We start from the raw sequence: 60,948 nt of genomic DNA, 5'->3' as shown, positions 1-60,948 counted from the left end.
GATCAATTGAGATCATTTCGAAGTTTTTATGACAATAAATGATCACCCCAAAAATTACATCAGATGCTTTTCGGGAAAATACGAGGTATTGGGAGGGAGAGGGGGTATCCAACCTCCAATCACTCTGAATCTTGAAAAGGGTACAAGAACTTCTGATTACCAATCCAATGAGGCACCTCCAAAGTTTATACGATCACCCTTTCTGTATATACCTTATATACCCCCAAGGTATAACTTAAAACCCCCTGCCCTAAGGGATCTGGGGGGGGGGGTCGTCTTCAAAGACACAGTTTCCAGACCTTTCTTTTACGTTGAACAAAATGGCTATTTAAAAGTTTCGATTGGATGTGTTAGGGAAAATGGTGGGCGTTGGAGCGGGGTTGGTTGCCCCTCCAATCACTTTCGACAATTTAAAAAGGCAAAAGTTCTTTCAGTTTCCAATCGAATGAACCTTTTTCGAAGTTTCTACGACGATAAATTGCAAACTCAAAATTTCTGTCAGATGCATTTTGGGAAAATAAGAGGTGTGTATATCCACCCTCCAATCACTCTGAATCTCAAAAAGGGCACTAGAACTTCTGATTACCAATCCAATGAGGCACCTCCGAAGTTTATGCTATCAACCTTTCTATATAAACCCTATATGCCCCCAGGGCATAACTTACAACCTTTTCCCTGAGGGCTGTTGGGGGGGGGGGAGGGATTGTCATCCTCAAAGACATAATTTCTGGACCTTTCAATAACGTTGAACTAAATGGCTATCTCAAAATTGTGATTGGATGTGTTTGGGGAAATGGCGGGTGTGGGAAGGGGTTTAGTTGCCCTCCAATCACTTTCGCCTATAAAAAGGGTCCTTTTCCAATCGAATGAGTTCATTTCGAAGTTTCTACGACAGCAAATGGCCATCTCAAAATTTATATCACACGTATTACGGGAAAATACGAGGCGTGGGAGGCAGGGGTGTCCAGAGGCTCATTTTATTGGGGGTGATCTTCGTAGATTTTACCGAATCGCTACCTGATTTATGCCGAATATTCTGCAGAAATCAAGAATTTTGCTAAATTTCGGCCGATTTTACAAAATTTGACCGATTTTACCGAATGCCAAGAAAGTTTGGGGGCGCACCCATCCCCCCTCGGGACGCCCCTGGTGGGAGGGGATCGACACTCCAATAACTCTGAATCTGAAAAAGGCCACTAGAACTTCTAATTACCAATCCAATGAGCCCCCTCCAAAGTTTATACGATTACCCTTTCTATATATACCCTATATGCCCCCAGGGCATGACTTACAACCCTTGTCCTAATAGCTATAAGGGTGTTGTCATCCTCAAAGACATGATTTCCGGATTGCTCAATTACGTTGAACAAATGGCTATCTCCAAATTTTGAGTGGATGTGTTTGAGGGAAATGGTGGGTGTTGGAGGAGGGACTAGTTGCCCTCCAATTACTTTCGATTATTAAGAAGGGCACTAGTCCTTTCAATCTCCAGTCAAATGTGATGTTTTTGAAGCTTTTACGAAAACAAATGATCATCCCAAAAATTCTATCAGATGTTTTTCGGGAAAATACGAGCTGTTAGGCGGGGTGTATCTACCCTCCAATCACTCTGAATCTTGAAAAGGGCACTGGAACTTCCAATTACCGATCCAATGAAGCACCTCCAAAGTTTATGCGATCACCCTTTCTATATATACCTTATATACTCCATAGGCATAACTTAAAACCCCCTGCTCTGAGGGCTCTGGGGGGGGCGGGTGTCAACCTCAAAGACATAGTTTCCAGACCTTTCTTTTACGTTGAACAAAATGGCTATTTCAAATTTTTTATTGGATACGTTTGGGAAAATTGTGGGCATGGGAGGGAGGTTGGTTGCCCTCCAATCACTTTCGACAATTTTAAAAGGCAATAGTCCTTTCAATTTCCAATCGACTGAACTTTTTTTGAAGTATCTACGACAATAAATTACCAACTCCAAATTTCTATCAGATACATTTTAGGAAAATACGATGTGTGGGTATCCACCTTACAATCACTCTGAATCTCAAAAAGGGCACTAAAACTTCTGATTAGCGATCCATTGAGCCCCCTCCGAAGTTTATACGATCCGCCTTTATATATAAACCTTATATACCCCCAGGGCATAATTTATAACCGTTGCCGTGAGGGTTGTAGGGGGTTTGTCATCCTCAAATTCATAATTTCCAGATTTGTCAACTACGTTGAACAAAATGGCTATCTCAAAATTTTGATTGGATGTGCTTGGGGAAATGATGGGCGTGTGAGGGGGGTTAGTTGCTCTCCAATCACTTTCAACTCTAAAAAAGGGCATTATCCCTTTCAATTTTCAATCGAATGAGTCCTTTTCGAAGTTTCTATGATAACTCCTTCGATACGAAGTATCCTGGTCTAAAACCAAAAAACAAAGTAATGCATTGTGCCCACATCGCTCTTTACTCAGGCAACGCTATTGTGCTGCCTATGATAGCCCATACCCATTGACTATCCGGATGAGACCCTTCTTGCCCCCCTCCTCAATAAAAATACTGGAGCTGCGCCCCTGGGACCTATTAAATATACAGGTCTGAAGGACCAGTATTGGATTTGAATATTAGTATTTGAGATAATAATGGATTAGTTTTTAGAACATGAAATATATTGAGTGATTTTAATTTTGAAGCAATAAGTTTCTCTTTCCGAAAAACTAGCATTCATTCAAATATAACATATTTTACTTTTTACACAAGTAAAAAGATATGTAAAAACTATATACATTTCAATATAGATGTCAAGATTTCATCCGCACATTAAAATCGAGAGGTTTTTTTTTCCGTGAACAAACTTACTTGATAATTTAAAAATTTAGCTTTTAATATTATGAGATTTCAAGTAAATATACAACAAATTTCAAATGTATTAAGGGACATTTTTATGATTTATATCTTTTCCTTTCCCCTTGGTTTGTTGTCCAAATTTCGTTTGTATTTAGGTATCAGAGAGGCCTGGGAGAAATTTAAGTTTTATTGCTGTTTCCCAGGGCCCAATAACGTGATCAGTTTTCGTCAAAACCCTCGTCTTTGAAGCATGGATCCAATTTACGTTTTTTCCACATTCACTGGCTTGCAGTTAACGAGGATACATTTGGTCTATTTTTTTTTGTATAGTTTATGGAATTCCTGATAATTATACTAATATACATGTATTACACAAGGTTTACATAACATAGGGATACTGTAATTACTATCATATGTTAGATCCATCACTACACCTGGGCCAGGAATTTTAAGCTCCACAAACCCATAAGGGCTAGAAGTGTTTTTCTGATGAGTCCTTAGGCATGGTGAGCACTTTGGAATAACTTTTCTGACTTAAGGTGATTTTTTTTCGTTTATGGTGCCTTATGTTTACAAATTATAATTTTGCACGTCCATGGAACCTTCGTTTAGTTTACTGTGTCTGAGTGTACGGTTTATCCTAAGTGTTATCCTTCGTTTAAGTATTTTGTGTATAACCAAACATTTTGTTCTATTATTTTCAATACATTATAAAAAAAATACCATTTTATTCTCTCACCTTTAAAATTCATAAGGTGTAATGAAACGATTTTTGAACTACCAGAGCTGAGATACATAAAACCCAGCAACTAAACTGGGTAAGAGACTAGTGACACAATGGGTAATTGCTGTATCTGTCACTATTTACCCTTTCCGTGTTTTTCCCTGCACTTAATTGAGTTATTCGGTGTTTACGTTACTGTTTAATCTCATCAAATACCTCGTGGTAACGAACTGTAAGTAAGGAGCGACCCGGCTCAATAGTAACCAAAACTTAAAAAAATGGAACTTCGACACCAATAGACACGTCAAAAATTATATTTTTATGCTGATTTCAGATATATAAGTTTCATCAAGTTTAGTTTTACCTATCAAAAGTTACGTGCCTGAGAAAATTTGTCTTACTTTCGAAAGAAGGGGGAACACCCATGAAAACATAGAACTTCAATGAAAATCACACCATCAGATTCAGCGTATCAGAGGATCCTACTTTAGAAGTTTTAAGCTCCTATCTGCAAAAAGGTGGAATTTTCTGTTTTTTGCCAGAAGGAAGATCACGGATGCGTGTTTGTTTGTTTGCGCCCAATTCATTACCTCACTCTTTACGCTAAAGTGTTTTTTTGTACTTCCATCAGAGCTATTTATGCTAATTAACGGTCTTTGTGATTAAGGGGTCCTTCTTAAAGAATTGGAACACAATTTGAACTTCAGCGTAAGGAGCAAGGCATTGACTAGGGGGCGAACTCCCTAATATAACTAATAAAAATGTATGAATATAGAAGTTCGTTACGTAAGTTACGTCATAACAAAATTTCGAGAAAGCCGTTTATCCAAACAAAAAGTAAAATTAATATGTAAATTTTGTTTTAATTATTCATGTACGGTGAGCCAAAATCAAAGCTGCATTAATTCAAAAACGTTCAGAAATTAAATAAAAAAAAACAAGTTGTTTTGACTGAAAGTTAGGAGTTACATTAAAACTCAAAACGAACAGAAATTATTCTGTATATGAAAGGGGCTGTCCCCTCTTCAACGCCTCGCTCTTTACGCTGAAGTTTGACTCTGTCTCACAACTTTATTTAGAATAAACTGGGTGGGTGTTGGACATTTCATTCAAATATGCAACGGTGAAAAGTTTCACTATTTATTTCACAGAATCTTCAGTATAGAGATAGAAAGGGGAGGGGGGTGCCTGAGCCCATTTTTATCCGAAATTTGCTAAGAAAAAGACTGGGGATTGAGGCCATATAAGCCTGTACAAATTCTTTGCAAACTTTTGGACTGAAATTTGTTGACATGTGGAGATAAATTGGTTTGATTTTTGTTACATAGGCCTCTGGCAATTTCCATTGAAAAACATCTTTGATTGATGTGTCTCCTACTTAACTGATTAACACTTCGGAAAATTCAAAAACTATTATATTTGCAATGGTTAGCCTTCCTATCCGAATGGTTATGAATGTACCAAATAAATATTAGGAATATTATTTCTTCTGTTAGGCGAGAAATGGGTTTTTAGCAGAGATGATTTCCTTTTCCTCTTCCTTTTGTGTCTTTATGCGAGAGTGGTGGACTTACACAGGTGGTTGCTCTGAAGAATATTAAAAGTAATGTATTTTTTTCGAAATGTCAAGACTTGTCTTTGAAAATTAAAATTTGGCAAATCACTGTCTCAAATATGAGCTTTAGGCTACTAAACTTTTTAGGTGATTAAAAGCTGTTTTTCTTTCTCGAAATATACTTGACAATCCTTGTAAGTTTTAATTTGGCTCATTTTTATCTAAGCGGCAAAAAAGTAGTTTTTCAGCGGGAAAAAGTTTTGCATGGCAATATCCAATTACAAGTAATTTATCTGCATAGCTTCTCTTCAAGAATATTCCAGCCAATTGTAGTTCGACATTTACGCCGGCTAGAATTTAACCAGCTATTGAATTTTGCAGGTCATTCAATAAACTGAAAAGTATTTTGGTAGAACAAAACCTTAGAGACATGTATTTGCGACAGATTCTGGGTCTGTCCTTTGTGCTATCATTTATTGGGCTGAGTTACGCAGGTGAAGGAGCCCTTGTATTAACAGACAGTGACTTTTCATCTAGAATGGCAGATTTTGATACATCTTTAGTTATGTTTTTTGCTCCTTGGTAAGTATTGTTGGCTAATATAACTTTATACCAGTTAATAGTCCACCTTGTTATCTAGCATAAGCTACCTTTCTTCCCTTCTTATTATTTTCCAAATCCCAATGTAGGCCTAAGCTAGCCTAGGTTATGCTAGCCTATAGCATAGCCTAATGCTTGAACCTTCAGGGAAGGCTCAAAGGGATTTTATACTAGATAAAGAGACACTATGTGCACTCATATTATCAACAAATATATCTGCAGAATCTTAGGAGTGGCTAAGGGTCAGAATGTTCAGTCATAAGATAACCTACTATGCAGATAGGCCTATAGGTTGTCAGAAGGGCATAGCCTATCTGAAATATGCCAGGAACAGCCAATGGTAGCCTATTTAGTTGAAACATCAAAATTCTACTTTAGCCACTTTTTGCTAGGCTATCTTCGAAAGGGGTTAGGGTAAGAAAATGAAACTTTCTGGGATGGGTCTACAGGCTAAAATAGCCTATGGGTAAAGTTCTACAAAATCATATTATTGAGTTAGGACTAAAGTGAATACACCATTTGATGCCTTTTTTATGCTGATTACAAATATAACAAGCATTTCTATTGGAAATGAATTTCAGCCCCCCCCCTATATAGGCCAATTCAGGGTTAGGTTAGGCATAGCCTATATAGGGGGGGGGCTGAAATTCATTTCCGATAGAAATGCTTTATATTTGTAGCCTAATCAGCATAAAAAAGGCATCAAATGGTGTATTCACTTTATTCCTAACTCAATAATATGATTTCATAGAACTTTACCAAAATATGTCCCAGGAAGGTAGGCCTATTTTGAAATACCCAACTCCACTCCTCTCTCTAAAGGGTCCTCAAAGTTGCCTACATAACATAGCCTACCTATTGAAATATTGACAAAACATCAGTTTACCTTAATTTTCAGTTTTTTTCTCTGGCTTTAGTTCTGAAAATGCAATTCCTGTTATTTGAGTAGAATTTTAAGCTGTATCAATATTTTTTTTTTTTTCAAATTTAGGAATGTATTTGCATATATTTAAAACCTTATAAATTGGGATTGATCAAAGTTGTGGAGCTGAAAACAGTTTTGCTGTAGGCTACTTCATTGAAGTAGAAGATCTATTTTGTAAGGTTTCACTTTTATAACACAAAGTTTTTCAAAGGTAATCAGAGGTCACCGCCCTCTAGCCTCCAGAGACCTGGCCATAGAAATACTTTTCTAATTATGTTCATTTCTTTATAGTTGACCATTGATCAACATTTTGACCATTGATCAACTAAAAAAGTTGACCCCCCATCTCTCCCTCTAGAGGAGGTCCACAGGTGTGGACATTGGGTCCCTGTTGAGCTAAAAGTATAGTAAAAACTGTTTTATCCATTAAAAAAGATTTGCCAAAATATTGAAAATAAAATATTAATTTTCATGAAATTTCTTGAAGCAGTTGTTGTCTTGTGTCAAGCAGAGAATGATTTTACACTGCAAGCACATCCATCTTGACCTTTTGTAGGTTTCACTTTTATAACACAAAGCTTTTAAAAGGTAATCAGAGGTCACTGCCCTCTAGCCTCCTGAGACCTGACCTTAGAAATACTTTTCCAATTATGTTCATTTCTTTGTAGTTGACTTAAAAAAACATTTTGACCATTGATCAACTAAAAAAAGTTGACCCCCCCATCTCTCCCTCTGGAGGAGGTCCACAGGTGTGGACATTGGGTCCCTGACAAGCTAAAAGTATAGTAAAAAACTGTTTTATCTATTAAAAAAGATTTGTCAAAATGTTGAAAACAAAACATTAATTTTCATGAAATTTCTTGAAGCAGTTGTCTTGTGTCAAGCAGAGAATGATTTTACACTACAGGCACATCCATTTAGACCTTTTGTAGCATCCAGGCCTTCTGCATTGGGCTGCATTCACCAAGTCACAAAATTCTGGTAGATGCAGTGCAGCTCTGGCATGTGGTGGAGGGATGGCCTCTTTTTCATGCTCAAAACCTGGTGCTGAGCTTACCCAAGGGTTCTTTGTTGCTATTTTCTTGACCTTGTGACTCCAAGCTTCCAGAATTGAGCAAACACTTGACTATGTTGAACTGAAGGTCAATGTGCTGTTTGAGTTCACCTGAAACTTCTGGGCCATGGCCCTTCAGCTCATGAAATGCATTGGCTAGTGCAACATCCACAAAATGATGAAACAGATGCACAGTCCATTTTTTAGTACACATCTCAAACTGGTAATAGCTAACCATGTGGTCCACAAGGTTGGCCCCACCCATGTAGGTGTTGTAGTCAGAGACTACTTGTGGATATTGGACCTGCATGTAAGACCCCTGGTGCTTGTCATACCATTTGCCCTCTGTCTGCTCTTCTATGCCTTTGCAGTCTGAAGACAAGAGAACCACTTTGTTATCATACTGCTAGGTCATGGCTACTTTTCTATCTGAGCACACAGACATGACAGAGGTTCCTCTGCCCTTTCATTTCTGTTTCTGTAAAAAGTGTTGGGCCATTGGCACCCAAACAGTTCTTCATGATAATTCTGGTTGCATTTATTTTTCTTTCAGCCAGCATGTCAAGGACCTTAACAGATGGAAAAAATTGGTCAAAATAGAGGTAGGTACCTTCTGGTAGGGTCTCAGATAAGTGCAGTACAATCCCAGCTGACAAGCCATGTGCTCTCAGCTATTCTCACAAGGAGGTGGCTCCCTGGTAGATTTGCAAGTCAAGTATCAGCCCCAAGGAGCTGGCCAGGACAAAATTCTTTAATCCAAGCAGATTGGGCTTGTTGGGGACATACTGCTTGAGATTCAATATACCCTGGAAGGGTATCATCTGTCTGTCAATTGAACAGTTCCTGTCACATGGTAACTAGATTTGCAAGTCAAGTATCAGCCCCAAGGAGCTGGCAAGGACAAAATTCTTTAATCCAACTGGATTGGGCTTGTTGGGGACATATTGCTTGAGAGTTGACATACCCTGGAAGGGTATTATCTGTCTGTCAATTGAACAATTCCTGTCACACAGCAACTGGAGACAGATATTCCTGAAGTTGTCAAGGATTGGCTGCACCTTCCAAAGTCTGTTTTCTGGTTTTTTCTTCATCTGAGATTTCTGAATCAACAACAAACTTCAGATTTGACCAGATTGTGAAGAATCTGTCTTGACTCATCTTTTGCAATATGGCTTCCACCCTGAACTTCCCAGAACAGTACATGCAGATCCAAGGAAACTTGAGGTTCCCCATCAGGATGACAATGCCCACAAAAATTTTCAGCTTGTTACATTCAAGCTTTTGGGTGGGCCAACTGACAGTTGTAGTTCTTACAAAAGCTGCATGTTTGAAGAAGCTCTCTGGGTAATATTGCAAAAAGAATTGTTCTGGACTCCAGTCTTCACAGTCCTGGAAGTGAGCATGTCCAGGCCACAATGATGATTGAACCATCAAGACTTCTTCCAGGACAAGGCTGCTGCTACTTTGTCAGCCTTCAAGCACTTGGCATGGATTGCTAAGGGTATGTCATCATCAGATTCTTCACTTTAAACATCTGATGATGTGCAACAGCTGTTTCACCATCATATTCTGAAGGCAACAAAGAGTGGTTTTAGATCCATTCCTCATTATCATCTTTAATCAAAGAGGTCCAGGTTGCTCTCATCAAGCATTCCAAGGGCATCATCAAGGGAAACTGCAGTGAAGGAACGGGTTCAGTAAGCTTTAAACTAATAGGTTGTTGCCAATTTAATAAATAAAACAATCACTGGTCTCTGCTATCCCCATTAGAATTGAGATTTGAACTACAAAAAATTAATTCTAGCTTTTTACTTGATTGGAATGACATGTCCACAGATGTGGACATGGAGGTATTCCAAGTTCCAAAAGATGGCACTTATCAAACTAAACACTGTTTAAAATCAAGAGAGTACACCTGATTTTTCTCAAAACTTGTTCTCACCACTTTCTTTTTTTTCTTTTTTTCCTACCTTTGCTTGTTTTCATCTCCTTTTTTTAGCCTTTTCCAGTTTGTAAAAATACCACTAAAAGTTGCAGAAACTTTCTGAAAAAAATCACAGATGGCATTTCAGGTCCAAAAAGCATGTTGAAACAACACAACATTTGCTAAATGGCAAGGTCTCTGCACAAAAAATATTTTACAGGGATGTCCACAGACATGGACAAGAATATTAAATCTTCTCTAGAAACATAGGGTCCTGCTACCTTTTCCCCGCAATTTAAGAGTAAACTTGGCAGGTACCCCTGCGGCTCTTGCTTCAGGACCCTTCCCTTCTTCTGCTTGTCGACCCTTCATCTTACAATTTACAGGACTTCATTTATGAAATATCAATACTTTGGAAGAAGTCAATGATCCTCTTGAAGATCCATCTCTTCCTGGGCTGCAAGGTCTACTTCTAGCAACAACTTCTTGGTTGTTCTTTTCAGCTCAGAGGAGATTGTTGCTGAGTTTGGGAATTCAAATAGGAGATGCTGCATAATCTCTATTGTTGATGTGCATTGGCAACAGAAAGGGAGTGGATGTTTTTTTCCACAAGTGTTCTTCCCTCCTGAGAATCATTGCTTGGCTCTTAATCCTAAGAAATGCCAAGTTATCCCTCCAATCTTTAAATATGAGTTTCAGTGGGCTATAGTGAAGTAATTTGGGTTATAGATACCAAGTTTTGGCTGATTTTAGAAGGCCTCTGGATTGCTTGTTTTTTTAGTTTGTCAAGTTCCTCATTAAAACATATTCCCTGGTGGTTGGGGACATGTTAGAAAGCTAGCTCTACCCCCTCCTTGGCAAGGGCTATTATTAGTTCTTGCAAAAACATTTTGTGGGGAATTTCAAATAATCCTGCCACTTCATGGATCCCTCTCCTAATATTTATGAAATTCTGGCTATTCCCATGTTCAAGTGTTGATTAGAAGTTAGCACAAAATTTCTGTGTTTGCTAAAATTTAATCCAAACCACCTTTTTAGAAATCTTGGATAGACCACTTAGTTAAGTCATAAGTTATATTTCTAGATGGGACAGTAGCAAGGAAAGCACTTTACTGGCTCACCTCCTATTTTTCTGCTTTAACAATCATAACTTATACAAATTTGCACCATTATTTAAAGTTGCTCAAGATACTGAGAAATACACACTGGCTTGTTTACACGGGAAAAATGGGAGTTTTTATATGCATCAAGACTGCAGTAGACAAATATTTTTCAGGATGAACTTACTATATAAATTTCTCTACAGTGGGTATACCATACAATGATAAGACCTTTTCTAAAGCTCTTCTATCAACAGAATTGAATGCTTGCTCATAATCTATAAAATTGAGGACTAAAGGTGTTTGATAATTCAGACACTTCTCAATTAATAAACTGAGAATGAAAATTTGGTTGACACATCCTCTACCTATCTAAAACTTCACTGTTCTTTTCTTATAGTTAATTTAAAAAAAACTTTTTCCACAAAATAAGTTTTTCAAAGAAAAGTAAAGAACTCCATTAAAAAAATGAGCAAAACTAAAACCAAATAATCTACCAAGTGTGAAACTACCACAAATCAGCATTGATAAATAAATGAAACCCAAAACAAACAGAGATTCCAATAATTAACCAAGTCAAACTCAAAACGAGCAGAAATTAACATAAGTTGGGCGCAAAACCCCTATGCCTTCCCAAGGCCAGAACAAAATTTGCACTTTACTGAAAAAATATAAATGTTTTTGCTTTTATAACTTTAATAAATAATATAATACTAAACATTTTGATTACTAAATATCAGTATATGTATATTTAACTGACAATGCACATTCATTTGTATTTTTTTAGTAAAGCGCAAATTTTGTTCTGGCCTTGGGAAGGCATAGGGGTTTTGCACCCAACTTATGTTAATTTCTGCTCGTTTTGAGTTTGACTCGGTTATTTATTGTAATTTCTGTTTGTTTTGGGTTTCATTTATTTATCAATGCTGATTTGTGGTAGTTTCACGCTTGGTAGATTATTTAATTTTAGTTTTGCTCATTTTTGTTGAATGGAGTTCTTTACTTTTCTTTGAAAAAATACTTTAAATCTTTTCGTTTTTTAAGACTTTATAGTTTGGCCTGATATCTGTATGCTGGAGAAAAATTTTCAGCAATTTTTAACAGCATACACCCAGATTTTAAAAATCTGGACACAAATAGTACTGTTTAATTTAGTTTCATAACTCCTCTAGTTGACCTGTAATGGAAAACTTGATGCCATTTGCAAAAAAAATCTGTTTACTTTCTTTGATAGCTTGGATACACTTATGCTATTTGGTTAAATTTTAAGAGCAGAAGTAGCCCCAAACATTTGAACATAATACCCTCAGTTGTTCTTGGAATACTGCTGAGATGCCTTATAGGGAATTAGCATTATCACAGTGCATTTTGATTTAATCTTAAGTCAACATTTAGTTTTTAAACATAAAGTGAAGTGAAGTTTCATTCACTGATCTCACTTTATGTATCCACTGTACGTCCAGTACTTGAGTATTGCTCATCAGTATGGTATCCCCTTAATAAGAGAGATAGAGAGAGGGTTGAGAGTGTGCAATGTAGGGCCACCAAACTCATATCATACCTGAGTCATCCACCTTACCACCAGAGAATGCAAAGACTACAGTTGCCTTCCCTCCAGTTCAGACGTGATAGAGCCGACATAATAAATACATTTTGCATTGTTAGGAATATTGATAATATCACCCTAACTTACTTTTTCACTTTTTCAGAATAAAGTAGTACCTGTCAACACCAACACAAAATTTACCCACAATGTTCACAGAAAAGATTAGGCCAAAACTCTTTGTCTAGCCAAGTATGAAAGAGTGGGAATTCACTTCCATCTGTAATAGTTGCAAGTACCACGGTCCAGTCTTTCAAAAGTAGTTTAGCCTCTACAGATTTCTATACTAGGTCTTATCACAATCCATTTTGAGAATATTTTTACTTTTGTATTAGCTGATTTGTGACAGTGTGACAGTTATTTTGTAGGCTTACTTTTTGGTAGGTTTCAATTATTAACAGATATGTTTCAGTTAAGTTGGTATGTTATTGTATGTTTCAGTAATATTGTTTCCAATGTTTTTCAGTTACTGTATGTTTTTGTTATGTCATTGACATTATTATAGACTTTTTTATAATTGTTTTGTGTGACAAGCTTGTTAAGCTTACCGTATCTTGGTATTAATAAATAAATAAATAAAGAATAAAAATTGGATTTGAGGAAGACTAAAATCTATTCTATAAATCATATACAACAACTTTCTATATAAACCTTATATGCCCCCAGGGCATAACTTACAACCCTTGCACTGAGGGCTCTGAGGGGGTTATCATCCTAAAAGAACTAATTTCCAGAACTTTCAACTATGTTGAACAAAATGGATATTAGTCGCTATCCAATCCCTTTCAACTCTTAAAAAGGCACTAGCCCTTTCAATTTCCAATTGAATGAGTCCTTTTGAAGTTTCTATGACAATGCGTTCAATAAAAACTTTATATGCCCCCAGGGCATAGCTTACAACCCCTGCCCTGAGGGCTGTGTTGTCATCCTTAAAGACCTAATTTCCAATACTTTTAACTATGTTGAATAAAATGGCTATCTAAAAATTTTGATTAAATGTGTTTTGGGAAAAGGTGGGCAAGAGAGGGGGGTTAGTTGCCCTCAAATCACTTTTGACTATTAAAAATGGTACTAGTCCTTTGAATTTCAAATCGTATGAGCCCTTTTTCAAGTTTCTACAACAAAGATTTCAATAAAAACCTTATATGCCCCCAGGGCATAACTTTAATCCTTGCCCTGAGGGTTGTGGGTGAGTGTCCTCCTTAAAATACTTTTCTATCTGGAAATCAACTACCCTGAACAAAATGGCTATCTCAAAATTTGTATTGGATGTGTTTGGGGGAATGATGGGTGTGGGGGGGGGGCGCTAGTTGCCCTCCAATCACTTTCAACTATTAAAAAGGGCACTAGCCCTTTGAATTTCCAGTCGAATGAGCTTTTATTGAAGTTTCTATAACAACGCCTTCTTTAAAAACCTTATATGCCCCCAGGCCATAACTTAATACCCTTGCCCTGAGGGATGTGGGGGAGTGTCCTCCTCAAAAACATATTTTCTATCGGGAAATTAACTACGCTAAACAAAATGGCTATCTCAAAATTTTAAATGGATGTGTTTGCGGAAATGGAGGGGGGGGGTGGGGGGGCTAGTTGCACTCAAATCACTTTTGACTATTAAAAAGGGTACTAGCCCTTTGAATTTTCAATCAAATGAGCCTGTTTTCAAGTTTCTACAATTACGCCTTCTATAAAAAACCTTATATGCCCCCAGGGCATAACTTAAAACCCTTGCCCTGAGGAAAGTGGGGGAACGTTCTCTTTAAAAAAAAATTTTCTATTTGAAAATCAACAATGCAGAACAAAAAGCATATATCAAAAATTTTTGACGGATGGTATTGAGAGACTGATTGGACTGGGGGAGGGGGCTAGCTGCCCTCTAGAAACTTTCGGCTATTAGAAAGTGCACTAGTGCTTTGAATTTCCAATCAAATGAGCCTGTTTTGAAGTTTTTACTACAATGCCTTCTATAAAAACCTTATATGCCCCCAGGGCATAACTTAAAACCCTTCCCCTGAGGGTTGTGGGGGAGTGTCCTCCTCAAAAACATATTTTCTGTGTGGAAATCAACTACGCTGAACAAAATGGCTATCTAAAAATTTTGATTGGATGTATTTGGGGGAATGATGGGTATGGGGAGGGGGCTAGTTGCCCTCTAAACACTTTTGACTATTAAAAAGGGTACTAGCCCTTTGAATTTCCAATTGAATGAGCCTTTTTTGAAGTTTCTACAACAACGCCTTCTATAAAAACCTCAATGCCCACAGGGTATAACTTAACTCCTTGCCCTGAGGGTTGTGGGGGAGTGTCCTCCTCGAAAACATATTTTCTATCTGGAAATCAAGTATGCTGAAAAAAATGGCTATCTCAAAATTTTGATTGGATGTGTTGTCAGTCTGGAATAGGTTATCATATTATTGGAATAGGTTTATCTTCCAGGTCCTTGGCAATTTTATCCATGGCCTCCACTTCACACCTCCTTAGTTCATATTTCAATGCTTTCTCCATTTTCTTTACATTCATCTTGTTTCTATATGATTCATCACTCAGATAATTCTTGTGCATGCCCCTTATCCTCTCTATTGAACATAAAGCTTTTTAACTAATATTCCTAGCTGCATTCCTAATTTTCTTCCATAAGACACCATCAGCAGCTTTACTAATTATTTTCTTAAAATTATTCCCGGAGCACAACAGATCCTGTATGGACCTTAATCGTTCTGAAGTGCAAATTAAGGTATTCCATCCATCTTTTACATTGCCTAATTTTAAACTCTCTAGTCTAGTATTCAACTGTTCCTGGAAACTTTGTCTTAAATTCTCATCCTGGAGCCTACCAACATCATAACTTCCTGGGAGGTTGTTAAACTTCCAAAATTTTAGTTTTAGCTTAATCCTAGACACTACTAGATGACAATCTTTTCTTTTAGAATCAATAAAAACACTCCTATGTAACCTAGTATCTTGTATTGATTCTGCTAGTCTTCAGTTTCATAGGCAGAACAATAGCACTGTCTATGTAAAGAATGATGTTGGCACAATGTATTGTTATTTTTTATATTTTGGTTCTAGACCAGGGCACTTTGTATAGAAGGAGTTGTCATAGAAACTTCAAAAAGGGCTCATTTGATTGAAAATGTAAGGGGATAGTGCCCTTTTTAAAAGTTGAAAGTGATTGGAGGGCAAAATATTCCAAAGATCATATAACAAGGCTTTTGAGGTTGAAACAAACCCTAAGAGCCTGGGAGCAAGGGTTTTAAGTTATGCCCCAGGGGAATCCAAGGTTTTTATGGGAGGGATGGTTGTATAAACTTTAGAAGAGTCTCATTTGGTTGAAAGTTGGAAGTTCTAGTTCTCTTTTAAGAGTAAAAAATGATGGAGGGCAATTAGAACCCCTCCTGTCTACCTCTCTTTCCACCAAACATATCTGATTGAAATTGTGAGATAGTCATTATGTTCAAAGTAGTCCAAAGTACATATAACAATGCCACTAGGGTTGACACAACCTCTGAAGCCATGAGGCAAGGGCCGTAAGTTATGTCCAGGGGGCATATAAGGTTTTTTATTGAATAGGCTGTTGTATAAACTTCAAGTGGGGCTCATTTGATTTCAAATTGGAAGTTATACCTTTTTATGAGTCAAAAGTGATTTGAGAGCAACCAGCCTCCACCCCCCCCCTCCCCTCATTTCCCCAAAACAAACATCCAAACAAAGTTTTGAGACATCTGTTTTTCAGTATTGTTGACAAGTTCTGCAATAATGGGTCTAGGGATTCTCCACCCCCACCCCCTCCCCCCAAGGTCTCAGGACAATGGCTGTAAGTTAGGCAATTTGTTCAATGTTTACATTTAGTATATGTTATTGAGAAGAGGTAAGCATGTTTAACTTCTACTTTCCCAAAATACGAAGGGCATTAAGATCAGGCTTTCAAGGAATGTTGAGGGGAGTGTTGAACTAAATCAAAACATGTTATGTGTATATGGGTTGTCAAAAGGCATAACTCAGGAATGACTGAGCGCATTAATTTGGAACTTTCAGAAAACAATAAGGGAAATGATCAATTGATGAAAAAGACAATATATGCATGCTACTACTATAATTACGGCTGCTTTTACTGCTACCACAACAACTACTATCACTGTAACTACTACGTCTGTAGTGGGTCCTATCAAGGCTCAGGATATTGAAATAAACATCTGAGGAAACATTGAGGGGAAACATTGAACTAAATCCAAGCATATTATGTGCATACAGATTGCTGATACAGGAATATCAGCAATATTTTTAGAATAGGTTATCATATTAAGAGGAATCTTCAGGGGTATCATGAGTGGGATATTCAGTTGACCAAAAGGCAAAATGTACCTGCTACTACTGCTGCTACTACTGTTGCTACTACTAACAATAATACACTATTACTGCTACTACTGCTCCTACTACTACCATTGCTACTACAATACTAGTACAGCTAAGGCTAAACATATTAAGTTGAAAATTTGACAGAATATTGAGGTGGAGTTTGAACTAAATCAAAACACACAATGTGCATGCAGATTGTCAAAAGAGCATATCTCAAGAATGGATTTGGGTATTCAGTTGGAACTTTCACAGAATACTTAAACGGGAAGAGCAATTGACAAAAAGGTAATATTTGCATGTCACTACTACCACTTCTACTTTTATTAATACTACTACTGCTACTAAACTACTCAAACTACTTCTTCAGTTGCAACAACAACTTGTAAGGGTTAGAATATTAACAGGAAAGGGATCAAAAGGGGGTCAAAAGCACAAATAAGCAATATTTTTGGAACAGCTTGCCATGCCAAGGCAAAACTTCCAGGGCATCATGAAAGGGATCAACTGATTAAAAGGCAGTATATACATGCTGCTACTGCAATACTGCTTCTACTTCTGTTACTACTGCTACTAATACAACACTAACGCTGCAACTACTTCTGCTACCACCCTAACTACTGTGATACTAGAACTATTAAGGCTAAGTCTTCTAAGGTAAAATTTGAGAGAATATTGATGGCAAATTTGAACTTAAAAAAGACATTTATGTACATTTAGATTGTCAAAAGAGCAGATCTTAAGAATTGATTTGTGTATTAAATTGGTACATTGGGTGTTGAAAAGGATGCTGAAAGAAAAACCCAACAATGATATGTGCATACTGCTACTACAACTATTGCTACTGCACAAGCTAAGGGTGTTAAGGTGAAGCTTTCAAAGAATATCTGGGCAGATATTGAACTAAATCAGAACGAACTATGATCTTGTATATTGTCAAAAGGATGACAAAGCAATATCACAAACAGCTTACATTATTAAGTTAGACCTTTCAGGGTAAGTTGTGATTGATTTTGAACTAGATAAAAGACACTATGTGTATACTTTTAATACTACTTCTATGGTTACTGTAACTAAGGGCAATAAGCTGGTACTTATAGGGAACGTTTAGGGGGAGTTTCAATTAAATGAAAAAATTATATCCATGCCAGTATTAAAAGAGCATATAAACAATATCATAGGCAGTGCTGCTCCATCATAACTAGTAATATCGTTAATATTTTAAAGGAACTAATTCAATTGGAAACTAAAAGTTCTAGTGTCCTTTTTAACAGTCAAAAGCAATTAGAGGGCAATCAGCTTTCCAATTCCATTTGCCTAAAAAAGATTGTCAATACAAAACAAGCAGAAATTAATTTAAAAAAATTCCACAAAATAAGTATTTCAAAGAAAAGTAAAGAAATCTAATAAACTAAAAATGAGCAAAAATAGAATCAAATAATCTACCAAGCGTCAAACTGCCGCAAATCAACATCAATAAATAAATGAAACCCAAAATGAACAGAAATCATAGGCAGTGCAATCGTGCTACCTAAATAAAGAATAATGTTGGCACAATGTATTACTTATTATTTTTCTCCTTTAGACCAGGGCACTTGGTATCAAAGGAGTTGTTGTAGAAACTTCAAAAAGGGCTCAATCGATTGGAAATGGGAATGGCTAGTGCCCTTTTTAATAGTCAAAAGTAATTGGAAGGCAACTAACACCCCTTCCATGCCCACCATTTCTCCAAACACATCCAATCAAAAGTTTGAGATAGCCATTTTGTTAAACACAGTTGAAAGTTCTGAAAATTATATGTTTGAGCAGGACACTCCCCCCACAGTCTTCAGTTTAAGGGTTATAAGTTATGCCCTGTGGGCATATAAGGTTTTTATTGAAAGCTTTGTAATAGAAGCTTGAAAAAGGACTCATTCGATTGGAAATTCAAAGGACTAGTGCCCTTTTTAATAGTCTAAAGGGATTGGAGGGCAACTAACCCCCCTCTCACGCCCATCTTTCCCCAAACACATCCAATCAAAATTTTTAGATAGCCATTTCGTTCAACGTAGTTGAAAGTTTTGAAACTTAGCTCTTTAAGGATGGCGCCCCCCCCACAGCCCTCAGGGTAAGGGTTGTAAGTTATACACTGGGGGCATATAAGACTCTTATAGTTAGTATTGTCGTATAAAATTTAAAAATGGCTCTCTCGATTCGAAATTAAAATTGCTTTTGCCTTTCTTTAAAGTTGAAAATGATTGGAGGGCAACTAACCCCCTCTCACGCCCACCAAACACATCCAATCAAAATTTTGAGATAGCCATTTTGTTGAATATAGTTGAAAGTTCTGGAAATTAGGTCTGTGAGGATGACAACCCCCACAGCCCTCAGGGCTAAGGTTGTAAGTTACGCCCCGGGGGCATATAATGTTTTTATAGAAAGTGTTGTCGTAAAAATTTCGAAAAGGCCTCATTTGATTGTAAATTGAAAGAGCTATTGCCCTTTTTAATGGTCGAAAGTAATCAGAGGGAGAATCCCCCCCCCCAACGCCCATCATTTCCCAAACAATTCCGGTCAACATTTTGATATGGCCATTTTGTTCAACGTAGTTGAAAGGTCTAAAAATCATGTATTTGAGGATGACAATCCTCCCTCATAGCCCTCAGGGCAGGGGTTGTAAGTTATGCCCTTGGGGCATATAAGAATTTTATAGAAAGTGTTGTTGTAGAAGCTTCAAAAAGGGCTGATTTGATTGGAAATTTAGAAGGCTAGCGCTTTTTTATTAGTAGAAAGTGATCAAAGGGCAAATTCCCCCCCCCCCATACCCATAATTTCCCCAAACACTTCGAATTAAAATTTTTAGATAGCTGTTTTGTTCAGCATATCAGAATGGTCTGGAAATGTCTTTGAGGATAACAAAACCCCCAGCCCTCAGTGTAAGGGTTTTAAGTTATGCCTTGGGGACATATAAGGTTTTTTTTTTATTATGGGGACATTGGGACATTATTAATTAAAATAAATAAGAGTTAAACTCAAAACGAGCAGAAATTAATATGAGTAGGTTTCTAAGCCCCAGGCTTTCTGAAAGCCAGAATATAATTTCTAATTTACTGAAAAAATACTTTTAAATATTTTAATTTTTCTAATTTTAAGAAATTGAAAATCAATTAAGATTTTAAGGAATAAATATCAGCATATGTATATTAAACTGACAATGCAGATTTTTTCAGTAAATTCATTTGAATTTTTCAGTAAAGTACAAATTATATTCTGGCTCTTAGAAAATAAAACAAAACAAGTTTTTTTTACTGAAAGTAAGGAGCAACATTAAAACTACAGAAATTATTCTGTATATGAAAGGGGCTGTCCCCTCCTCAACACCCCGCTCTTTACGCTAAAGTTTGACTTTCTCACAACTCGGCTTTATAAAACAATAAAAAATTTAACGTAAAGAGTGGGGTATTGAGCAGGGGACAACCCCTTTCATATATGGAATAATTTCTGTTTGTTTTATGTTTTGATGTCGCTCTTTACTTTCAGTTAAAAAAAACTTTTTTTTTTTATTTTCTAAGAGCCAAGAATATAATTTGTACTTTACTGAAAAAATCAAATGAGTTTACTGAAAAAATTCTGCATTGTCAGTTTAAATCCTGCTTATTTGTTTTCACTGTCATTAATTGGCTAAAGAAAAAATTAAAATTATCCAATTTTGTTAACCATACTATCAAAAAGTTGAAAATGAGCATGCAAAAGGTTTAATCATCTCTTTCCTGGAATAAGGTTTCAAGAAGTAGGAGAATTTTGCTCTTAGGTCACAAAGTGCTGTGAACAAACAATTGGAAAAGATAATCCTGCTATTCTTTTCTGTGTGAATTTAGGTAAGCCACTTTTTACACAATTGAAAAGCGTGTCTCAGTATGCTTAGAATTTTGCAGTCTAAGGAAAAGAGCGTATAGTATAGCTGCATATCCATTAATGAGGTAGCTCAAGTACTTTTTGTAGCCTTTTTTTTAGATATGAATGGGATTTGATAGGATAGTATGAATTTGCTGTGTCATATCTTTTGGGGTGAAAATAGTTCGAATTGTTCTGCAAAATGTTCTTTGAAAAAGACCTTCCAACATACCTGCTCCTTTCTAGTGCTTGAAACTATCTTTTGGGAAAGTTCTTTTACTTTTTTGTTCCAAATATAGCTTTTAGTAGTATAGATAAGTGGCTTATAGTGGCAAATATGCATATGGCCTTGGGTTTTTTTTTTTTTTTTTTTCATGAAGCACAATTATTTTGTAGGTTTGGACATTGTAAAAGACTTAAACCAGAATTTGATAAAGCTGCAGAAACTCTGGTGAAAGATGATCCACCCATTCAATTAGTAAAGGTTGACTGCACAGAAGAAGGCAAAGACACATGTAGCAAGTATGAAGTACGAGGATATCCAACTCTCAAAATTTTCAAGAATGGGGAAGTCAATGCTGAATACAATGGCCCAAGAGAAGCAGGTACAAAAAAAAAACACATTTTGTGGCTCCTTAATATTAATCTAAAATTTTTGTTGCGTAGTATTTTCATTATGAGGGTAAGAGCTCAAGAGTTTTTTATGGACTGTAGGACCAACTTCCTGTGGCGAGTATGATCATTTTCCAGTAAGGGATGAAAGAAAGGAAACAAGGCAAGTGGACTTGGTGCACTGTTGTGAAAGAGAATCAAATATTTGTTGTCATTCAGTAATTACAGTATTGAATCGCCTTTTCCCATGTACAAATTACAATTTAATTCAGGGACCAACAAAGTTTTTTTTTTTCAGCATACGTTCAGAAGGAGAGGGGAGAAAATAGGGAAGATTCTTAACGTTTGAGATTGGTCTGAATGGCACCCCGCCTCCCTTTACCCTTAAAAAATATTTGTGTGAAGATATATTTTTATGATTAACCCTCTTCCTCCCTTGGAAAATGCTCTCCTGACAGTTTACCCAACTAAGTGCTCACAATTATAAAGATCAACTTACAATGTTGAAGGTCCAAAAATTGGGAACTGTTTGCCTCTGATGCATTCTACCCCACCTCATGTGTAGGTGCTCTGAAACTTTATTTGGTGATCTATGCAATATGTTTGCTGCGATCGCTGTTAGTAAAATGGCTCTTGGAGATCTTTTAAATGTACATCAAACCTAATTAGAAATTCAAAAAGTTATTACTTTCTCTGGCTCCAAATCTGTGGCCTCTCATGTCAACCAGACACTGATGTCTATCATGATTTGGATCTAGTATATCAACTTTCTTTCAAGGCGTCCAATTGATTCTCAATATGTCCTAAGCCATATTTGCATTTTGGGAACCATAAAGCTGACAACATCAGGGGTGCCAATTTGAGAAAATTTAGGGGTGGATGTTTGTTGTTTTCAGTTTTTTCAAAGAAAATACCAAAAAAGGCAATTTTTGAGGAAATTCCTCTCCCTAATGATAGCATCTTTTATCTAAAAGCATACTTTTTTCTAAATTTTTCAAGATCCTCTGCCCCCCCCCCCAATTGACGTCACTAGACAGGGTACTAAAGCTGCTCTCAGACATGACCAAAAAGAAGAATATATTTTAGGAATTTTTTTTTTCATTAAGTTTTTAAATTGATCTTCATATTTATTTTTGACAAACAGTAAGTAAAATGTGCATACATGTACCATGTTTGTACTCTTAGTAAGGAGATCTCTCTGTATTTTCCTGACCCATAATAATTTGAAAAAAAGTTCATTTATTAATAATCTGTTAGAAAGATTAGATTAGAGTCATTGATGGCCCATATTTGGAAGGCGATTTGGTAGAAGATTAGTTTATTGATTTAACTAGTGATTGGATACAAAAAAAATATGTTTTCTGTGAAAAGTATTTATGTATTTTTGGACTTACATGGCACTGTAGACGCAAAAATCTCATTAAAGTTGTGATCTAAGAAGAAAATTATAACATTTAATCATTTTTTTTTCAAACATTATGCTCGCCTACATGCAGGGAGCACTACACCTTGAATAAATTGTGTATTTGTCCTAAGTATTTGCAATCTTAAATTTTTGTTAAATTATAATTGTTTCAAATTTTTTATGAAATAGACTTCAACCCATTCATAAAGCAACAAACATTGAATAAATTAAGAAAACTTTTAGAACTGATGGTTCCCAAAATTTCTCTAAGTTCGCAAAGACAGGGGTCCTGCTTAGAAAAGCTGCACCTGTTTTTTCCTAATAATCTTCTCAGTGATGAGACAAATTAGGGTAAGTAACTGATTCCCAGATACAACTGCATTCTGGGCACAATTGAAACTACTTTGCACTATGCCTAAAATTGGTTTTATGTTGGCATTGGTAAATGATGCAACCATATTTCAGACAATAATGGAAATGTGTTTTAGACACCATAATAAGGCCTAGGCAGGAGTTGAAATGGGCCCTTTGAAGATACATATATATTTACTGAATCTGAAAGAGTCACAATACAAAAAGTAATTTCAAACTCGTCAGAATTCGCTTCTTGAGAATTTCCGCTTGAAAAGAGGGGGCATTTTTGGAAATGATAATATTCCTCTTCTTTTTTACTGAATTCTAAAGCAAAGAATTTTTTCTCTTTTTGTTTTTTCAGCACAATGGAATTGAAATTACCCCTCAGGAATGTCAATTTGTGGGAAGGCCCATGCATCAAAGCTCACGTGTCTCACAAGTATCTAAAAACTTGTATCTTGATGATTTTTGTTCTGTAGTGCAATGAGTGAAAACTGGCCCTAATGTAAAAAAAAAAATCGACAACGCCAGCTAGCATTTGGTGTTTTTTAAAGCTGTATAATTGTGATTATTTTCGAAACTGAGATCATACGCTTATTATCACACTAATTTTACCAGTTACACCAATTTTTGCCAGGTTATCACACTTGCTAGATGTTCACAAACGCTAGATGTTTTTAGTGATTATATTTTTTTGACACTGAGCCAGTTCTCACTCAGAACCCTAGTAAGCTTGTTTCCCAAAAGGGACAGCCTTTGCGTTGATCTTCATTGTTTATTAAGAGATATTTTCAAAAAATTATTGGATGAGAGTTTCTGAGTTTCCCCTTCATCCTTCCTGGCGAATTGTGAAAAATATAAGTTACCCCTGCTCTGTCCTAGTCTGAAGTAGTTGTTAGTTTATTTGCAAAATATTGCTGAATGAAGAAGTGGCTTAATGTGTTATAAGTTTTGTAGGGGAAATTGTACCATTATATTGGATATTAAAGACTGGAAATTACAGAAGATTACGTTAATCTTTTCCCAATTCTGTTGATTCAGCTTGGTATGGGAATATTCTCAATATTCAAGAGACTGGCCTCTATGTTATCTGGTACATATAAAAACAGGGAAACGTCATTTAATCTTTTGAGGTATTAAGTTGCCAAAAGTATGTGATTTTATGTAATATTTCTTTTTTGGGGGAGGGGACTCGAAAAGAAAGTTTTTTTCCCCGGTGTTGTAAACTTCCTCCTGTAAGTCTGAATTAACACCATTCTGTGTGCCTTTGTTAGGGAGATTTCAGCTTGCTCAACAAACCAGGCTTATTAAGGCCTATTTATTATGAGATTTTACTAATGCCAATGTTTAGCTGTCTCCAGTTTGCGCCTATAAGACTTTTCTAAAAATGTTTTTGAATGGATGAAAAATTCTACGAAAAATTTTGATTGGCTTAAATTAACGCTAGCTAAATCTCGACATTACTAAATCTCATCGTGAATGGGGCATTACTCCACCAGAACAAACAGATTTCATTTTGGACATTTCTATCTGCCAAAAAAGGGTCAGATTCTACCAGATAGACAGTATAATTAAAAGTATATGACTCCATCCCACCAAGTGTTCACACCCCCTTTAATTGACTAAACTGAATATATAACCTTGTTTTAGCTGGAATTATCAAGTATATGAGAGCACAAGCTGGACCTGCAGCTAAGGAATTGAAATCTGATTCAGATGTCAAATCATTTATTAGCAAGGATGAATCAGTAGTTGTTGGTTTCTTTGAAGGAGAATCCAAATTGAAAGAAACTTTCTTGAAATTGGCTGATAAGCTCAGAGAAAATGTCATGTTTGGACACTCAGGCAACGCTGATGTTCTTTCTCGTTACGGATATAAGTGAGTCCTCTTTTCTTTTCTTGTGTCTAATGGTGAATTTTAGTCTGCTTCTATAAGAGCCTTGAGCCTCGAGGAGAAGGAAAAAAAATGCTTGGCAAGCTGGATAAGGTCAAATAAAGTCATGAATTAAGAAGAAAAAAGGTTATACTGACGCTAGGGACACATTCTCGAATCTATGCGGGGGGAGGGTAGGAGGTGGTGGAATGGAATAAAACGCAAAATAGTGGATTAATATGAAATATATACATAGAAATCTTGAGATGTTGGGAGGGCAGGTCTAAAAGCCTTCTCTTCTATGTTTAACATAAGAGATATGCATCAGTTTTTATGTCTTTTTTACTTGTGCTTTTTACGTAACAGAATCTTTAAGGCGTGAATGAGGAACAAAGTTACAAACCAAATACTTTGCAGTCAGTGGCATCAATTGGGAGGGGAACTTGTCCCACCCCCAGTTTTGAGAAATATCTTTTTTGGTATTTTCATTGAAAAACAACAAAATTGCCGTCCTCTAGATTTTGAATAATACATTTTGCCCCCCCTCCCCCCCCCCCTCCCAATTTCCAGGAATCAACACCATTGGCTGACTTGGTGGCTTTATCAAAATGCTTGCCTTGAAACCATATATTTTATTCAAACGTGCTTTTTAAGCTTAAGAGAGAAGTCGATGACTGAACAATGATTTAAAATTGCTAACCAAGAAAAATCTGTCTTAATTTTATTCAATAAATGGCTTCATTAAAATGCTCATTATCTGGAAATTGCGATGAAATATGTATATAAAAGGAAAAAGAATGCACAACATTACACAAAAAAATTTAATAGAAATTAAAATTTTTATTCTATAGAAGTGATAATACTAATGCCAATTGGTAAATAATATTGATAATTGACAATACTCATGGCTGCGTTTGCCAGCACTAAGGCACATGAGGGAGACAGAGCTGCTGCAGATGCTCCCTTTTCAATCCACTCTGGTCAGAAATTCATAGTTCACTCTGTCCCATGAAGTTCCTATTTCCTTTGCATCTTTTTTGCGTCAGCTGAATTGCCAAAAATCTAAATTTTTGCAACCTACATCTATGAAGTTTGACCTAACTATCTTAACCTTTTTTTTATTATAGCCATAGACAATGGGATCAGACCTTGGTTTTTGCTTAGCTTATCTTTTGATATACACTCGTTCAAAGGACTACTTAAACATTTTCTTAGCTAGTTCCCATGGAAAGCATCTTGCATATCTTCCTCAATTTTCCCCATATAAATGATGACGATTTTTGGCAACTTATCATCCTTCATCGGTAAGAAGGTAGGAATTCTCTAATTGGTAGGAATGGAAGGTAGGAATTTTCCTATCGTTTGACAGACCAATAATGTGTTCTGATGAGTTAACCAACAAGTGAGTTGTCGAATCTGATGATTAATGTATGCGCCTACTTTGGTCTTATTTTTTGCTTTCAGTCTAAATGGTCTTTCTGAAACTATCCAAATTTATCCATTTCGAAAATTAAGAGTTAATTTTTTCGAGAACGAAGTTAATATTTTAATGAAAGTTAAAAGGAAAGAGTGCCATTACAACTTTAAAGAAGTTGAAGAATGGAGTGATAGTTCATTTTGTATTTTTTTCCAATTTTTTTTTCATTTTGCAGATATGTTTTGGGTTTCCTGCAGATATCTTTTAGGCACGCCTCACAGACTAGATTATGATCACTATCATCCTTCAATTTTATCCTTCAAATGATCACTAAGTACGATTTTTGGCAACTTATCATCCTTCATCCGTAAGAAGTGGCCTAACCACCTTAGCCTTCCAGTTTTGTTACGTTTTTACGAGTCAGACGATTATTTTTTTTTTTTGGGGGGGGGGAGTATTTTTTTCCATTTTGCAGATATGTTTTTGGGTTTCCTGCATATATTTTTTAGGCACGCCTCACATACTAGATTATGATCACTATCATCCTTCAATTTCATCCTTCAAATGATCACTAAGTACGATTTTTGGCAACTTATAATCCTTCATCCGTAAGAAGTGGCCTAACCACCTTAGCCTTCCAGTTTTGTTACGTTTTTACGAGTCAGACGAACATTTCGGGGGGGGGGGAGTATTTTTTTCCCATTTTGCAGATATGTTCTTGGGTTTCCTGCAGATATCTTTTAGGCACGCCTCACAGACTAGATTATGATCACTGTCATCCTTCAACTTCTTCCTTCAATTTCATCCTTCAAATGATCACTAAGTACGATTTTTGGCAACTTATCATCCTTCATCCGTAAGAAGTGTTCTAACCACTTTAGCCTTCCTTTCGATATAGCCTTATAAATCGGGATTGAACCATATTTTGTTTTATTCAGTCAGTTAAGTGAATGCCTACAGCTGTCCTTAGATAATTCCTCTGGATAATGACTAGTAGGCTATTTCTTCTTCAGCTTTTCAAAGCACTCACATTCAAGATTCATGTTTGACCATTGTTATTACTGTGGTTTCTAGTATTCTATTCTTAGACCTGGCACCTTTTTTCCCGTTTTCAAATTTTTTCAACTGCAATTAGAGCCCTATAGCTCTGACGTTCTACCTTTTAAACCTTGACTGCATCCATCCTCACTAATAATACCACCTAGGCAATTGTCATTTGGTCAATTTTCTTGTTAACTAATATTAGTGCTATTATGTGAAAATATCTCAAAGGAGGACATCTGTTCAAAGGAATGGAGGGTATTTACGTTATTTTTAGTGAAGAAACGAAGGCATTTGGTATTTGTGGCATTTCTGACAGGTCAATTTTTGAAAATGACCAAGTGCTGGTGGTGCTGCTTTCATTTTTAAATACCATTAACAAAGGATGAAGCGATCTAACCACCTCAAAGGTTTATCAGCTAATTTCCATTATTAAAATAAAATTCACATCAATTGCCTTCAATGTATCCATATAAATCACCTTTGACAATGTTCTTTATCCTTGCAGAAACGATATTTATTTCTAAATAAACCACAACAAAAAGTTCTGTCCTAATGAGTAAAATATTTTTCATCTTATTTATATATGTTCACTTTGACTATTATTTAATGTTCTATTAGGGAATCATGGTTGTGTACGTGTTTTATGGTAGTCAAGCACTAAAAGGAGGACAGTCTGGATTTTTTGTTATAGGAGGAAGGACAAGGCTTGAAAAGGAGGATATGTCGTCCAAAAAGAGTGCTTATGATAACCCTGTTTAATATCACTTTTTCATCCTATTTAATTCCTTTTTTTTTGTGAAACTAACTCTTTAGCGTGACACTCGATGTTCAAGATCCACGCATTTCATCCATGTAATTTAAGTACAGAATCGATTAACTTTCCAATTACTGACGTCATCTCCCAGTGCCTCTACTCTATTTCTTTGGTAAATTTTCTAGAGATAGAATTCGTTCAGACCAATTTCAATGGTGAATTTCCCGCTTGTGTGTATGCACAGTTAGAGTCATATCTCCATAAGGAGGGGTTGGATTTCCCCAGCAGACAGTTTTTGCCAAATAAAATTTTATTTTTAATAGTCTATTTTACTTTTTGAATAAACAAACGCCCAAAAACTGTTCCTTTCTCTGACAGATTCCTACAAAGATGGAATAAACCTGCGGGAAAATAAGCAAAGCAAGTCGCTCATCCCCCACCCAAAAATAACATTTTAGGCTGTATCCCATGCTCTCTAGCCAGCAAAGTACGGCATAATTTATAGTATATTTACAGTGCTTTAAAACAGTGGATTATTCCTTTCGTATTGCACATTTAAATGTGACTCTAATTATTCTGTCAGGTGGTGAGGGGTGGGGGTGGATCCTTGGCAGAGATATTCTGAAGATTTGGCTTTTGGGATTCCAGAACAATGATAGATCTGTAGAGAAATAGTCTAAGAATTTTACCATAGCATCAAACGTTTGTGATGATTGGATCGTTTTCTTATTCTTTCTATAAACATCACTAAATTCACAAGCCGGTGGATCTCAGAGCATCTTTTTTTCTTTGTGTCTTAAATTTAGTTTTGCTCTTTTATCTGATAACATTGTATTGTTCTGTTGTATTATTTTCATTGTATTGTTCACTTGCATTCCAAATTTGGACCACTTAAAATAAAGACTAAACTATATTTTGTTGATGAGTAATTAGGTTTTTTTTTTTATGAAAGTTACTTTTCGGCATCATTGGATGTGCATTCTCCTGTGATGCGCATGACACCGTGCGTTTTTCAGTCATTCATCACAGTAGATATTTATTTTTCACTAGTTTTTCTCTTCTTTTGTAAGTTTTTTTTTCTTTTAAGGGATAATGTGGTGCTGTTCCGTGCCAAGCACTTGCAGTCCAAGTTTGAACCAGATTACTTAGTTTATGAAGGACCTGCTGACAAGACAGACTTGAATAACTGGATTGAGAGTAATTACCATGGCCTCTGTGGCCATAGAACTAATGATAATGCTGCTCAATTTAAAGCCCCTTTGGTTGTTGCTTATTACACTGTTGATTATGTCAAAAATGCAAAAGGTAATAATTTTTTTTTCTGGAAAAAATTTTGTTTGATGTTAATTCACAAATTACAACCCTATTTGAACCTTTCAGATGTTAATCTTATCGAATCCTCCCAAAAAACAAAAGTAAATTTAAAAGGATTCTTTACTGGTTTTGATTGAAATTTTAATGTACTTATCATCTACTCGACAGTGATAATGCTGCTTGATTTAAATGTCCTTGTTTCTTATTTTGCTGTGGATTCGGAAGAATATATATATTCCCTGGGGAAAATTGTGTTTAATTTATTTCAGTTTTTTCTTCCTTTTACAAACCTGTTTGAACATATCAAGTCCTTTAAATAAACAGAGGCGTAAGTTTAAAGGGATTCTTTGCTGGTGAGTAATTGAAATTTTAACATACTTATCATCTTTTTTAGAAAATATGCTGACTTTTTGGTTGTTGGTATTCACTTGAATACTCCTGTATCCTATTTTTCGTGTTACCACAGCAAACATCGACCCTTGATCCTTTGTCACCAAAAAAGAGTATCATTATGCTGTGGCAATTTACTTGAGTATGGAGAATGTTCTAAAGGGGATTTATTATGAACTTTGCAAAATTGGTTTAAAAAAAATCATTTAGCATACAGTAGCATTAAGTTTTTTGTATTATTTTTTTTAGTACCAATATTTAACTTTTGTTTTCTTTGATGATAAAACCTAAAGAAAGTAAAAAAGATGACTTGATCAGGTTGGCTTCTGAAGGGTCTATGTGATGCTTCATTTAAAGAATCTTTGTTTCTGACTAATCATATTTTTCCTACATTCTTTTCCTATGTAAATTATTTGAAAGACAGAACTCTAGTAAGCTCGTTTCCCAATTGGGCTGGAATGTGAAAAATACATACTTGCTGGTTGTATATTGAATAAAAAACCCCTAAACGTCATGTGCCCCATTAAATCAGATTCTGGGTTTGCTTCTTGCATCCACAGGGATTCCAAGTTCGGAATTGATGAGCAAATTTTTGCTGCAGTCTGAATTTTAAATTGGTTTTGATGAAGGATATTTAAAAACGTGAACTGAAACTCTATTTTCCCTTCAATTTTTTTCTAGAAATCTTTCTGAACTTGTCTTAATTTTAGACAAGTCTTTTAAATTTGAGAAAAGAAAAATGTATTTTGTCTTAAAGGTATCACAGAGCATTGTCGGGAGAAAGGTCAACCGAGAAGACCAAAAATATATGTAAAGATTTTGCAGTACTTGAAATAGGAACTACACTTCAGTAATAGAGTATGCGCAAAATTGAGGAACTTTCATAAAGCCCCCCCCCCCCTGACAAACTTTTACGGACGCTCTTTGTTATATTAATTAATAGAGTTTAATCAATCAAAGATAGAAATCGAATATTCCATCTTAAAAGATTGCAACTCATTCTTCATTGTCAAGTCCCATAGTATGGGAACATTTATTGGAGACGATAGTTCCCAGTTTCAAGTGCTTTGCTTTATCTATAGGGTCCCTAAAATGTAAAAAATTGGATTCAGGTTATGTAAATATCACTAATCGATTTTATGAATGAAAAAAAAAATCCTAATTGGCGCTAGTGACCTAGATAATGGCCATCTTCAAGAAACTTACAAATTTAAGATTTAGAGGGGCTCGGAAGCTATTATTGAACCACAAATGTCTGAAGATCAGGAATTATTCCCTCTAAGAATTTCCTTGGAAAAGGGATATTTTGGCTTAAAAGTGCTCTTTTTGCTTCTAGCCTACCCACTATCTCTCAAGGCTCAGACTTCTGGGATCCTATACCATCCTAGACTCAAGCTTGATTATCCAGACTCTTAATATAAAAGCAACTAGGTGAGGAGAGGGAGGTAACCTTTGGTCATGTCTTAAATGCCATTATTTTGCCGGTATTTTCCTAATAAGCTTCAGATGGAATCCCCCCCTCCTCTCTTTTGGATTAGATAACTGTGCATATATGCCTGTCTCTGTACACTATTAACTACAACTTTAACATTTTTGATATTTTATATTTGTTGTTGCTTTCAGGAACCAATTACTGGCGCAATAGGATAATGAAAATCGCTCAAAGCTACAAGGATGACTTTACTTTTGCCATCTCGGATAAAGATGATTTCCAACAGGAATTGAATGAGTTTGGTTTTGATTACGTCACTGGAGACAAGCCAAAAATTGCTGCACGAAATGCTCAGAATTTGAAGTTTGTTATGAAGGAAGAATTTTCGTAAGTTTTTTCATCCTAAAATTTGTTTATGAAACCCCTTTTATAGATCTGCTAAACTTTTTGCCGAAATTTTGGCTTCTGTTTTGATCTCACAGGCTCAACCAAAACTATGATGAAAAGCTAATAAACTATGTCAAAATAAAGCATCTGGACAAATAAAACAAGTTTGAAGTAGCAACGCTGTGCATTATATGTAGTGTCTAATTGGAATATGGTAGCTAGTAGTGGAGGATTATGCATTGATTCCACACTTATATTTACTCACGAATCTTGGCTAATTTAGGGGTTGTTTGCCTTTAAATGTATTTTCGAAAAGATTTTTATATTTTGGATTTCTGACTAAAAGGATAGCTCTATCGCTGCAGTTTTATGTAAATATGTTTTGCTAATAGACCTTTTGTAAGGAAATATTATTCTATAATTTGGGGTTTACTTTGTGAACTAAAAAGTTTAATATTGAAAATTATTACAAAATGTGTTTTGGTTCTGTGAGTTCAGAAATACATAGCTCCAAAATAAGATATAAAACCAGTGGCTTTTCTTTATCTCAAGAATTTCCTTATTTTAGAAGAAATTAATCTTGTGAATTTTAATGAGATATGTCCATGACTCGGTTATATTGAACAATGGGACAGAAAGACTGTGACAAATCGGTATTGAAACGCTGCTGAGCCTAGTGCCTCCGTTGAGTTCCTTATTTCAGTGTGTTGTCGAATAAACACTAGCCATACCTTCCCACTTCTGACCGTGCTCCCAGAATCCTCGAAATGGTTTTAATCTCTTATTTTGACACTGGCAAGATTCCACCTTCCATCGGTTTTCTCTTCAATGAAGAAGATGGATCTGCTTATTGTACATGGTAAGCCAAGCTTTTTCCAAGCATCCCATTGCACACCTAGGATAGCCAAAGAAAAAAACTATCACAAATTTCCATTGCTTGTTGGCTTTTGGATACTCCAATGAAAAGAAAATTGAAAAGGCTATAACTAAAAGGTCATGATAAATTTCTGTTACTTTTTGGCTAGTAGATAGTCTAACTAAAAGAAACTCAAAAGGCTATAATTAAAAGCCTATAAGAAATTTTTCGTTACTTTTCTGCTGGAAAGAAACTAAAAAACCCGTAATTAAGAGACCATCAAAAATTTTCGTTACTTGTTGGCTAGTAGGTACACTAGTTAAAAGAAACTCAAAAAGGCCATAATTAGGAGGCCATCTCAAATTTACGTTACTTGTTGACTAGTAGGTCTCTAATGGAAAGAAACTAAAAAAAGAAGCTAGGTTACAGATATTAATTCCAGAATTATATTTTTACAGGGTAGAAAGTTCCATGGAAAAGGGCCAGTTAGTCAGTACAAAATCGATAAAATTTAATTTGTTCTCTGGTATAATATTTCTATACGCTTCATGCATGTCGTTTAAAAACGGATCGAATAAGCTTATTTGAATACTGTACCAGATTTACTAAATATGTAATTAATGGGCAAGTTTCAGTATGAGAGCAACACTTGTTTTTTGAAAAATAATTTTTAACTTTTGACTTTACTAGATAACAATAAAAAACATCTGTAATTCTTCTGCTAAAATGTAGCTCATTATATCAATGAAAAAAATGCTATAACAAATTTTCGCTACTTTGCCGGCTAGTTGATTTTTTAATCTAAAGAAACTAAAAAAATCCATAATTAAGAGACCATCACAAGTTTCTGTTACTTGTTGGCTAGTAGGTACTCTAATTAAAAGAAACTCAAGAAGGTTATAAAAACAGGTTATACTAGCTAGTAATTCCAGAATTAGATGTTTTCATGATAGATAGTTCTATGGAAAGGGGCGAGTAGTTAATAAAAATCAATAAAATTTAATTTATTCCCTCTATAATATTTTTCTACGCTTCATGCATATTGTTTTTAAAAATGAATTGACCAATTTTATTTGAATACTCTACCAGATTTAGTAAATATGTTACTAATGGGCAAGTTTCAAGGTGAGAACAAAGCTTGTTTTGAAAAATAATTCCTAACTTTTGAACTTACTGAACAACTATTAAAAGAAAAAAACATCTGAGATTCTTTTGCTAAAATGTAGCTCGTTATATCAATGAAAAAATTGCGGAATGTCGGGCTGGCCTCTTTTATTTCTCTTTTTCGATTTTTTTTTTTTTTTAGTTTTATGATATACTGATAAACAAGTAATTTGGAGAAACAGCTAATCGCAACGATTTTTCTTATCATGTCTAATCTTCATTTAGTTGCCTTTTCTTGCCGAAATAAAGCCACTGAAATATTATTTGTAATGGAACAGGCCTCAGAGTGGTGCTTGCCAGAGGTTCAAGGAAACCAGTTCATTGCGTTTTCTTCTGAATGTCGTTCAACCCTTGTGGCCGTTGCAAAAACAGGTGTTTTTACCTATAAATGCATAATTTTTGGCTGGTGCCAATGGCCCATAATCCATAATAGTTTAGGCTCCATATGTCTTAGGGTGAAATATCCCAATTTTCCTAACGGCAAAATTTTCAAAAAGGAAAGAGGAGATCATTATATACTTTGCATGGGGGTTTACGGAGTGGTATTCTTCTCATCCTGCGTGAATATTATGAATAAATTTAATTATTTTATTAAATAAAACACACCTGTATGGGAGAGACCTTCCTGGCATCATCAGCACAAAATTTCAAGATAGCCATATCGTGAGACTTTGGTGGGCTGGTATCCCCAAAAAATATTAGCTGATTCTTAATTATTGTCTATTTATTACCCAAGGGCACAGTAGACAGAATATACAGTAAGCTTATCGCAGATCATTTCTGGTCATCGTGAACAAAAAGCTCCTCCCACTTCTTTCTGCCTTAGCTTGTTTAGCCTGTTTTATAATGGGTTTTTGTCCGGGTTTTTGTACCAGTAAACTTATTGCAGATCATTTCTGGTCATCCTGAACAAAAAGCTCCTCCCTCTTCTCTCTGCCTTAGCTTGTTTAGCCTGTTTATAATGGGTTTTATAATGTCCGGGTTTTTATAATGGGAGAGATAGAGAATGATCATACTGTCTAATTATATAAACTGTGCCCAAGGGTGACTATCTAAGTTTTCAGGGAAGGGGGAGGGGGGTAGAAAAGGTGGGTCTTGTCAGACAAGTGTCATTTCTGCCCGAAATGTCATAAAATGTGGCACTTTTTGTGGATGTGTGTGCCTTACCCTCCCATCCCCTCTAAAAGCTAACGATTTTCATGTTTTGTAAATTTAATATGTAAGGATTAAAATGTACCTTCTCATGTTTTCAGGGAACCTAAGTAAAGTTCGAAGTAATGTAGAACCTGCAAATCTGGTATCATGTTTATTTGCTATTCTTTTAGGATGGAGGCCTTTGATCAGTTCTTGAAAGATTTGAAGGAAGGCAAACTGGAGCCTCACATCAAGTCTGAACCAGTTCCAACTCAAGACGGCCCTGTAACCGTTGCTGTTGCCAAGAATTTCGATGACGTGATTCTCAAGTCGGGCAAAGATGTTCTCATTGAATTTTATGCCCCTTGGTGTGGACATTGCAAGAAACTCGCACCCATTTTTGATGAATTGGGTACTAAAGTAAGATAAGTTGGATATAATTTCGCGTGGCTGTTTAACTGATAAATCAGCATTTTTCTGTTTAATCAGCTATCTTGCTACGTATCTTAGTCAATTGAGTCGGTAATACAGTGTTTAACACTGTTATACGGTGTTAAACACTGTATTTTAACAAAATTAAAACTAAGAAAAAATAAGTCAAAATAAAAACGAAAATAAAGCAGAGTGAAAACAAAAAAAGAAACAAAGAGAAAAAAAAAATGAAAAGTCAAAGCTGTTACGAGTTTTACTTCTGTTGACATTCTTGCTTTGTATGTTCAATGAAAACAAAAATTTACACCATTTAGTTTTCCGTTTATTATTTATTATTCAAGAATATCGTAGCTAATACAAATTTAATTTGTGTTACATCGTACTGAGTAACTTGTTTGATTTATCAGATTTACGGTCTTCTATCAGAGTATTTACATCAACTGCACTCCTTGCTTGTTAAAGAAAGAGCAAAATTTTTGTGCTAATATCAACTTCTAGTCTGTTTTCAGCATCAGTAGTTCAATTTTCAGTAGTTCTCTTTCAGTATCACTACTAACAAATTGTCTGATCATCTTTTTGACAGCCGAACGCCACTTATGTGATACTCTCAAGCAGGGGTGCCATATTTCAAATAGAATACTTCGTTTTATTTATTCTAATGACACTGGCAATGATATTTTGTAGCTTTTTTCAGCTTAAGTACACCCTGAACTATGCTGCTAGCGTCTAATTCTAGTTAATTCTAGCTAGTTGCTTCAGGTATTTCGTGGTCCACGGCTTATCGGATTAAAAATTAGCATTGCATTATCCAAGAATGATTCTTGAAATTTTTTGAGCAAATTTAGTTTCTGTATATCTATTATATTGTTCATATATTTATTTATTTTTGGGTCAAAGTGAACGTTTTGCATTTCAAACCGATGTTTTTATTTTACAGTTCAAATGAGAACATCGTTTTTTTTTTACCAAAGCAAAGGTAAACTTTCTATAAGAAATATATCAGGTAATTATTTTAAACAGCTTGTGAAACAGGACTAGGAATGTTATAGACCAGATGTTTCTATTTAATTGGTAAAAATGAGTTTTAATGTTTTTTTTAATACACAGGTGTTTCCTTTTCCTTAGATTTTGATATCTATTTTGTTTATTGTTCTTACTAATAGGAAGACAGTCATACATTGTCAAGTTCATGAAATGCAACTTAGTTAATTGTATTTAATAAATTGTATAGGATTTACTATAATAAATAATAGATAAACCAAATAATGACTTAATCGTTATTAATCATTATAGTTAGGTTACAAAAAAATCTGACTTTGTTTAGGTTTATTATCAATCCTTATTTCTAGAGAATATTTACAAACATTAGAGCTAAGATTCAATCAAGTGCTTCAACATTAAAATACTGGAAAATAAAGAATTATCTGTAATAATTAATTGTATCATCAAGTGTTGGCTTTCTAAAGGGGCTTTTCTAAGTGTTCAAATTTCTGTTGGCTTTCTGTTGGCTTTTCTGAGTGTTCAAATCCTTATAAAGATGAGACAAAAGCCAAATTCTAGTAAGTCTGATTCTGAATGATTCTACATAGGAACCTTACCGTCTTGCTAAGCTCACGAGGGAAGCACCAACCTCACTTATGTGAAGTTGTGCAGCTGGATGTAAAAATCATACGGCGTAATTGGAATTATCTAATAAAAGTAGCTTTGTTGAAAATAGTTCAATGTAGATGTCCATTCGTCATGGTATCACCTAGTTGATTTTGCATCGTATATTACAGTTATTATAGTTAGTTTTACAGTATACTAATAAAAAATTTTTTTTTTTTTGAGAATTAAAGAGCAAACTTGAAAACTTAGAAGGACAAAAATGATACTTTCGCAGTTTATGCAACACATATATGCGGAACTGATTCAAGTAAACTGACTCTTGTTATTTCCCAATGTTTACAGAATTCTGAAAAAAGGGGCTTTACTGAAAACTCGGCTTGCTTTAGTTTTTTTGGAGAATCAAGATTATATACAAAAATTTATTGATTTCGTGGCCGGTGAAAGACTATTAAGAGCCTTATAAATTAGCCTTTTATTTTTCGAGGACTACTTAAGGACTTTTCTACTCCCAATTATGTCTTATTGAGTTTGTTTTCTGATGTCAGTAAAGCGCGAGTTTTAGAACTCTACAGATATTGGAAAACGTCACGAATCACTTTATTTAAGAACGTCACGAAATCCCTTTTTTTTCTTCCGTAAGAAAACTTTGTTTTTGTTAATTTTTGCTCCTTTTCATTTTTTTTAGACATACCTGACAACAACAATAAACCTTACAGTAATATCTTTGTTTAATTTGGGCGACATAACTAAGACGTCAATATTTTTTTTTTTTTTTTTTATTATCATGGTATTATACAAGTTTTACTTCTTACCTCCTTTAAATTTTCCCACAGATGTGTGCAGCTTCGTCACATAACTAAGGGGCCTGGGGATTATGTTGTTACCTGTGTTTTTTCAAGCGATTCGCTCGTGAACATTCAATTATTTTCTTAGAAATTAGTAAATAACCTTTGTGTTCATTAGGGAGTTTCCTTTCAAAACACATCTTTTAGTTTCGCTTACTAGGGGGAATGGGAAGGGGAACACATGGAAAGGGGGATTGTAAACTTCAAGTCAAGGAATTTTTTACTATGGAGATTATAATGGTGCCCTTATTATGCTTGCCAGCCTTTTGCTCCAGAAGTTGCCATATGGCACTCTCATAGAGATGTATATATCTTGTTGAGATAGCTTCTTTCTAGACCAAATAGTAGGGAAAATTGATAAGAAAGGACAGAGCATTGACGTGGGTTCAATGGAATTAAAGTTATTGCCATTGAAATTGCACTGTTGCCCAGTAGAACTAGGCTGCCTAAATTTTAATTTTCTAATTTAAATTTAATTTTCGGATCCAGCCTGAAATTTTTCTGAAAATAAGCGGATTATATTGCGGTAAAAAAATTTCTGGATTACAAAATAATTAGGGTTTAGTCAGAGAGAAGAAAATATTGTACTTCGAAAAGTGAATGAAATATATTTATTGCACTCTTGTGGCAAGAGAGGTTCTTCTATCTTTGGCCCAAAGCCAATCAAGACATCGATTCTATAGGAAGAACTGTCCTCAATTTTATAATAAAAACTTGCTGTTTTTCTTAATGTCAATTCATCTCTGCTTGTAACTAAAAAAAAAAAAAAAAAAAAAAAAATGTTTCATTGAAAAAGAATGTGAGGATGCTATTGATAAAAACAATAGATTGTGGAATTGTGACTTGGGTTTGATAATGCTTATAAAAAGCTGACAAAATAGTCTTTAGACTCTTCCGACTCCCTCTCCCTCCAAAATGGATTTCTAGGTGCCCCCCTGTTGACAACCGAACTAGTTTCTGAAGGAGAGAGCATCTTTATGAAACAGGGCCAAATATGTTTCTGATTTCCGTGATTTACTACATATTCTCCAGTACTTTGGAGGATTGGCTCTTGGGATCAACCTTGGAGTCATATCTTCCTCTCTGTTGTATTCACTGGGAATGCAATATATGCTCTATCTGCTGATAGGCTTCTAATCAATATTTTATTTATTTATTTGTTTATTCAGTGTAAAACAAACAACTTTTTATTTTCTATTAATTTCTTATTTACGTTTTTGAACTTGAACATTATACTCTTTTAAGATGAAAGGAGAAGATGTCGTTATTGCTAAATTTGATGCCACTGCAAACGATGTTCCGACTGGATTTGATGTATCTGGCTTTCCCACTCTTTTCTGGATGCCTAAAGGGGGCAAGCCTGTGCAATATAGAGTAAGTCTCTTTGTCCTGCTTTAATGCTTGGATGTTTTTCCTTTTTTCAAGTCAGTTAATGTCTACTAGGAGACGTTTCTGCGCGGTGCTTTTGTCCTATATCGGACATAGGGAAAAAGAGGGGCTAGTTGGAACTCTGCATACACTAAACAGTGTATAACTTTGCTGCTTAAATTTGAAGGTTGATAAACTCTACTGAAACAGTCTGTATCTTTTAATGAATTTTCAAAAAAGTTCAATAAAATATGATGAGATTCCGGTAAAATCCTGATGCCACGTTGCTGTATGCATGTGAAGGCTGATGAGCTGTGTTGGAATGGTTAGTGTTTTCTGGTAGAACCGAAAAAATGTCTTTTAAAATATGGAGGAAATTCTAGTAAAACTCTGAAGCCGCGGACTTTTAACGGGACAAAATGTTACAGGAGGGTTAGCTGGTATTCTGCACGTATCTAACATTACATATTTATTTCTGCATGCGAATAAAAGCTGAAATACTCTGTCAAAATAGTCTGCATCTTGTGGTAAAACGTTAAGAAAACAATAGAATATGGGAAGATTACTTTAAAATTAAGAATAAAATGTTTATAAAATTCTGTTTTTAGCATGTGTCTTTTATAACACAAAAACTTCAATAAAATATGGAGAAAATTCAGTGGAAATTGAAAGGATTCCTGAACAACTTTGATGCCACGTACTGGGTACCGGATAAAACGCCAAGAAAACATAGAGATTACTTACGAGTTCTGTCAGAATAGTGCGTTTTCTTCAATGAAAACATAAAAGTTCCAATAAAATATGGAAAAACTTCAATGTGAAGTTTCTTCAGTTTTTTAGATTTCTAAAATGCCGCGTACTTGGTACCAGATAAAGCCGAATGGTTTGCTGAAAATCTGCATCTGTCGAATGTTGCATGCAGGTTGCGTGCATGTGAAGGATGATGAGCTTTGTCACAATTATTATATACAGTAATATCACGGTTCAGTGATTTTTGGCTACTACATTCCCGGCACGTACAAACAGCTCCTCCCATTTAATCTGCCATCAGCGGTCCAGTGTATATTACCCTGGAACACGTAGTTTCCCAGAAACTTTCTCAAAATGCGTTTGAAACCAACTCTAGACTTCGAAACCTACTTGTGATTTCTAAAAACATCTAATAATTACATTGCACTACTAATTACCGATTTTTATATATGCATTGGAATAAATTAATTTAAAATTAGATTCTTTAAAATTAATTGTTACAAAGGTGGAGCCAAGTTTTGCGTTCAAGAGAAATCTGATTTGTCTACCCGTGAAAAAATCGAATGTCGCTTATGTTTATACTTGTCTAAATGTTCTCCGAAGCACTTGCATTTCGGTCCGGCTTTGTATAATGGTTGACATAGGGAATGATCCTACTGTTAGACGCCGGCGCCGCGCCAAGGAGGGACTGGCGGCGGTGGGGCCAAAAATAGCGATCCGCCGGTAAAATGCCGGCGGCGCGATCAATGTTGACCGCAAACATTAATGTTTTCATCAGTCTTTCTCAAATCACGGCTTAGATTTACAACAGATTCGAGCCTATTCATGAGTTCAAAAATTCACAAGTCGCTGGCTGGAAACTAATCTTCTTTGTTTTTCACCAAGAGAAGTAGAAATCAGGTAGAAACGAAATGGATGTGGCGTTTCAGAACCCTTGCATAATAGTTGAAGTATCTATTAGCTATGTATTCTTAACATAAAAATTATCAAAATTAGTAGTTTTTTTTTTCATCGAGCATTACTGCGTACAAAACTACAAATACCGTATCACAAAATTCCTCAATTATTTGGGTAAAAACTTTGAATATAAGTTTGAACCTAGAAGCTTAATTTTTTCATAATTCCCTTTGCCTATAGCTGTTTTGTCACCTTTAAAACATTTGAAATGGGCAAATTTGTTATTGATTTTTTTTTTTTTTTTTTTTTTGCTCTTTTGGATTCCTAAAAAGCCTTCCTTGTATTAAAATTGGTTTTTAAAACAATTAAAAAAAATATGTTTTTTTGGCTTCTTTATAGAATATATGTCACGTAGGCTAAGGCTGAACTGCTGCTTTTTTTATTGCTTTTGGCGGCTCTTTTGGATAGTATTCATTTTTTTTTCTTTTGGGGATTCATTCCGAATTATAAGCTCATATGTCCCTAATTTAAGCTAAACTATAAACTGCATATAAAAGGAGTAAATTTATCAAATTGAAAAATACATGATAAACACTTCACATGAGAACACTTCAATTACAATGAAACAATTCAATTCAATTTTATTTGAATAAAAACATAACACAAACATCAATAACAATAAAGATCCTAGAAGATAACTTGTTAAGGACCAAAAAAAGAAAAAAAAATTAAAGTAACACTGAGAAAAAAAAATAATAGAAGAATAAAACACTGGTAATTAGAGCAAATTTGTTAAAAATGGATAAATCAAATTATAATATCAAGTTTTGTTACATTTTTATACAACTTGCAAAAACTTGTGGCAAGTTCAACACTGGAGGGAATTTTGTTCCATTGAATAATAGATTTGTAAATGGGAGATTGCTCGGCAGCACTTGAGACGCATTTAGGAATTTTAAAAGCTCTATTGGATGAACGGAGACAGTGGGCTTCCGAATTATTAATATTATAATAGGTTAGTAGTTGAGGTGGAAGATTATTGTGGAAAGCAGAGTAAGCAAGCGATAAGTTTAGTTTTTGTATGATTTGATCAAGTGGAGCCATTCCAAAATCTGAATACAAATCACGAGTTGGATATAGATGGGGAAGCCGAAAAACTGCTTTAATGGCACGGTTTTGGGCAAATTTGAGTTTTTTAGTGAAGGACCGTTTTGTATTTCCCCAAACAGATCCGCAATAAGAAAGGCAAGGAAAAATAAAGGAATAATAGAGGGTAACTAGGATGTCAGGAGGAAGAAAAAAATTCACATGGCTAATCATAGCAACTTGTCTCAAAATTATTGCTGTTATGTAAGAAATATGATTAGAGAATGACAAGCATGAGTCAATAAATACACCAAGAAACTTGGCAACCTCCACTTGTGGGAGGATGTCGGAGGAGTACCTGAGACCAAGAGCAGGTTGAATAACGTTTTTGTTGTAGGGGGTTCTGAATAATACTATTTGACTTTTTTTGCTATTAATGGTCATGTTATTCGCAAGGCACCATGCCTGGACTCTGTTCAGAAGGACTTGGGTAGACGTTATTGCCAATGGTAGATTGGTGCCAGTGATGAAGAAGTTGCCGTCATCAGCAAATAATGCAGGATACACTGAAGGGCCCAGGTCTATAACAAGATCATTGATATATAGGAGAAATAAAATAGGGCCTAGAACAGAGCCTTGTGGGACACCCCTCCAAACAGGTAAGGGCTGAGAGTATACTCCACCCAGGCTCACACTCTGTACCCTTCCAGATAGATAAGAATCAAACCAAGAGAGGGGAACACCACGAATACCATAACTATTTAATTTACTTATTAAAATATTATAATGGACTATGTCAAAGGCCTTAGAAAAATCCAAAAATAAGCCCAATACAGTTTTTTTAAGGTCGAGTTGTGAGCGTATGAACTGTGTGGCGTCAATTAGAGCATGAGAAGTTGAGAAATTCGGCCTAAAGCCATATGGGTGAGGAGAAATCAAGGATACGGAGTGCTGACTGTCAAACAGAAAGAGAGACAGACGTCTGAAGATGATTCTCTCGAGCACTTTGGATATAACAGGAATAATTGAGATTGGACGATAATTACCTCTCTCAGCTGGATCGCCCTTTTTAAGAACTGGAATAACAATGGCTGACTTTAGTAAATCAGGGAAAACTCCTTGGGTTGAAGATAGGTTGGCAATATGCTTGATGGGCTCGTAAACAAAAGGAGAAATGGTCTTCAGGAGCTAATTACTTAATCCAATACAGTCAGGAGTAAAACTATTAGGGAGAGAACCGATGATTTGAAGTACCTCATTGCTATCAGTTGGGCAAAAAAACATGGATCTAAAACTGAAGCAAGGGAATACATCTGGTGAGGAGAAGCGGGAGTCAGTTTGAGGAACATTAGAAAAATATTTATTAAATGTATCAGGTGCATGAAAAGGGTCAATTAATCTACCATTTGTGTCTTTAAGGCGAATAGGTATTGACTTTGAGTTCCTATTTTTTGTGAGTATATCATTAATGGTGGACCAAATCTTTTTCAGGTTTCCTTTGCAATTGAGAATTTTTGTATAATAATAATTTCTCATCGCTTCGCAGATCTGTTTAGTGTATAAATTTTTATAATTTTTATAATTTGATAGGTCAATATCACTACTGGTCTTACAGGCTAACTTATATAATTTGTTTTTACGATATGAGGAGACAATGAGGGTACGTCACATCCAGGGGCGAATAGGGATATTTTTCCGGTTAGGTTTACGAATAGGAAAAGTTGAATGGATAATTTCACTTAGCCTATGTGCAAAACCATTTGTGGAAGAATTTACTTCTTGACAATATAAGACATCGGACCAGTCAGTGGTTCTTAGGCAATCGATGAAATGGTTTATATTTGCAGAGCTGTAACTTCGAGTAGCTGCCGAGAAATTAATTCTAGAGTGAAGATTTAGTGGCCGCAGCGGTAGGGACAAGTAAGTAGGAAAATGATCTGACAGATCCAAAAATATTATATTTGAGGATCGTTCATTTCCCAGGGAAGTAGAAAAGAAATGGTTATTAATTAGTGCTGATGGTAATCACACAGAATCAACAGTACTAGGGAAAAAAATTGTGGGTAGAAGACCACTCGTTGTTACCGATTCAAAAAAGTGTCATATTCAATATTTTTATCAACATTAAGTAGGTTGCAATTAAATTCCCCAAGAACTATTGCCTTTTTATAGGGTATGTTTATAAAATTAAAAAATCATCAAACATATTACAAAAACATGAGGTCGAAAATGGAGGAGATTTATAAATTAAGGAGAGCATACAGGAATTTTTGCCGATAACTATGTTAACAATTATTGAATAAATACATCTGAGATTTAGTTGTGTAGAGAAAATAGATTCTCACTCTGATAGCCTGGTAAAATTTACATTCGAACGGATGTAAAGTGAGATACCACCAGAACTAATTATCAATCTCCTGGGCATATGGATTATTTAGCAACCATGGGATAAGAAATCCCTAGTACCATCATTATTGCAAAGTCATGGCTCTTTTTATTACAGTACACCAAAAAGGCAAACATTATTAGTTGGAATGAAATTTTTAAGTTTAAGCCAATTATCCCGGATGATTCCGATGTTGAAACAAAGAACATTAAGGGAATTATTATTTATTAATTTAGTCTTCACATTGGTAGCAAAATCGAAAATATCAAGGTATTTACAGCTAGCATTTGTTAGGGTAACAGGGGGGGCTGCTTATAGGGTTGGCATGCTGATTATCATCTATATCGGGATTATTAAAAGCAATGTTATTAGAAAGGGATAAATTAGTTAAAAACGAAATGTCACACATTAATTTGTCGTCGGGGATTCTGATTGTGACTCAATCAGCCAATGTTGGCTTAAAAAACTCTCATTTTGAATTTCTGCTTCTGAAACTATGGTCACACTAAAGTAGGTTTTTGCCAAATTCTTCAGAATAATGCATTTCAACTGATTGGGAGATGAGCATAGAGGTAACTGTAAAGCTGGCTAATTTAAAGTACACGTTTGATTCATCTTCCAAAGCATTTGGAGAAACTGTGTGAAATCTGTGGGGAGTAATTCCAGGTAGCTTTGTCGGTCTAGATGTCTTTCCTTGCGCAGGATTTTCCGAAAGGGGGTTCTTTAGTTTTTTTGGGGGGGCACTTGATATCAAGGGGAACAATGGATTAGTTTTATCTCGGATGAGATTATTCTGAAAATTTTCAATACTAGGGGAAGCATTGGGAACTCTTGGTGTCCTCGAGGCTGCTGGTTGCCTGGGACCTGTTGGTGGTTCAGGGGCTGTTGGTTGCCTGGGGCCTGTTGGGGGACGGGGGACTCTTGGTGTCTTTGCGACTTGCATGGCTACAAAAGGGATTGGAATTTGTTGCGCTTTAGCTATTCTTAGTATCTCTGCTCTTTGTTTATATTTGGGACAGTTTCCTTTATCTAAGGACGGGTGTTTGCCCTTACATTTAGTACATGTTGGATAAAATTGACACTTTGACTTATTATGGTTCTTGCCTAGGCAAATCTTAAAAATGTTGGAATCCTCTCTACAGTGTTTATCTGAATGCCCAAGCCTTAGATATTTTGTACATTGCAATGGTTTTTCTTCGAAAGGCTGGAAAGGTTTTTGTTGGCCAAAAAGGAACACTTTGTCAATATTGAATTGTCCTTGAAGCTCAAACAACACAATTTTAAAGTTTGAAGTTTCAGTATTTTCGCGACCAAGGGTATGAACACTAGAGACCGGAATGCATTCACCTTTTTCGTTCATCAATGCTTCCATCAGGTCCGAGTTTAGAAACGATTTAGGGACATTGTAGAGCACAATCTTTGTTTGTATCGGGCTTGGGGACCACATGTGGGGTGCGACAACAACATTTTCAACACTTTTTACCTCCATTACCTTTTTCATCGATGTGGGATCGTTCAAAAGGATATATAAGGATCCTGATCTGTTTATATTCATAATAAAGTTGCAACGAATGGTCTTGAGGAGGGAAACTCGCAACTTTGGTAGGTCACGGTGTGTAAACAAGCAATAATCAGATTGGGGAACTAGTTGAATAATTACTGGGGAATCGGCTGGATTTCTTGAAGAGTTGTTCGTGGTATCGGTTTGATGTATTATTGCTGGGTCTGGTGGACTTTTTGTTCTCTGTCTTCTACGCTTAGCCGAGTTTACTATCTTAAAGCCTTCTTCATCTTTTTCCGTATCAGTTATTGAGGGTGATGGACATTGGGTGGCATCCATGTTTAGGGTAAGAATACTCTTCAGAGAGGTTGCTGGTACATTCGCAGTTGTAAGGGGGGTTTCTAGCAAGGGCTTTTGAAGATGGTTGAAATGGTGACTTACTCATATCCCTATCAGGAGGTTGTTTTGGAGGCTCCTTTTTTCCAAACATTTGAGCTATTCAAAATCACAAATTCGAACACTAATTTGAAATTGTTTCTCAATAAATTCAAAATAATCAAGAGTAACGAGAAAAGTACCAGTAAACTGGTTTAGTGTTTACTATTCAGCTACCAAGAAATTTAAATATTCCCTAATTTAAAAAAGTTATAGAGATTAATGGGTCACCTTAAGTCAAAGTATCCACAAGTCTTATCCAAGACAGAAATTATTCACGTTTTCTTCAGAGGTTGGGATTCAAAATTGCTCGTATCCAGATTATAAATAATTCAGAAGAGAAGTCTTATCAAAAACGTGAACTAATCACGTTTTTGCACACAAGTTAGGTTGCAAAATTACAGGAATCCAGATTATAAATAAATCACAGAAGTGTCTCCTCTGAACTCTCAATCAAGATTCCTAAAAAGCCTTCCTTGTATTAAAATTGGTTTTTAATAACAATTAAAAAAAACGTTATAAAGTTTTTTTGGCTTCTTTATAGAATATATGTCACATAGGCTAAGGCTGAACTGCTGCTTTTTTTATTTCTTTTGGCTGCTCTTTTGGATATTTTTGATTTTTTTCTTTTGGGGATTCACTCCAAGTTATAAACTCATAAATACCTAATATCAACTAAATTATAAACTGAATCTAAAATGAGTAAATTTATCACATTAGAAACTACATGGTGAACGCTTCACATGCGAACATTTCATTTTCACTGAAAAAAAAAACATTTAATGGTATATTCGGTATGAGGAAAAATGAAGTGCCAACTATTTTCTTAGGTAAAACATGAAAAGCTCAGCCGTTTTAAAAGTAATTAAATGAAATAATATGCAGACTGAAGTAGCTTCAGGAAGATGTTGAGATTTTCATCCTAGTTTGTCACTTTTAATCCAAGTAAAATGTTAGGACACATAGTATCAGTTATTGAGTTTAAGCTTTGGTTTCCAAATGCTCACAAAAATTACCAAATTTAAGAAATTCACAACAATAAGTCATCTGTGGTCAAAATACTCCAAGACTCCTCTTTGATCCCCATACAGGCTCAAAGCTTCTGCTATGGTTATATCCATGGAAATCCTTGAAGAGTTTCTTTTTAAATAGCTTTCAAGCGTAGTAATGGCTATTTAGCCTTTTTTGCTTTTCTTCAAAGCTTTGAAAAAAGTGTTATAATATTCCAAATGTTACATTTGTTGTATTTGTGCATATTTTTTTGGTCATCATTTGTGGGGTGATCGAATGTTTTAAACCACTGTAGATACGTAAGAACGTTGCAACATCTAGCACCCTGAGGTCATAAGACTGTCAAAGACTCCTCCTTGAACCTCCCAAATTGAAAGTTTTTATTATGACCTGGCCTTTTAATGTAACTTGGGCACTGGACCATGGGCGCCATTGTCACTCAAGCGCAACTTTAGGTGGGGATGTCAATATTGCTTTTGTCACACCAATTCGTTTTAGTGTGAATCTGCCTGGTACTTATGAATGAATGTTTTCAAAGTAAACTTGTTTCATCAATAAGAAAAAAACGGGTTGGACGCTCGTTTCCCTTTCCCTTTGAACGATAAAACTATACAAGTGCTGTATCAAGTTTAACTCACGAAAATCTTGTTAATTTTTGTCAACTTTTCAACTTTTTGGCATCCCTGCTTTCAATAAATAAAAAAAATCAAGGTACTATCACTTAAATATAATAACTCCCTATGCCCCCCTCTGGATATCATCTTGATAGGATACCGTCTCTGCTTTAAATAAAAAAATATAATTAACTAATGTAATACCTTCCTATCCCCCCCCCCTCTGGATACCACCTTGATAGAATACCGTCTCAGATTTACATTAGAAAAATAATTTACTTAATAATTAACTAGGTTACTATATGGTTCAAACAAACACGCAAAATAACGTTAAACAGCTTAGTGTTCCTTGAAAAAAAAAAAAATTGAGAGTATGAGTAAAGGCGTACATAGACAACAACAAAAATGTCGAAATTATTCAGATATACCTCAAATTATTGGAAAACTAAGTCATAGATTTGCCGTGGCATTCAATAAGATCCAAAGAATCTAATTAAAAGGGAGCACACACAAAAACCAAATTAGGCCTGTAGCCTATGAGAAATCACAAAATACCCAAGACAATGAACAAGTCCCAATGGGGGGCCCTGGGTCTATCAAAATGTTTCAATGGTTTCCCAGGGAATTTGATATCACTTTCTTCTGTCTCCACTGTAAAGGAAAAAAATAATTATGTTTTTGACATCCATGCTTTCAATAAAAAGAAAATGAGGTATTATCATTTAAAAAGTATAGCCCCCTATCCCCCCCCCCTATAGGCAAAACTTTGCAATTTTTTTTATGAGTTATACTTTTGGTGTAACTTCCGTTTCTATATTTAATTACCCAACCTTGTAAATGGCTTAGTTTGTAGCTAAATTTAGTCTCATTAGAAGGTTTTTTTAAGGTGGGGGGGGGGTTAAAAAATTTTCAGAAAGAAGACTATTTTCTTTAATCTATCAGGGGTTTAAACTCATTTCGTAAATACAATAGGTTTTGCGTCACCATGAGAAGAACTGTATACTGTAATATTTACAATTGCATATTGCATCTGTTTGGATTTTATACAAAGTTATAAAAGAGACGAAAATTAACGAAAAAGAGAGTAGTGAAGAATTATGGTATGCAAAGTAAAATTTGGCCGGAAAAGTTATTGGTGACATTGCTATGGGTGGAACCGTGATTGCGTGATTTTCGGGGATTCGGGGAACCAAATTTTTGTTCGGGTGACGCATAGATTTTCGGGGAAATACCCGAAAATTCGGGGATAGTGCAAGCCCTGCTTGATTTCTAATAAGGAAAATCGAAATACTAAACCACACGAGAAAGAAAAGCTCCGACTTTGCGGTTGACGCAATAAAAAATTGCCGCAAAATTAATTTAAAGTTAGCCGAACGCCGCCGCCTCTGCCGATGGCGTTGCACCTGCGGCGCGCCAGCGGCGTAGTGACACTTCGGCGGCGGTCGACAGGGCCTCTCGTCGGCGGCGTTCGGTCGATCTGCCGGCGCGGCGCCGGGGTCTACCTACTGTATTATATTTATATACAGTGGTCACAATTGTGGACATCTTCCGGTAAAAAATCAAAAAAAAAATCCAATAAAATATGAAGAGACTTTTGTAACAATTTAAGATTCAAGTAAATTTCTAATGCCATGTTGGTGCCAAACATTGTGTGTCTGCTGCATGCCTAGGGCACGTTCTGCGGATGATGGATTGGAAATTACCGAAGATTGTCGCTTTTTGTACAACCGTTTTCAGCAAAACGAAAAGTAGGAAGTGGGAAAGATTTAAGGGAAGTGGGAATTTCCTCGGAGGGTGTAAAGAGGAAGGCTTTGAGTAGATTGGGGTGGAGTAGGACCGTACGTAGCTGTGTTGGCCTCAGGTGGCTTGGTGCTGGTGTGAGGTGTTAGTAGTAGTAGTACATACATATATATGCATGAATATTTGAACTGTTGTTAAGTCCATAATGTAAAATTTACTGAAGAAATGTTTTGCTTTGTAGGGAGGAAGGGACCTTGACGACTTCATCAAGTACATTGCTGAGAACGCGTCTACCGAGTTGAAGGGTTACGACAGAGATGGTAAAGCTAAACCCAACAAAGAGGAGCTGTAATGTAACTACGGCAAACACTGCGGGTGTTAAATAGTGATATGTTTGACAAGTCTGCCTAAATCATTCTTGGATTTTTTTTTTTTTTTTTTTTTTTTTTTTTGTCATTAGTGGTTTGGGCTCTTGGGTGTGGGATACGTGAATCTAAAAACAAGAGTCCGATTCTTCCTATTTATACCATTGTTAAATAGAATAAATTTTTATGAAATTTAGAAGGTTTTAGATTTTGGTAGGTGAGCATCTATGTGATAGAAAATGCTCATAATTTCATTGAATTTTGATTAAAAATAGTTAAAAAGTACAAAATGTTTTAAAAAGAGGGACATAGTACATAAGAGAACTATTCATAAGTGCCTTAATTTTGTTTCTTTTTTTTCTCGAATTTATACCTTTTTTTTTGTGCAAATGATTTACTTTGAAGAATAGTTTTGTGACTGCATATAGATTTGGTAGCTGCCCTGAGAAGGGCCAAATCAATCCTTCCTCCGAACAGCTGGAATATACACCCCTAACTTTCTAGGCAGAGTGAACCCTCAGGCACAAAACGAAAAAAAATGAGTCGAAGATAAACATTATTTAGGTTTTGTTGAACTTCATATCTGAAAGTGTTTGGATCAAGGAAACCCCAGTTTGCAAAAAAAGAAAAAAAAAAAAATACACGGTCTATTAGCTCTGAGCAAATATTATGGAGCTAAAATAAATAAAAAAGGATATGTATGAGCTAATAAAACTGATAGAAAGATCATAATTTATTCCTAAAAAAAAAAAAAATGGTAGCTTTTCTTTTGAGCTGTAAAACATATTTAGTAAGAAATAATTCAATATATATAATTGATTCACATAAGGGTGCAATTGTATTGGTCTTGCTTAAGGGAAAATTTGAAACAAAGATTAGAATGACCCTGGAGGATTAGAATCACTTGGCTGACATTACGAACACTAACGCTAGACGCGTGATTTCGTACGAATTGAAGGACATATGGAACGTCTATATTTTCAACAACAGACCTCATTTGCTTTTCAAACCTATAATAGAGTCGACTTTATTATAGGTTTTGTGTACATAAAACTAGGTGAAAGACCCATAAAATACAAAAAAAGCTTCAACTTGAAACAAAATCGCAGATTGACCCAGAGCTGAGACCAGTAATTGGAAGAGAAATTGAAAGGGAAATATATTAGTAATTGTGAATCGAAAAATAAAACGAGAGAGTTTCTGTTCTCGGTGATTTTTCGTAATTGGAGAGTTATTGCATAGCTCGAGTCCCAGTTTTTTCTTTGAAGATTACATTTTGAAAGGTCAATATGATAACTTTATAAAAGATCTTGCGTAGAAGTCTCAGGGCCCGAATTTCAATAGTAAAGCTGCACTTTATGACGAAATCTACTTAATTATGGTATTTATTGTTATAAATGTGAAGTTTTGGCTTTTGTGAAAATTAGACAATTGGAATTACCTTGAAATCCAAATAAGAAAGAGGAACAAAATAATTGGGGCAGCTTGTTGACTTAATAGCATGTATTATTGATACTCTTGATGAGAAGTATCACATGGTGCCTTTGGTTCACTGAAGCCCTATTGTTATTGTGCACTGATTTTGGTCAGTTTTCACTTAGGTGAATCAATTATATTTAAGGAATTAGTGCGCAGTATTAATGTTTTACTGTTGTATAGAAAAGTTACCAGTTTTTTATAGAAATTATTTATAGTTTTTCTCTCATTTCTACTAGCTTATGCACATCCTTTCTTACTCGTTGTATGCTCAGTGCTATTGGCTCAGAGCTTTTAGAAAGTCATTGTCAAGATTTGACAAAAGAGAAAGACAATATATAATAGCAATCAAAGGGCACAAAAAGAGAAACAGAAAAAAATTAGCTAGTAAAATGGACAAAAAAGAAGCTTTAGTGGAAAACGGATTCATTTTTTGATACGTCAAAGCCTTAGAGTAGCCACAAATCTAGCATAGAAGTATTTGAATAGAAATAGTAAAATCATGCTTTAATGGCAAAATCTCTTCAAACTTGGGAGACATCTGACAGTGTATAAGTGACCACGGAATTCCTTTGTTGTTTAATATTACTTTTCTGTGAAAAAGTAGCGCGGCGGTGGAGTGCACCTGGCACTTTGACGATAAATTAGAGCAGTCCAGTTTTGTTAAGAAAAAAAATCACTGAGTGATAATTTATTGTGCCCCCTGGCATTGTACGCCTCTATCATGAGGAGGTTTCCTCCTCATGATAAATGAAATTGCTGCTGAGCAGTAGGACAGATGGAAACACGTTGACGACTTGTCCTTAACGGAAATCGTATCTAAGGATTCGAATAGCAGTGCTGCTGGTTTCATCGACCAAGTTACCTCAGAGGAGGCTGAACTAAACATGGTCGTGAATAAAGACAATTGCTCGGTCACGACATTTTCTTTTCTTCAGAATACTCAACCGTCTTTCCAACCTCCTATCGCTTCCGAGCTAATAAACCATAAAATAATTTTACTTGGTGTGGTGATTTCTTCTGACCTCTCATGGCGGGAGAATACAAAGACAATTGTAAAAAGAAAGCTAACGGCGCAATCCAAATGCTAAAAACACTGAAAAAATTTCGAGTTTCTAAGGACAAGCTGCAACTAATATTTTACACTTTCATCCGCCCCTTAGTTGAATATGATTGTCCGGTTTGGCACTTTTCCCTTACCCAAGATGAAACTGATAAAATAGAACGAGTTCAGAAGAGATCACTGCAAATCATTTATGGCGGTTCTCCTCTACCTTACTCCTTTTTCCTCAAAGAATTTAAACTTGAATCCCTTTCCTCCCGCCGAGAAAAATTTTGCCAAAGATTTGGCTCCTCCCTCCTTCAACATCCCATCTACAGATCATTCCTTCCTCCACCTTTTGTCCCTTTAAGATCTCGTCCCCCCAGGGAAGTGGCTGAGAAGGTTCCAAAACTAACCCCAGTCCACTATAACACCATGCGCTAGAGTAAAAGCTTTGTGCCAAGCTTTATGAAATATTACAATGATCTCTAGTGTTTTTATTCTTTTGTTTATTTTATCCTGGCGAAGTTTTATCAGACAATTTTATTCTCAATCTCAAGTGTTTTTATCATTTAGTTTATTTATCCTGACGAAGTTTTATCAGAAAACTTTATTTTGCTAATTATGACTAAGAGACATCATATTTGGGCTTTGCCCACGAGAGCTATGTCTTGTCTTTGAATTAAATGAATTTGAATCCAGGCCTATTGGTAAATCCTGGCCTGTAATTTGTTTGTTTTAATCATAAAAATTGGATAGCTGGACCACTTCCTAAGTGTCAATGGCTGCTACCAAATTGGATATAAAAAAAAAGGTGTGCGTGTAACTGAACTCCAAGCAACTGAACCCCTGTAACTGAACCTCCGTGTAACTGAACCGCCGTGCAACTGAACCCTCGTTCAACTGAACCCCATGTAAATAAACCCTCGTATAACTAAACCCCCGTGCAACTCAACCCCATTTAACTGAACCCCATGTAACTGAACCCCCGTGCAACTGAACCACCGTACAACTGAACCACCAAATAACTGAACCATCGTGCAACTGAACCACTGAACTCAGATTTTCAGTTCTCTAAAAATATTAGGCAACATTATTGGGTAAAACACAAGTTAGAATTTGTATATGTTCAACCTTCTTGAAATTGTTTGTTTCTTAAATTCATGATATAAACGCCTGTAAAATGTATTCACGAAAAAGCTTTGTTTTATTTTTGCAAAAGAAAAAGAAGATCCGATGTCACAAACCATTAAAGCTTATTTATTTACTCTGTTTTTCAGATGAATCAGACCTTTTGGACGTTAAGTAATAAGCATATGTGTTAAATTTATTTGACCTATGTGAATCTTGATTAAAAATTTTGATCAGATCTCTTTGAGAAGATTGCAGCTAAAAAGAACATGGGAGGGGGACTGGTTGCACTCCAGCCTTTTTTTCAACATTCCTTCAACTTGCCCTGAAAGTTTTAACTTCAAATCCTCTGGTTTATACCCTTAGCTGTTCTCGACACATTGCAGATACAACGTCTTTTAAAACTGGATGCACATTGTACCTCTTGATTAGTTGAAGATGCTCATAAGTATTTTCCAAACAATGTGACGGCTGATGCCATCAGCCATTGTAAATGCTCCTGGTATTTCCTTTTCACAACCAATAAAGAAATAAATGCTTTTTGATTGTGTTTGGCATTCTTCTCAACATTTCCCTAAGGTTTGACCTTAATGCTGGATGCTTTTTTTATTTATAGGATCAAACATGTCATCTTTTCTTGATAAAAAAGACTTATATGTTAACATCAGGCAACTTGTATAACTTACAGCCCTTGCATCAGAGGCTGAGGGTTATGAACAATAGTTGTTTAACTATGGTATAGTTATTTAACCTCTGAACTGTTTTAAATAAAATGGCCGTCTCAAAATTTAGATCGGATGTATTTGGGGGAAAAATAGGGTGGGGTGGAAGCCCTCCGATCACTTTTAAATCTAAAAAAGTGCACTGGAAATTTTGATTTCCAATCGAATGAGCCCCCCCCCCCAAAAGTTCATACAATTTTTTTTTCTACAAAAACCCTATGTGTTAGTAATGTGCGACTAGCTTAACTTACAGCCCTTGGCCCAGATGCTGCTGGTGGGGCTGTATACCCCAAAGGCATGGTTATTTGACCTGCAGACTATTTTGAACAAAATGTTTATTTTTGTTTTGATCGGATGTATTTTTGGGGGGGGGGGGAATGTCGGTTAAAAGGGAAAGGCTGATTGTCCTCTGATTACCTTTGATTCTTCAAAATTGAACTTTCACTTTCCAAATGAATGAGCCTCCTTCAAAGTTTTTACGACCATCCCTTCTATAAAAACCTTAAATTTTAACAATTGGTAACTTGCAATAGCAAACACATTGCTGATACAGGTGTAGCAGCAATTTTTTTTTGAACAGCTTAGCGTATCAGGATGAAACTTCTGGGGCATCTATCCGCTACTGCTGCTATTACTACTGCTAAACTCAACATTATTATATAACTACTGCTATTACTACTAATTCAACACTATTATTACTACTACTGCTCCTACTACGACCTCTGCTACTATTAAACTAGCACTATTAATGCTACGCATATCAAGTTGAAAATTTGACGGAATGGGGTATTTGAGGTGGAACTTGAACTAAATGAACAGACACTATGTGCATGCAGATTTTCAAAATGGCGTATCTCAAAAAGGGATTTGGGTATTAAGTTGGAACTTTCAGAGAGTGCTTAAAGGGAAAGTCAATTCACCAAAAGTAACTATATGCACGCTCAGGCCTGGATTTACTACTAGGTCCCTAGGCCCGGACCTAGGGGCGCATAATGCCAGGGGGAGCAATAAAATATGACTGAGTATTTTTTTCCTGACAAAAACTGGACTGATGTGATTTATCGTCGCCAGGTGCTCTCTGCCGTCTCGCTGCCTATTCACAGAAAAGCGACTTTAAAACAACACAGGAATTCCATGGTCACTTATAACCTGTCATATGTCTCCCAAGAATGGTAGCTGAGAGTTCGGTATTACCCCTCTCTTTCATCACTTTTCGCTCATCAGTTGTGTTCTGTTAATTGCTTCCATGAGCCCCGAAGTTTTGGGAATAACCCCAAAAATCTTACAAAAACGGAGTATTAAGATGAAAATTAAGCGGATGTATCCTATCAAAAGGATGTATCGGCAATGGGATAGCAACAGCTAATTGTATTAAGTTGAAACTTCTAGAACTTGATGACAGGAATCGTCAGTTGACCAAAAGGCAATATGTTAATACTACTGCGGCTACTAGTGCTATTACTATTAATACTAATACTATTACTGGGACTACCATTACAGCTGTACCTAACGGTAATTAACGATGTGAAGGTGGAATTTTCGGGTAATATTGAGGGTGGAAGGTGAATTGAATCGCATCACGCCATCTGTATAAAGGTTGCCAAAGGGCGCATCAGCAATATCCTAGGGACAGTTCGGTGTCTTGAAGAAAATAAAAGGTGCTATGTGCATACTGCTACTAATTCTACTACTGCTATTGCGCAAGCTAAGGGTATTAAGGTGAAGCTGTCAAGGAATATTTCGGCGGATATTGAACTGAATCAAATTGACTATGATTATGCACATTCTCAAAAGGGTTACACAGCAATGTCTCAAGAACGGCTTCCATTAACAAGTTAGACCTTTCAGGATAAGTTGTGGGTGGGGGACTTCGAACTAGCCAGAAGGCTCCATGTATATGCAACTAATATACTACTATGATTACTGTAACTAATAACGCTAAGAGTATTAAAGTGAAAATTTTAAGGAATATTTTTAGAGGATGTTTTAACTGAACAAAAATATTATTTGCACGCAGTTTTTCCAAAGAGCATATAAGCGATGTCGCTACTTGTCAATTAGCTGGAATCCACGCCATATATTATATAGGGAAGATGCTTAAGAAACTAGTCAAACAGGTTTCTTTCAATAGACAATTGGATTGCAGACCGTGGTTTGTCACTGCGTTTACAATATTTAAACGTTTTTTTTTTTGTGGTTGAGGGGCGGAGGGAGGTACCTTTACTCCCCACCCCTATTGTGCAAATATATAGCCGAAATTTGTTTCTAAACTATTACATTTTCATCCTATTCTGTTTTATTTCATTAGCATTAACCAAACTTCACTTCTTACGTGGGTTCCAGCTAATTGGCATGTACTGCGATATCATATATATGAGAGACCACGCTATAGCGTTGCCTATAGTAAAGGCCATACGGCTCCAATGTTTTGTTATTTTTTTTTTTCCCAGAGGCACTTCATACGGAAGGAGTCGTCGTAGAAACTTCAAAGTGGGCTCATTCGATTTGAAATCGAGAGTTCTAGTGTCCTTTTTAAGGATTAAAAGTGATTGGAAGGCAACTAACACCCCTTCCACGTGCACCAGTTCCCCAAACACATCCAATCAAAATTTTTAGATAGCCATTTTGTTCAGCGTAGTTGATTTCCAAATAGAAGTTATGTTTTGAGGAGAACACTCCCTCAGAGCCCTCAGGGCAAGGGTTATAAGTTATGCCCTGGGGGCATGTAAGGTTTTTATAGAAAGCTTTGTTGTAGAAACTTCAAAAAGGGCTTATTCGATTGGAAATTGAAAGGCCTAGTGCCCTTTTTAATAGTCGAAAGGGATTAGAGGGCAACTAACCCCCCTCTCACGCCCATCTTTTCTCCAAACACATACAATCAAAATTTTGAGATAGCCGTTTTGTTCAATTTAGTTGAAAATTCAGAAAATTAGGTCTTTGGGGATAACAACCCCCCAACAGCCGTCAGGGAAAGGGTTGTGAATTATGCCCTGCGGGCATATAAGGTTTTTATAGAAAGCTTTGTCGTAGAAACTTCAGAAAGGGATGATTTTACTGGAAATGTAAATGACTAGTTCTTTTTTTAATAGTCGAAAGTGATTGGAAGGCAACTAACACCCCTTCCACGCCCACCATTTTCCCAAACACATCCAATCACAATTTTGATATAGCCATTTTGTTCAACGTAGTTGAAAGTTCTGGAAATTATATCTTTTAGCAGGACCCTCCCCCCACAATCTTCAGGGCAATGGTTATAAGTTAGGCCCGGGGGGCCGGCCATTCAGGGTAAATATTTGCACATTAGGGGGGGGTAAATTTTATTTCTGATGTAAATGAGAGGTAATATATACCCTGAATTGGTATATATAGGGGTGGGGGGTAAAATTCATTTCTGACAAAAGTAATTATTATATTTGGAAAGAGCATAGAAAAAGGCATCAAGTGGTATGTTTACTTTATTTGTAAGTCAATAATATGAATAACGAGAAAATTACCAAAACTACGTTGTAGTTTTGTTTTATTTAAATATTTAACACATAGAGTTGTTATTTTGGTTAGGTTAGGTTACATTTTGCATGCCCTACCGTTATATTTAACCCCCACCCCCTAATATGAAAATATATTGCCCAAACTATATATATTCTATCTATCCCAGAAGCGTCTCACTTGTTTCAACCCGTATATCTGTAAATTGAATCAACTTGGGGGTTTTGTGAATAATGGACAAGTACCCCAAATGAAAACCAGATTATCAGCTAATAAAGTTGACAGATGTCATAAGGAAATATTTAAGGGAAATAAGAACTTCTTGGGAGGGTTTTAAAAGGGAAGCTCTCCATCGATTGTGATGGAGGAGGAGCGTGGGTAGCTGTGTAAAGATTCTAACTTGTGTTTTACTCAATGTAAGTACGGTGGTTGAGTTGCACGAGGGTTCAGTTGCACGGTGGTTCAGTTGTACGGGGGTTTATTTAAATGGGGTTGAGCTGCACGAGGGTTCAATTAAAGGGGGTTCAGTTGTATGAGGGTTCAGTAGCACGAGGATTCAGTTGCATGGGGTTTCAGTTGTACGGGGGTTCAATTGCACGGGGATTCAATTTCACAATGGTTCCGTTTTACGGTAATTCAGTTGCACGGTGGTTCAGTTGCACGGTGGTTCAGCTACAGGGGTTCAGTTAAACGATGGTTCAGTTACAATGGAACCAAAAAAAAGTCCCCAATCCAAACGCAGTGTCTCAAATCTAGTCTTAAAAAAGTCCCAAATATGGTTTTCATTAATGTGAATTTGTTTCCGCCAGATTGTTCGCTTGGTAAGTATGCACCTACCTAGCAGTAGTAAATGTAATTTCATCAATACTTGTCAAGTATTGATGAAATTGTTTTCCCACAAAAAGGGGACTAAACGCAATGTCACTCGATGCTTGTCTTATTGGGTATATCCTCTCTTTTTCTTCCGGCGAAATGCCATACTAATTCGAACTTTTCCGAAATAAATCAGTAACAACCTTGAACTGGTCAACAAAACAGACGTTGGAATCCTTAAAAACTTGGATCCAACAAAAATTGAAACTTTTTTATTTAAAAGAATTTTTTGTTTCCTTTTTGTAAGGATGTTTTGAATTTCCTCTTTTTTATGCTGGGAAATCAGACGTGACTGTCTGTTTGACGTGATATAACGAGAAAAAGGAGCTGGATATTCTTTAATTTTGAAGACGGGAGTAAAGAGTATATTTCTGATATCTGTCAACGGTTCATCATCCTGTGTTCGAGGTGTGGGCTGCAAAGTATTGGGTAAAAAGTGTCACATCAGTGTTCCATCACTTGCAAAAAATAAAGCATTACAGCATTTTAAAATTTGTTATGTGAAAATATTTTTTTTCTAATTGATTTTGCTCAACATTGAATTAACCCAAATTCTGACTTAGTATAAGTATTTTTTCCATCAAAACGCTTAAAGGTTTCCTATTATATTTCAGAGAAATTTATATTGTTCATTCTGTTGCTAATTTAAAATACTTCGGCTGCTACTATTACTACTAACAATCTACCGTAGCATCAAGCCAACTGAGGCCAGAACAGCCACGCACGCTCCTGCTCGATCCCAATCTATTCAAAGCTTCCCTCTTTACACCCTCCGAGGAAGTTTCCATTTCCTTTAAATGTTTCCATATAATATCCTCACACCCCAACCGTGGACGATCTGCTTTCTGTTTAGCTCTAGACGGATAGCCGAAAAGGACAATCTTCCGTAATTTGTCATCTTTCATCTGCAGAACGTGCCCTATCCATCTCAACCTTTGTTTCATTATAGCCCTAGAAAGCGTGATTGAACCGCACTTTTCGTACAGCCTACTGTTTGAAATACGGTCAATCAGCCAGGTATCCAAACAATTCGTAGGCAATTTCTTTGGAAAACATCTAGTAAATCTTAATCCACTTTTCGGAGCGCCCATGCTTCAGAGCATATTTGACCACTGTCATTACCGCAGTTTCAAAAATTGGTTTGCAGACTAATATTGGTTTGCTGAATTATGTTTCTATTCTTTCAAACTTTTTTTAACTGGAAAAAAACACCCTGAGCCTTCGCTATTCTATTTTTAACATCTTCAATGCTCCCACCGTATTTACTAATAATACTACCAAGGTAAGTGATGCTGTCCACATGATCAATCTTTTCGTTACCCAACATGACTTTTCATCTTCACTTATTCCTAGCCTTAGTGACTTAGTCTTCTTAACGTTAATTTTTAAATTTATTCTAGTTCACTGAACTCGCAAAACCTCTATAAGCTCATTGATTTTGCTAACACATTTGCTAACATCTAGGATGCTAAAATCATCAGCATAATCTAAGTCCAGGAGAATTTTTCCTCCCCATTTGATTTCGTCGTCTCCCATTGCCTTTCCTGGGCTCCTTAAGATAAAATCCATCAAAATGGTCTATATAAAGGGGAATATAACATATCCCTGCTTAACTCCTTATTTAATACGAAACCAGTGCTGACCGCACTTACTAACAGCAGTGTTATTTTCGTACATAGCACTAATCACTTTAATGTATTTAATGTATTGGTATCATAGGCAGTATAGCGCTGCTTAAGTAAAGACAGGGGCGCCATTTGGGGGGGGGCCGGGGTGGGCCATTGCCCACCCTTTTACAATTAGCAATTAGTAAAAATTTTTAAACTGGTACATTTATATGTAGATTAACTTTGACAATAGTGAGATTAATAGTGCAACTGTGTCATGCAAGGGTTGAAGTGACAGATCAGTTTCTGAATTGATTCAGCATCTTTCTTATGTGCTATCATGAGCAGTGTTTCCACTTCTACTTATTTTGGTAGCAGAATACTTATTTTTGGACTATTATACTTCCAAATATTAAATCTACTTATCTACTTACTTTCTACTTATTTTTGGAGGCTTAAGTTTTCGTGTCGGCAAGTATTTTGGTTTTGATTCCGTTGAATTATAATCCTATAATGTCTTATAGAATGGAAGGGTGCAATTGTTTTTAGAAGCGGCATCTTTGTCGGGAGTGGAATCTTTGTCAGGAGCGGAATCTTTGTCGGGAGCGGCAAAAAGGAAATTCGGGAAATTATAAAGATCAGTTTAAATGAATGAATTTGTTTAAAACCGTAAGACCATCCATATATAACCCATTTATTATTCGCCCAGTTCGCCAGTTTACTATCTAATATCAGCAGCTGAAGAGCCATTGAGAATTCATGAGTTTGTCAAGAGCTCAAAAGTGTAAATTGGCAGCATTGAAGAAGGAGAAAGAAGCAGAAAATCAAGTTTCTCTGAACAGATGGATTAAGAAGTAAAAGCCAAGTGAACCGGCTCGGCAAGTAAGTAACCTAC

The 60,948-nt window shown here is 35.9% G+C and overlaps 1 protein-coding gene across 1 annotated transcript; it reads left to right on the top strand.

The window, feature by feature from the left end:
* The first annotated feature begins 5,446 nt into the window (after positions 1-5,446).
* On the top strand, positions 5,447-49,862 carry ERp60 (disulfide-isomerase A3). The gene is made up of 8 exons (XM_089102572.1): positions 5,447-5,695; positions 20,939-21,147; positions 24,564-24,792; positions 29,089-29,306; positions 31,329-31,524; positions 34,870-35,098; positions 38,809-38,937; positions 49,593-49,862. Exons 1-8 carry the CDS (start codon positions 5,544-5,546, stop codon positions 49,701-49,703), a joined length of 1,473 nt encoding a protein of 490 aa, XP_088958698.1. The 5' UTR covers positions 5,447-5,543; the 3' UTR covers positions 49,704-49,862.
* The last annotated feature ends 11,086 nt before the right edge of the window (positions 49,863-60,948 follow it).

Source organism: Artemia sp. Qi Xiang Cuo, chromosome 16 (genome assembly GCF_049724085.1).
Source record: "Artemia sp. Qi Xiang Cuo chromosome 16, ASM4972408v1, whole genome shotgun sequence".
In the NCBI taxonomy this organism is placed as follows: Eukaryota; Metazoa; Arthropoda; class Branchiopoda; order Anostraca; family Artemiidae; genus Artemia; species Artemia sp. Qi Xiang Cuo.
This window is presented reverse-complemented; position numbering and strand designations above follow the sequence as displayed.

What these genes read in the sequence shown, in the direction of transcription:
- ERp60 (XM_089102572.1), top strand. Translation starts at nt 5,544, where the DNA reads ATGTATTTGCGACAGATTCTGGGTCTGTCCTTTGTGCTATCATTTATT. An exon ending in TTGATGAATTGGGTACTAAA is followed by an intron (nt 35,099 to 38,808) that starts GTAAGATAAGTT and finishes TACTCTTTTAAG; the next exon opens with ATGAAAGGAGAAGATGTCGT. An exon ending in GCAAGCCTGTGCAATATAGA is followed by an intron (nt 38,938 to 49,592) that starts GTAAGTCTCTTT and finishes TTTGCTTTGTAG; the next exon opens with GGAGGAAGGGACCTTGACGA.